Below are 72,089 nucleotides of genomic sequence, written 5' to 3' on the forward strand. Positions count from 1 at the left end.
GTTATCTTTTGATCACTTAATTAATTCTAAATTAATTCTTGATCAAACTAATTAAATAATATTATTTATATATTAGAACTTATAATAATATTAATAATCTCCAAGTGTTATTTCTATCTTTTAGTCTATCCAATTGCATGGTGCCATGCAACCCAAATGGACCATGCCGGGTCGGGTCAAGTAGATACCAGAAATAGTTATGGACTTAGACACCTTATCCAACAGTCTCCCACTTGGATAAGTCTAATAACTATAACTACAAGTATGACTTTAGGAAGCGATCGGCAATCATAGCTCTTTCAAGGTTTCTCGGAATTGAGAAGATGATGATACGCCATTTAAGATAAGTGATCATATAATCCTCTATTCTAGATATCAGTCGGACAAATACATGGAACAATGTCTTACTTATTGTCCAGTAGTTTGATGGAGAATGGGTTTCTTATATAGTGTTGACACATCTAGGGTTACACAATATAAACCCTAATGTGTCATGACTCTTCATTTCCATGAACCATGGGTTTGTAACTCCTATGGGGCATCCTATGGGTGGAACCCAACTTGATAATCCCTGGAGCCTCTTAGCCCACTATACAAGATATGGATGATTTACATAATCAACCCATATATGTAATTAGTTATCTTTTGATCACTTAATTAATTCTAAATTAATTCTTGATCAAACTAATTAAATAATATTATTAATATATTAGAACTTAGAATAATATTAATAATATCCAAGTGTTATTTCTATCTTTTAGTTTATCCAATTGCATGGTGCCATGCAGCCCAAATGGACCATGTCGGGTCGGGTCAAGTAGATACCAGAAATAGTTATGGACTTAGACACCTTATCCAACAGTCTCCCACTTGGATAAGTCTAATAACTATAACTGCAAGTATGACTTTAGGAACCGATCGGCAATCATAGCTCTTTCAAGGTTTCTCGGAACTGAGAAGATGATGATACACCATTTAAGATAAGTGATCATATAATCCTCTGTTCTAGATATCAGCTGGACAAATACATGGAACAATGTCTTACTTATTGTCCAACAGTTTGTTTCCCGATTTCCGATTTGTTTGACAAAGAACTTAATTAAACACATCAACTTAGTTCTGCCGGTCCCGGTACATAGGTCAAAACACAATCATCGAGGGGCCCAGATATCAGCTTCTAATCCAAGAAGGAACAGATAAACTTCGACTCATATGTTTGTTCTACTACTCATTGAATTATACACAAAAGCATGTTTTATAACATCGAGTTACCAATGTGTTTACGTACAATCAATGCATAACCAACTCGTAAGTAACAAATCATATCTCTAGGTTTAAAGACTTATATGATATTGCGTCTCACGATCACTCGAGATAAATTCCATGAAGTGATTCCAGTGAGCGTGGGTTGAGTCCAATGCTCAGAACTTATGAGCACTCATGATTGTTGTAGCCATGTCCAACACCTAAGACTCTGCAACCAATGATGACAGTCTTGATTCATACCTACTTCCGACATATGACCGACTGTGGAGTTTTGAATAATATGATATACCAACCATAATTATTCTGGAAGTCAAAACCTACAAAAGAAATATAGTAAACGATCGACAAGAGATAGCAACACTTTACTCATAAATAAAACACCTTTTATTCATCATCTAATGTCAATTACACTTTACAAATTTCGAGGTTATCTAACTACTAAATCTAATATCATCCTTAAGCCCTATGCTCCGAGCATGCTGGAGATGCTTAACCCGAGTCAGTCCCTTCGTGAGGGGATATGCTAGATTCTCATCTGATGATACCCTCTTTGCCACGAGGAGTCCTTCTTCTATTCGATGTCTGATAAAATGGTATTTTCTGTCGATGTGTCTGGATCTCCCGTGATCCCTTGGTTCCTTGGCTAAGGCAACAGCACTTTCACTATCACAGAAAATTTCCATTGGCTCCTTAATAGCTGGTACAACTCCAAGGTCTCCAATGAAGTTCTTCAGCCATATCGCCTCCTTTGCTGCCTCGCTGGCTGCAATATACTCTGATTCGCAAGTTGAATCAGCCAATGTCTCTTGCTTGGAACCCTTCCAAGAAATTAATCCTTTGTTTAGGGTAAAGACCCAGCCTGACTGAGAGCGGAAAATATCCCTATCAGTCTGAAAGCTAGCATCACTATACCCTACAACTCTCAAGTCATCACTCCCACCGAGGTTAAGGACCCAGTCCTTAGTGTGCCTTGCCAGGGTTACCCTGATACCTGCTAACCATGCTCAAGGCAAAGGCTACATCAGGTCGAGTACACGTCATAGTATACATGATCGATCCTACAGCCGAAGCATAAGGTATTCGACTCATTTCTGCTATCTCAGCCTCAGTGCTAGGGCTTTGTGTCTTACTCAATTTGGCATTACTCTGGATGGGTAACTCTCCTTTCTTGGAGTCCTGCATGCTGAATCTCTTATGTACCTTATCCAAGTAGGTACTCTGACAAAGTCCAATTAGTCTTTTACTACGGTCTCTCAAGATCCTTATCCCTAGAATATAGGCAGCTTCTCATTGGTCCTTCATAAAGAAACACTTCTCAAGCCAGGACTTAACTTCCTGCAGAGTTGAGATGTCATTTCCTATAAGTAGTATGTCATCCACATACAACACCAAAAAGCTAACTATACACCCACTAGCCTTGACATATACACAAGATTCATCTTCACTCCTAGAAAAGCCAAATTCTTTGACTTTCTCATCAAAGCAAAGATTCCATCTGCGAGGTGCTTGCTTTAATCCATAAATGGATTTCTCAAGCTTACACACTCTATTAGGGTACTCTGTATTGACAAAACCCTCTGGCTGACTCATGTAAACATCCTCAGCCAACTTTCCATTAAGGAAAGCGGTTTTGACATCCATTTGCCATATTTCATAGTCATGAAATGCGGCTATGGCTAACAGAACCATAATAGACTTAATCTTGGCCATTGAAGAAAAGGTCTCATCATAATCAACTCCGGGAGTTTGTAAGAAACCCTTTGCAACCAGTCGTGCCTTATAAGTGTGTACATTACCATCCATGTCGGTCTTCTTCCTGAAGATCCATTTTCACCCTACAGTCTTACGACCTTGTACATTCTTAACCAAGTTCCAAACTTGATTGTCATACATGGATTATATCTTGATGTCCATTGCCTCTTTCCATTTAGCAGACTCGGGGCCTGCCATGGCTTCCACGTAACTGTTAGGTTCATCCAGACCTATCAGTGTTTCATCACTGATAAGTGTATCACCTTCCGCATTAATATGGAATCCATAGTAATGCTCAGGTGCATTCCTAACCCTTGTGGAATGCCTCAGAGGTACAGACTTGTCAATTGGCTCAACAGGAGTTTCCTCCTCAAGTTGAGTGCTAGGGTTTGAAGTTCCTTCACCACTTGACTCTTGAATTTCTTCAAGTTCAACTTGCCTCCCAATGTCTCCTTAGCTTATGAACTCTCTCTCTCTCTCTCGAAGGACAACCCTCCTAGCTACAAAGACCACATTTTCACTAGGTCTGTAGAAGAGGTAACCAAAGGATTGTTGTGGGTAGCCGATGAAAATACACCTCTCGCTTCGGGGTTCAAGCTTATCATGAGTCTCACGTCTCACGAAAGCCTCACAACCCCAAATCTTGATGTGGTCTAGTTTGGGTACTTTACCAGTCCACATCTCGTGAGGAGTTTTGGCAACTTTCTTTGTAGGGACTAGATTAAGGATATGGGCGGCAGTCTCTAAGGCATACCCCCAAAATGAGATTGGTAGCGAAGCTCAACTCATCATGGAATGAACCATATCCATCAAGGTTCGATTACACCTCTCAGCTACACCATTCAACTACGGTGTCCTGGGAGGTGTCAATTGTGAGACAATCCCACATTCCCTAAGATAATTGAGGAACTCTAAACTAAGATACTCACCACCTCAATCGGATCGAAGCATCTTAATGTTCCTGCCCAATTGATTCTCGACTTCCTGTTTAAATTCCTTAAACCTTTCGAAAGTCTCTGACTTATGCTTGATTAAGTAGACATATCCATATCTACTGTAATCATCAGTAAAAGTCAACTAATAACGATTAGCATCCCTTGTGGCATGTTTTAAGGGTCCACACACATCCGTGTGTATAAGATCCAACAAACCTTCAGCCCTCTCACCAGAACCTGTGAAGGGTGACTTTGTCATTTTTCCAAGTAAGCATGATTCGCAACTATCATCTGACTTTAGGTCAAATGACTCCATGACTCCATCCTTTAGGAGTTGGCCTATGCGTTTCTTGCCTATATGTCCAAGAGGACAATGTCATAATGATGCTTTATCCAAGTTATTATCATTAACAGAATCAATACACAATGCATTATTTCCTAAGTTATCAACCACAGATACAGTTTCATACACACCATCACAAGGTAATGCTTTAAAATAAAGAACATTATTAAAGAAAGCATTAATCGAACCAACTTCATTATCAAATGAAAAGGTGAAACCTTGTTTATACAATGCATGAAAGGAAATAATGTTTCTTGCCATTTCTGGCGAATAACAACACTTATTAAAATCTAAACTAAACCCACTACTTAGCGATAAAGTATAAACTCCAATCTTGGTGACAGGTAAATCTTTCCTATTCCCCAAGATTAAGTTTACTCTTCCATACTCCACATTCTCACTTCTTCTTAGTCCCTGCAAATCATAACAAATATGAATACCACAACCGGTATCAAGGACCCAAGAGTTAGAATGGGGTGAGTTATTAGATAAGATAGTGTAAATACCTACATGGTTGGGTTTAACTTTCCAATCCTTCACATCTTGCTGGTATTTTGGGCATTTCCGCTTCCAATGTGACTTTTCATGGCAATAGAAGCATTCAGTCTCTTTTGGATCAGAAGAGGGAGTGACGAAACCTTTCTTGGTTCCTCTTGAAGAAGAGCCATCAAGGGTCCTAGACTTGGTACCCTTCGAAGAGCTCTTTCTCTTCTTCCCTCGACTTTTCCCGATTGCCAAAGCTGGGGCGGAGTTTGGAGTAGGAGTGTTAACAACCGACTTCCCCTTCAGACCTGTTTCTGCAGTCTTGAGAAGTCCCTGAAGTTTGCTGAGTGTGACCTCTTCCTTATTCATGTGATATGTCATGCGGAATTGATCATAGCACGATGGTAAGGAGTGCAAAATGATATCTATTGCAAGCTCCTCAGGGAAGTTCACATTAAGCTTCAGCAACCGATCCACATATCTTTGCATTTTCTGCATGTGGCTCGTGACGGATTCCCCGTCTTTCATCATGGTTGTTATCATGGAGCAAATGATTTCATACCTCTCTTGTCTTGCACTTTGATCATATCTTTCAATCAGATCTTGGTGCATTTCAAAAGGGTAGATGTCTTCATAGGAATTTTGGAGTTCCGCTGTCATCGTGGCCATCATGATGCATGCCACTTTGGTAGCATCCATTTCATGTGCCTGAAAGTCAGCGATCTCCTGGGGAGTTGCAGTGGTTTCATTAATCTCCTTAAGCTCCTTGTCGAGGACATATTCTTTGTCCTCGTAGCGGGTAATCATCCTAATGTTTCTGATCCATTCATTAAAGTTGGATCCATCAAAGGTGACTTTCCCACACAAGTTTATAAGGGTAAAGGAGCCATTAGGATTAGAGTCAGAAGCAACATTGTTTGAATACATCTGAAGGAAGAGGACAAGATTAGTTTAGATATTAAGAGAGTCCTTAATAAAATACCCAAATGTAATATTAAGGCTAGGATCCAATCACAATATATTATAACTTAGAAGAGGTATGTCGTAATCCAAGCTATAACATATTTGAAAGGTAGATGAATGACGATTCACTAATTTCCACCATAAAAAACGAAATATTAAATATTAGGTTTTCATTGGTTCTTAGAAATTCCTAGTTTCTTTTAAGATTCAATGAACTTTTCAAAGGCATGTTTCAATCTCGAGTGTGAAGTAACCATGCAAATCACTTGGCACCCTTAAAGTTTATCACTCAATCGATGTGCCGGTAAACCACACACGCTCCACCGATACTATGATAAACCTTAAGTCACCCTTTACCTACCTTTTTAAGTCCAAGTTAGTGTGCCGGTTAACCACACACGCTCTACCAACGAATTAAACAAAATGTAAAGTGTAATTTCATGGATTAGCATCTTACTCACATTTTTCCTAAAGTAACTAAGATTGGGAATTTAATAAAAGCATTTAGTTACTTTATAATATTCATCATACTTTTAATGAGAATTTATAAGTCCTTGTCTTACCCGTTCGGCTAATGACCCTCCACCGATCAAGGAAGCGATGGGTGAGAGTGGACACCCATTAAGTTACTATTTTATAGGCAACAACCTTATACCCCCCCCCCCCCTTATAGACCGGCTTCGTGAATGAGGCGTACTAGCGGTAAAACGACTTGCTCTTATACATACATACATATATATATATATATATATATATATATATATATATATATATATATATTAACTTAAAATATTATAAAGTATAAGGGTTGAATTTTAACTTTTAAAATTCTAAAGGTTGGAACTAAAGTTTTAATCAAGACTTTACTTGTTCCAAAACTTGAGGGCTAGTTTTGTAAACTTTCAAAACTTTACATTTCTTATAACTTATGAGTTAATTGAGTAAGAAAATGAAGACTCTTCATTTTTATAACTCATGTGTTCTTTTAATGGTTTTAGTAAAAGTGTGACTTTTGATTTTCCATAACTTGAGGACAAGTTATGGACTCCATTAAAACACATTATGATCTAGAATTAAACTACCAAGTAGGTTACAAATAATTCTTATGATCATCTAATCTTCATAAGTTCAAGAACATGAATATGAACATTTTCAAGAATCAAAAATTACACTTAAAACTTTGTAATTTTGATAATTTTCATTGTAAATGGATTACAATGAACATTACACCATCTAAACAACTTTTCAAGTACCAAAACAGTTTAGGGTAATGTTTCTAGTCTATTTCCAGCAACAAAAGTCGAAAATCTGCATTCTGAGGCTCCTACTCGTTGAGTGAACGAACCTACTCGGCGAGTAGGATGAATTTACACATGAACTCGGCGAGTCCCCCCATGGACTTGGCGAGTTCATTAGGCAGATTGCACAAAGTCGACTTTTTTCAACAATTTTGCACAAATAAAAAACAAACAAGCCTAGTCTCTGATACCACTGATGGGTTTTGAGCATTCTAACACTTCCTAAGTGTACACGCAACCCTAATAACCTTGGATCTATGTTTGTCTAATTATCATGCAAAGTTGAATTCCAAGGTTATATTCCTATCTAGCATACATGGGGAACAATTTTTAACTTGAATGAAAGATATAATAACTTACCTTGTTGTTGCTTATGATCCTTGAAACCTTGTGAGCCTAGCACCCCAAGTGTGATGCCTCAAATGCTTCACACAACACCAAATGCTCTTGGAAAGACATTAGAGAGAACACACACTTCTTAAAATCGGCCTAGCCCTCTTGGTTCATATGTGTAGCCGATTTTGGTGGAGAATGGGTTTCTTATATAGTGTTGACACATCTAGGGTTACACCATGTAAACCCTAATGTGTCATGACTCTTAATTTCCATGACCCATGGGTTTGTAACTCCCATGGAGCATCCTATGGGTGGAACCCAACTTGATAATCCATGGAGCCTCTTAGCCCACTATACAAGATATGGATGATTTACATAATCAACCCATATATTTAATTAGTTATCTTTTGATCACTTAATTAATTCTTGACCAAACTAATTAAATAATATTATTAATATATAAGAACTTATAATAATATTAATAATCTCCAAGTGTTATTTCTCTCCTTTAGTCTATCAAATTGCATGGTGCCATGCAACCCAAATGGACCATGCCGGGTCGGGTCAAGTACATACCAGAAATAGTTATGGACTTAGACACCTTATCCAACAAGATCTTCAAGTTTCACCAAGAACGCCAAGAACACACACTACTGTTCTTGGCCTTTTGGTACCATTTCAAGCCTCTATCTTGTAAGTACTTCTATTCTAGAGTGTCTTAAGGTTTTTTACACTTCTTTACATCAAGAAAACACCATTGAAACCCAAGATCAAAGGTGTTTACGGTCCAAGAACACCTTGGACCATAAACCCTAATAAAGGGGCCAAAGTGGCCCTAGTCCCTTCACAAGCTTAGGAAACTAGTCTAGACTCATTCCTTAATAGGTTAGGATTTAGAAATGTCAGAAGACCATAAACCATATGGTTTTACGGTCGTAAACCCAAGTAGATATGATGTAGGGACCGTAAACTCCTCAAAGGAGTGAAATGGTGCCCTAACCTCTTCCAAAGGCTTAACCATCAAGTAGAAATGCTTCTAGGGACTTATAAGCCTTCAAAACACCAAATGGTCAAAGAAGTAGGAGTTTATGGTCGTAAACTCATGGGTTTACGACCGTAAACTCAATGAGTGAGGTCACAAAAACCGTAAACTCAAATAGTGGTTTCCCTTGAACCCCAACCTCAATAGCAATGTCCTACAACACTTAGATGCAATCCTTAGCACTTATAACACTTATATAAGGTGTTTATCATGCCCTAGGATGTCTTAAATTTGTTATTTAGTTGTTTAAAGATTAATTGGTTACATATATGTGATATTATATGCTAACTAGGATCATAGAGTGTGTACAAGCCTTCACTTGACACCTAGCGTCCTATACAGTCCGTTCATCCCAACCACTCTCTACAGGAGAGTTCATACCCCTTAATCAATATTTTAAATGTTTATAAATGCTTCTATGGGGGGATACAAGTTGAATCATGCTAGTTATTATATCAATCACATGTGATTAGTAGCTAGCATACAAATGGATTTACTACACTTTTAGCTGTTTTACCAAACAGATTACTTCAAATGGTTTTTCCAAAATGTTTTTACTTGGTTAAAACTCTTTATCAAACTATCTTACATACTGAATGCTTCTTTTCAAACTCTGTTACGTTTATGTTTCAAACAAAGGTTTTCTTATACTTTACTTTAAATTGTTCTTATGAAACAAACTATTTTCAAATCGTTTTACAAACTGACATCAAGTCATCTTATTTTAGTTACTAAACTTTTCAATGGTTTTACAAAATTTCTTTTATACTTTTATATTGTCAAATGCATGCCTATGTATGTATAATTATATAAGTAATGTTTAAAGGACTTAGGAAGGCTAGCTCGCTTTATCTCCTTTTCCTCGTTGGGATGTGGTTTTAGGGCATCGGTTATCCGTCCGAAGGTCATCTAAATATTAGTTATATATCATGTGTACATATATAGTCATAAAAGTTCTATCATTCAATTCAATACCCTTGGGTAGCAAGGGTATACTTTCATGTTCATACGTACAAGTCATATTACTAGTAAACTACGATAGGCGTAGTTTAGGAATTTACTAATACTAATAATAGAACAAAGAATCATATAATGAGTCAGTTCATTCATGAGTCATTACTTTCTTGATAGAAAGAGAACACATAATACAGCTAGTACACACAGAACATTACAATACTTGCTGGATAAAAAGAGAACACATAATACAACTAGTACACACAGAACATTACAATACTTGCTAGATAGAAAGAGAACACACAATACAACTAGTACACACGGAACATACAATACTATACAGAGAGAACATATAGGCTAGGCAGAGGGAGAACATACAATACAGCTAGCAAACTCATTACATATACATTATTACAGTTATGTGAGCCACTAAGCGGGGCATGGCACTACCTGCCATGACCGTTTTTGTATCCAGAATCACCTTAATTGGGGAGCGTATGAGTTTGTGTATAGATCTATACTGGATTGACTATCCTACACCTTGTTGCTCGCTACAGTGGGACTTGCAAGTCTACGGGTGCCAAATGTCATTTCTTACAACGTCTGGCATTGTCGTTTTACTATTGAGTCGGTAGTAGGATACAGGCCGATCACATGGTACTTTAAATTCCAATAGATTTAAGTTAGTTAGTACGGTTGGAGTTATTTAATAGTACACTATAGTACTATTTCATTTTCCCTTTACATTCACTTTGTGAACATTCACACAATGCATGGTAATGTAAAAGCTATATCTTGGATAATGATAGTCGGATTTGGGAAAATACATGCACTTACCAGAGTCGCACACAGATACTAGATGCCTTGGTAGAAGGCTACTTTTAGTAGGAAACATAGGGTTTTCTAGGAGTTCAAAAATTTTACATACTTATACTTCAAATACTTACAAATACTTTCTTACTAATATAGACACTAAAATACTTATGATCTCACCAGCTTTAAAGCTGATATTCTCTTTCAAAATAACTTGTGTCCTCAGGTCCCCAGTAGACAGGTACCGGTGCAAGGTTTAGAGAAGATGGAGCTCATTCAAGACTCATCTTTCATTTTGATTTATATTATGGTGTCTATATAATTTGTCAGAACACACTTGTATTAAAATTATACTATTAATGCAATGGATGATGTTGTTGCTTCTTTACTACTATTCATTGTTGTGATACTATACATAACGTCCTCCGCCCCATAACGTTTCCGCCGTTCTTGGTTTTAGGGTGTGACAGATTGGTATCAGAGCATTGTTTATAGTGAATTGAGTATATCAACCCATAAAAGATATACAAACTATAAATACAATGGGATTATAATACTCTGACAAAGACCGTTTTCATGGCTCCATACATGAATCACCTTAAGTTCTTGCAAACCATCTCCTTTGTATATGTGTTGGTGACAGTGAAGATTATCGTTAGATCATCTGTAAGCCATGATGAAGAATGCTCAGCGTTGTTTCAGTTTAAGCAAACCATAATTCATCAATATGATGTTGCTTATGGCTCTCAAGTGTTCCATTCTTGGAACACTAGTTTTGATTGTTGTTCATGGGAGGGGGTGGCATGCAGCAATGACCATGATCAGTACTATGGTCATGTGATCGGTCTTGACTTGAGCGAGAGGTCCCTTTGTGGGCATATCAACTCCAACAGCACCCTCTTCAGCCTTGTTCATCTTCAGACACTCAACCTTTCTGGGAGCGACTTTGGTGAATCTGAAATTCCATATGAGATTGCTCGTCTAAATCAATTAAGAAGCCTTGATCTCTCTTATTCTGGGTTTAGTGGTCAAATCCCGAATGGAATCTCGTAGTTGATGCAATTGTCTTCTTTAGATCTGTCAGGAAATTCACTAACGCTTCAAAATCCTAGACTTAAGAACATGGTGCAAAACTTAACACGGATTGAAGAACTCCATCTCTACGGGTTTGACATTAGTTCTTCTGTACCTCATTTCTTGGCCAACTTTTCTCTTTTGAAGTCACTCCAGCTAAGTCAATGTTTGCTAGCGAATGAATTCCCCGCATCCATACTTGAGCTACCTAAATTAAAATTACTTGATTTGGTATTCAATCCCAACCTCACTGGTTCCTTTCCCGAATTTCAAATGAACAGCTTACTTGAAGAAGTGATACTATTTTCCACAGGTTTCTTTGGGATTATACCAGAATCCATAAGCTACCTCAAACATTTAACAATCTTATCCCTTACTGAATGCTCATTCTCGGGGCCCATTCCAGATTCACTCTCTAACTTGACGCAACTCACTGTCTTGGCTCTTGGTCACAATAAGTTCACAGGCTCAGTTCCTTCACTGGATAGTCTTTTAAAACTCGATGTTTTGGAACTTAATGGTAACAGATTCGAGAAAGGACGCTTTCCAAATTGGCTTGGAAAGCTTACTAAACTTAGTGAACTCTTTTTGTGTAAGATGAACATAAACGATGAAATCCCACCCTTTCTTGCCAACCTAACCAAACTTAGTATGATAGAAATGTGGAAAAATTCTGTTATTGGTCGTATACCATCATGGTTTTTCAACTCCACCCAACTAACAGATTTAGATCTTACGGCTAATCAATTGCAAGGACCAATTCCAAACACATTTTCTAATTTCAAAAGTCTTCAGTCTCTTAACCTAGCTGTGAACAATTTCAGTGGTAGGGTAGAACTCGACATGTTCCTAGGACTCAACAAACTTCAATCATTGTCCTTAGGTTATAACAAGATATCATTAGTACCCACCAACAACTACACAAATACCACTTTACCAGAATTGGATAAGTTAGGACTGTCATCATGCAACTTGAAGGAATTTCCTGCCTTTTTGCGCTTCCAAAATAAAATGGATACCTTACTCCTTGACCAAAATAACATTCATGGCTTGGTATCGGTGTGGATCTGGAACAACAGCTGAGAAACATTAGAGTTGGTTAATCTTTCAAACAACTTCATCACTGGCTTTGATCAGCACCCGCATTTTCTCCCATGGACAAATTTAGAAGCCATTTTTATAATTGATAATCAGGCACCAGGAAAACTACCAATTCCACCACAAACCATAGTTGTTCATCAAGTCTCATATAATAACCTAACAGGAGAAATACCACCATGGATATGTGAATTGAAATCTCTCCGAAATTCAGATTTGTCTTTTAACAACATGAGTGGAACACTTCCTTCATGTTTGGGTATCTTATGGAATTCGCTGATGGCTTTGAAGCTGAGAAGAAATAACTTCCACGACAATATGATGAATGCTTTTTTGACCAGAGGCCCGTTGAAAAAACTTGAGTCCCGTTGACACAACTTGATTTAAGCGAAAATAGATTTACGGGTCAGCTGCCAAGATGGTGCATGGTCCTTTTGGGTTGCCTTCACCAAAGCAACTTGATAGGATGAATTATGGAGAGAAAGGATTAAATATGATTTATTAATATATTAAGGGAATAATATATTAAATGAGAAATCATATTGTTTAATTAATATTAGTCAAGAATTAATAAGAATTAAGTTTGTGGCTAAAAGACATTAATTAAACTTAAGGGACTGGAACTGTCAATTGTATGATAGTTGAATATTAAGCTAATTGACTCCATATTAACGGAGTGGACGAATTCTATGGGGAAACCCATTAGAAATCGTCCTGGGCCTTTAAGGAAGGAGTCCATGGGTTGCTTAGGGCTTAAGCATCCAAATTAGGGTTTCCTTGTTAGTTAACCCTAATAGCCTCTCTATTTAAAGTGACCTTAAGCCCCAAAAACGTGGTGAAGACTCCTTCTAGGGTTTGTACACGTTTTAGGCAGCCTCCTCTCTTTTCTCTTTTTCATTCTCTTGCTCTTGGTGTTTGTGAACCATTAGAGGAGTGACATTTGTGACTCTAAGCTTTCTAAAGTCATTACAAGGAGGAATTGAGATTGTTATTGCTACATAACAATCAAGGTATGATCTAAACCCTTATTCATATGTTATATTGATTATCATATGCTAGATATAGGGTTTGAAGTCTTGGATGAATTGCATGTACAATAGAGAAACCTAGATCCAAGCATTAGGGTTTGCATGAGCACATAGGATGTTCTTATTGATAAAACCCATCAGTGGTATCAGAGACTTGATTGGTTTCTATTGTATTGATGCCTTTTATGTTTATCTAAGCTGCAAAATTGTTTTTTGGCCTCCCTTCCTGATGAACTCGGTGAGTCCCATTGTGGACTCGGCGAGTAGGCCCCTACTCGGCGAGTCCGTATGGGTACTCGGCGAGTTCGAGCTTCAGAAAGAGGGGATTTCGGGATTTCTTGTTGTTTTACTCATGGATACTTGCCTTATCTATTTTAGGTCATTAAAATCCGATTTTATACATATTTATGAGTATATCCTTGATTAAACAAAAGATAATTACCAATTGATTAGATAATAACTTCCTTATATGATTAAAGTTGATTATTTGTATTAATTGGGTAACTTATTTTGCAAGAAATTGAAATTAGGTCAAATAAAGATAATGATAAAATTAATTGTTTAATTTATATTATTTGTTATTTGATCCTTGTGTTATGAAAAGTTTCAATTTTCCCCTTTAGGTTTTATAGTTTAAATTTGAACTCAAAAGTTTGTTTTGAAATTTAAATAGTTGAAACCCTAATGTTTTAAAAAAAAATTCATAACTTGCCCTCAAGTTTTGGAATTTAAATTTTGATTAAAAGTTTAATTTTGATGTATATTTAAATTCTAAACCCTAATGTTTTGAAATGTTTCAAAACTTGCCCTCAAGTTTTGGAATTTAAAAGTTGATTAAAAGTTTAACTAAGGAATGTTAAATTCTAAAACCCTAATATTATTTTGAAAAGTTCAAATCACACCCTTATGGTTTTATTAATTAATTAAGGTGTATAATTAAAGGAGGTTTAATAAATCCATAAAGTTTGGGTTCACAATTTAATCAAATTAAAAGTATAATTGTTAATTTTGACCATCTAGTATTTTAAAAGTGTAAAATACACCCTATACTATATATAACATTAAAAGTCTAAAATTATATATATGTATGAGTAAAAGTCAGTCTTACCGTTAGTAGGCCTCATTCATGAAGCTGGTCTATAAGGGGTGTTCAAGGAAATTTTCTATAAAATGGCGATTGAATGGGTATCCACTCTTACCCACCGCACTCTTGACTAGTGGAGGGTCGTTAGCCAAACGGGTAGGATAGGACAGAAACCTTCCATTATAAGTATAATGAAGTACAAAAGTAACTAAATGTTTTACAAATTCCCATTCTAAGTTACTTTAGGCAAAAGTGAATTGATGCAATTCCATGAAATTACACTTTTGTGCCCTTGCGAAGACGTTAGTGGAGCGTGTGTGGTTTACCGGCACACTAAATGGTTCTAAGCAAAGGTAGCAAAGGGTGACTCAATGTTTGTCATAGTTCAGTGGAGCGTGTGTGGTTTACTGGGACATCGAATAGTTGACTGTAACATGTGGGGGCACCATGTAAGTTTGCATGGTTATTCACGCCCGCTTTGTGATCCTTGGCATCCCAGTCACAAACGAGAGGGGCATATCGAGATTTAAACATGCCATTGAAATGTTCAATGAATCTCAAAGGATCTAGGAGTTTTCATAGATTTAAAACTTAATTTTCTTTTTCATTTTTCATGGTGGAAATTAGTGAATTGTCATTCACTTACCTTCAAATGTTCTGCAATTTGGGTTACGGCATCCCTCTCCCGAGTTGTAGAATATTGTGTTGGGTCCTAGCCTTAGTATCTCATTTGGGTGATTTATTAAGGACTCAATCAATCAACTAACTTGAATTTGTTTTCTCCCGTTTTGTAGATGTCAAAGTTTGACAACTATGGTATTCTCAAATCCCGTGGAACAAGCTTTCCACATGAAGATGATATTCCATGATTCGATCGAGGAACAAGAGATCATGCTTCACTTCCTCCACCTCCTCCAATCATTCTCCCTAACCCACAAGATCGAAGAATTGAAAGGTTCAATGTCACTAAATCCCTATTGGAAATGAAAAATGAAGATGGTAAACTCGTGTGTGCCCACATTCTAGGAATGAAATCACACATCGATTGGTTGATAATGTTGGGTGCGTCATTCCCTGATAAGTTGGTTGTGAACTGGGTTCTGCAGTCACTTCCTGAATCATATAATGATTTCAAAAGAAAGCATTATATGATGGATCATGACGATAACCTCATTGACCTAACTTACATGCTCATTGCTACTGAATCAGAAATGATTTGGCAAAGCAATGGAACATATTTGTTGGGAAAGTCAACCAACCATGCTTCCAAGGACGTTCTAGGAGAATCGACCAGCGTTTGTTGCCAAGAGAAAGGGCATTGGATACAAGTCTACCCGAAGAGCCTGAAGAGTCCAGAAGATGGGAGAGTCAAAGAGTATGGTTGTACTTCAGGTAAAGTCCACTATCTAACTCCATTAAGTTCCTATTCGTTGATTCTTAATACATAATGTGATGAGATTACATTTGAATGTTTTGCAGGATCAGTGAAAAAAGAGGAAGCTTGATGGAGAAGCAAGATGAGTCTAATCACAAAGAAATAGATATCGATCGCATGGACTTGAAAATTAGATTTTGAGCTTAGAAAGTCATGATAGAATTGTTAGGAATATTTGACTACATAGTTTTTCAGTTGATTTTGCATTGTAAGGACAAATGTTTTCCACTGCTTTTATGAATAAAATAAATTATGGTTTGACTCATTTATTTATTTATTTATTTCCTTGCAATGAAATCGTTATGAAAAATTGATGTTTGCATATTTCTACAATGAATGGATGTGATTCTTAATTATGTTAATAGTAGAAATGTCAAGAATTTACCAAATAGGGAAAGTTTTTCAACGCCCAAGTTTCAAGTGGACAGAAACTTGGAATCATGCAACTTGGTTGCATGATGAATGAGAAATTTCATATTTAAAAATTAGACTAATTCGTTGACAAAGTGTCAAGTGAAGGACTAGGAGATCGAATACACAAAGTTGTGTGTTGATCAAGTCCACCACAAGAGTAACAAAGACATTCGTCATGGTTTACTAAAAGTTTACTAAATATAATTATACTTATAAGATTAAGTGTAATTCTAAATTGATTGAAAAAGGTTTAAATCAATAGCAGAACGAATAAGAAGAATCAAGTAGGCAGAAAGATAAAAGTTTCTCTATTCTAAGAAGAGGGGAGGGTACCATTTATGCTTTATGATATGACTTAATTATTAAGAAGCATATCTCAATTGATCCTCTAAGTGAGTCTTAGTACAATTGTATGTCTGAGAAGAGGAATCCGGAATTGAAGAAATGGTTAAATCAAGAAGTCAATCATACTTCGTTCCAAAACAAGTCTTAGAGTTAAGATTGTGACATTGAGTGACAAGTCTTAAGAAGGTTTATAACATTCATCAAATGTAGAATTTGGAAAACGGTTTTCTTATTCTTGCACATTTGAAATTGGTAATTTGTGATGTCTTGGATTAGACAAAGACCAACGAGGACCAATTTTATGAAATGTTTTGTCTTAATAAAAGCTACACTAACTCTTGAATATTTGTTTGTCAAGAAATGTTTATTGACAAAAGAATCTTATATGTCAAGGAGTCAGTGGGAGTCTTAATGATCTCGAAACGTTTCAAGAACTAATCAAGAATAAATCCTATCAATCATCACTAGCACACAAGTAGAGGTTTACAACCTATCATTTTAACATTATATTGTTTCTGTGCCGTTCCAATTGAGTTAATTATGCATGTGAGCCCTATGAGTTCTCATTTGAATGCATAAAAGGCAAGGACCATGATCAATGAAAAGTACATTGATAGGAAAGGGTGAGCTGTTTAACTACTTGGAAGACATGGTGGGCAGCCGTATTACCATAAGGCAAGAAATCAAGATTAAGAGTTTGATCCATATGAGTTTGGATTTGTCGTAAACTTTGGTTTTGACAAATCCGCATGGATAGGAACATATACACCATTACAATCTAAGTGTCATAAGATTCCCTCCTTCATGAAAATGATTGTGAAGAAATGCTTTCACTAATAGAGATTTTAAGAAGATAGAGATTGTAAAATTGTATTCTCGAATTCGATTACGGTTACGGTATCCCTTTCCATGATTCGAATTGTGAGATTTGGCAATTAATCTGAATTGTTTAGACACACATATGACCTATCTAAGACAAAGGTGTATAAGTTCAAGAAGCCTTGATAAAAGATTATCAAAGCATTGGGTATTAGAAATATGAACTTAAAGAAATTCAATAGGCATTGTGTTTCTGAAAGTTAAGCTGTTTCTGAATGCATGTCAAAGCTAGTGGGAGCATAAGTGTTATGTTTATAATAATCATCGTAATAGTGGGAGCATAAATGTTATGCTTGTGTGATTATTAAGGCAAGTTAGCAATATTAATTATAGAAAACAAGAGTCATGCTTTGCAAAGTTGTAAGGGTTGAATAGTTGTTTTTTGATAATTAAGGGAGAGAATATTATGCTTCCTTTCAGATCTAAAGGCTTAGGTTGTGGAATATTAAGAAATTTAGTCAAGGATACATAGTGTGTTCTTGAATTTCGATTATGATTACGGCATTCCTCTTCATAGTTCGAATTGTGAGAACACAGCACATAAAATATTATGGCAGAAGATTGATAAAGTATCAAATATTTATGTAAGACATTATGCATTGTGTCCGATACGCTTCGGGTATAGGATCGATTGCAAATGCTATAATATTTGACCATTCTAAAATTTTCCAAATGTCTAGCGCATTTAGAGGGAAAAGGACAAGAATAGGTTTTGACTAAGATAATTAAACAACTATCAAAGGACAATCCAAAGTTCGCCGAGGATTGATCGCGTGTGAGTAGTTGGAAGCATGATATTGGATGGACCATATCGATTATATTATGAATAGATAAGATTCTATTGATAATGAGTTATCATATGGTAAGTATGGAAACGTTTCCATATTGGGAGTTGGATATTGAGAGTCTATGTCTAGATTAGAAATTTTATGCAAAAGGATGTTCAAAGGAATGTACTTTGAGTGAGAAACATCACGTCTATGGAATTGTATTGTAACAATCTCCGATAGAGGACTTTGTAATTCCATTGGCAATAGTCACTGTGACTTTTGTGCTATGGCATTACGAAAGGATCATTGCATAAAATGTTAGAATCTAGCATATTCCATAAGTGGCAAGAATTTGATATTCTTTCACTTGTAGAAAGGATTAGGAGTTGTGAAATGAGTATGATTGGAAATGTGTTCATTTGATCTATTTCACAAAGTAAGAACCGTAGGTAAACATTGTGTGCATGCTAAGAGCATGGGACAAGTGTAGTAATAATTCAAGTAAGAAGTTGATTACCCGAAACAACAAATAATGAGTAATCGATATGGTGATAAATAAAAGGTGTTTTATTTATACTCAATGGTTTGGGACCATATAGGATTAGTATTATTCTTGTGTTTCACTTTGCATGTTTTGACTTCCTGAATAATTGATTATTTCAGAATAATCGAATTATTCGAACGGACCATAGTCGTTCATATGTTGGAAGTAGGTATGAATGAAGACTGTCGTGAATTGGTGTGTGGATTGTCTAAAGAGTATTAGACATAAGCAAATGTTTGCTGCAACGTTCATGAGTGCTTATGAATATGATTTGAGCATTGGATTAAACCCACACTCACTTGGATCACTTCATAGATTTGTATCACAAGTGATTAGTGAGACGATAACATCTTATATTCTTGAAACCGAGATGTGTGAGTTGTATCTTGCGAGTCGGTTGCATATTGATAATATGTAAACGCACCAGTAACTTGGTGTTATAAAATATATTGTTGTGTGTGATTTGGTGAGTGAGTGCAAGCGAGCATTGAGTCAAAGTTTATCCGTTCCTTTTATTCAAAGTAGGATAAAAGCGATATCTGTGGGCCCCTCAATGATTTAGTGATGGCACCTAAGTGCTTGGCCAAGCCGAGACTAATTTGATGTGTTCAAATTGTAGTCTGTTGTCAGTCGTCATAAATCTGAATTCGGGAAACAGCACATAGACAGAGAGAATGATTTAGATCCATGTCTTAGTCTATACGATATATAGAATGGAGGAATATATGATCCCTTATCTAAAGGACACGCGTATCTGATAAGATCAGAGTTGACAGCAGCTTTGGAAAGCTACAATTGCAGATCAGGATCTGAAGTCGTACGCAGAATAGTTATTAGACTTATCTGAGTAGGAGACTGTTGGATTAGTGTCTAAGTCCATAACTGTTTTGGTATGTACTTGACCCGATGGTGCATCGTCCTTTTGGTTTTCCTTCACCAAAGCAACTTGATAGGATGAATTATGGAGAGAAAGGATTAAATATGATTTATTAATATATTAAGGGAATAATACATTAAATGAGAAATCATATTGTTTAATTAATATTAGTCAAGAATTAATAAGAATTAAGTTTGTGGCTAAAAGACATTAATTAAACTTAAGGGACTAGAACTGTCAATTGTATGATAGTTGAATATTGAGCTAATGGACTCCATATTAAAGGAGTGGATGAATTCTATGGGGAAGCCCATTAGAAATCGTCCTAGGCCTTTAAGGAAGGAGTCCATGGGTTGCTTAGGGCTTAAGCATCCAAATTAGGGTTTCCTTGTTAGTTAACCCTAATAGCCTCTATATTTAAAGTGCCCTTAAGCCCCAAAAACGTGGTGAAGACTCCTTCTAGGGTTTTTACACGTTTTGGGCAGCCTCCTCTCTCTTCTCTTCTTCATCCTCTTGCTCTTGGTGTTTGTGAACTATTAGAGGAGTGACATTTGTGACTCTAAGCTTTCTAAAGTCATTACAAGGAGGAATTGAGATTGTTATTGCTACATAACAATCAAGGTATGATCTAAACCCCTATTCATATGTTATATTGATTATCATATGCTAGATCTAGGGTTTGAAGTCTTGGATGAATTGCATGTACAATAGAGAAACCTAGATCCAAGCATTAGGGTTTGTATGAGCACGTAGGATGTTCTTATGGCTAAAACCCATCAATTGACAAATTGTACCAATTTAGAGATTCTCTATCTTGAAGATAACTCTTTTCATGAATACTAGCTAGACAGAAACCCTAATGGGCTAAAGAAAAAAAAGGGGCCCATAAACAAGCAGACTAATAATATAGACTAACATCCCCCCTCAAACTCACAATGCCGCAGCAATAAGCATTGACAGTTTTTCATATAAGAACCGAAACCGAGAAGCCGATAAAGCCTTCGTAAAAATATCCACAAGCTACAAATTTAATGAAACAAATGGAAGTGAAATTGTCCCAAGCTGTAGATGATGACGAGTAAAATTACAATCAATCTCAATGTGCTTCGTCTGCTCATCAAAAACATAATTCTTCGCAATTTGTATCGCACTTTTATTATCACAATTCAAGGGAGTAGGTGAAGAAATGTAAACTCCCATATCCACAAGCAGCCACCGTAACCAGATAATCTCGCATGTAGTTACAGCCATAGCACGATATTCAGCCTCTGTGGAAGATCTAGAGACAACATCTTGTTTCTTGCTCTTCCATGAAATAAGAGACTCTCCAAGAAATACACAAAATCCAGTGGTAGACTTACGATCATGACGATCACCATCCCAATCAGCATCACTATAGGCATGTAACTCAAGAGAAGATGTCGAGGGAAACAAGAGAGTCTGAAACTGAGTGCCACGAAGATATCTCAGAATACGAAGAACAGCTCCCCAACAAACAGAGGTAGGTGCAATAACAAACTGACTGACAATATGAACAGCATGAGCAATATCTGGACGAGTGACTGTGAGATAAACCAAACTTCCCACCACAGTACGATAAAGATTCGGATCAGACAAAGGAACACCATCAGTAGGAGAGTATCGAGCATTGGTTTCAAGAGGGGTATCAACAGTCCGATTGTCAGAAAGTCCCGCCCGTGTAAACAAGTCAGATATATATTTAGTCTGGGAAAGAAGGTACCCTTTCTTAGACTGAGCGACCTCAATACCCAAGAAATAACGCAACAAGCCCAAATCCTTCATAGCAAATCGACGAGCTAGATCATGCTTCAAAGACTCAATACCACCATGGTCATCACCTGTAATAATCATGTCATCCACAAGGACAGAAGGATCCATCCTACACACGAGCATCTAACAATCAGAGCAGAATCGTGATTACTCTGGACAAATCCAAGAGAGGCAATCATTGTGGAAAATTTCTCAAACCAAGCACGAGGGGCTTGCCTGAGCCCATACAAAGCTTTGCGAAGCCGACAAACCTCACCCGGTCGGTGTTGAATTCCTAGAGGAGGGGTCATATAAACCTCTTCATGAAGGTCACCATTCAAAAAGGCATTCTTGACATCCATTTGAAAGATCTTCCACTGTCGAACGGATGCAACTGCAATCATAGTACGAACTGTTGTCATCTTTGCAACTGGGGCAAATGTCTCCTAATAGTCAAAACCATATTGTTGGGAATACCCTTTTGCTACAAGTCTAGCCTTATATCGTTCAACAGAGCCATCAACTTTTGTTTTTATCTTGTACACCCAACGACAACCTATCGTATGTTTCCCAAGAGGAAGAGAAACCAAATTAATCACATGTATGAGTCTGATGAAGAGCATTGAGTTCTTCAGCCATAGCATTCTGCCAAAGAGGATCTGAAACAGCTTCTCTATATGATTCAGGTTCAGACAGATGATGGATGCTTGCTATAAATGAAGCAAACAGTCCTGAATATGTAGAGTAAGAAAAATCTGGTAGCTTGGTGGACTTGACAGGACGAGAAGATCTCCTAAGGGGTGGTGGTGGAGGAGGATCCTCAACTTCAATAATCAAAGGATCAAGCTCAAGAACAGGTGGAGTTAAGGCACCCTCTGAAGAAGTGGGTGTGTCATGTGCTGAGGGATCATGCGGAATAGATGAGTCTTGAGCCTCTATATCTTCATTAAAAGGATCAATACGTAGAAGATCAGACTTTGTTACATTGTGGGCTGTAGAAGGAATCGAGTAGAAATGAATATGTTCCAAAAAAAGTAACGTGCCAAGAAACGTATAACTTCTGACTCACAGGATCATAGAAATGGTATCCTTTCTGACCAATCCCATACCCCAAAAATACACAAATAGCAAATTTCGGCCCCAGCTTGTTCCTTTCAACATGAGGACGAAGAACAAAACAAGTACATCCAAAAACTTGTAAAGAAGAGTAGTCTGGTGGATGGCCATATAACTTCTCAAAAGGAGATATTCCTGAATTCAATGAAGTAGGGATACGATTAATCACATACATAGCAGTTAGGACTGCTTCTCCCCAAAAGGCACTAGGGACCTGCACAGACAGGAGCAATGAGCGGGCAGTCTCAACAATATGACGATGTTTTTGTTCTGCCACACCGTTTTGCTGAGGTGTGTCAGTACACGAAGATTGGTGTATGGTACCATCAGAAGCAAGTAACTGATTGAAATCATTAGAGGTATATTCACCCCCTAAGTCACACCTGAAGCACTTAATCACAGCCGAATGTTGAGTTTTAACAAGAGCTCTAAAATTGTTGTAAATACCAAACAAATCAGATCTGCGCTTCATAAGATAAACCCATGTATATCGAGTATAATCATCTATAAAAGATACATAATAGGTTGACCCACCCTTTGTGGATACTAGTGCAGGACCCCATACATCAGAATGAATAATATCAAAAGGAGCAGTAGAATAAGACATACTTTTAATGAAGGGTAAAGCACAAAATTTTGCTATTTTGCAACCGCTACAATCAGAAATATCACAAGAGTTTAAATGACCCAAAACACCACTAGATGCTAAGAAATTCAACTGTGATACAGACACATGTCCCAAACGAGAATGCCAAAGATAAAACTTAGATGACAAAGGACTCAAACGAAAAGAAGATAAATCAATGTTGGAAGCAGCAACAGTAGATACTTTGAGGACCTCCAAGACATATAGTTCCCCCACCCTATGGCCGATCCCAATCACCTTTTGGGTGTGTTGATCCTGTATAACATAGACAGAATCAGAAAAGAACACCCAGTTACCAGACTTGCATAACTGACATAACACCCAGTTACCAGACTTGCATAACTGACTGACTGAGGCAAGGTTCAAAGTAAGTTTGAGAATGTAATAAACATCAGGAAGAGTTATATGAGAAACGGAGACAGGCCCAACACCCTCAACTAGAATAGATGTATCACTAGAAGACTTAACAGAAATAGATGACACTTGCGACAAAGAAGTAAATGATAACAAATGAGGAGTCATATGATGGTTTGCACCAGAATCTAAAATCCACAAAGATGAGGGAATACCTAAAGTGTCAGATGAAGAAGGACCAGAATGAGACATAGATGTAGACATGGCAATGGGATTAGAAGCCAAATACTGTCTAAAGATCTCAAACCCCTTAGGATCCAATGCAGATGGTGGAATATGTTCAACAGATTCTGTGTCAACTGGTGGAACAGCAGCAGCAGCAAACTGTGGAGGACAAGGGGTCCATGGAGGAGTACCAGAGGAACGCGACTGATACTTTTGTTGACCAGACCTATTTTGTTGCCCTGACTGAGGTTGACCAGATTTACCCTTGTTGACTAACAATGGACACTGAGCTTTCCAATGATTCTTCTGTTTGCAGAATGCACACTCATCATAAGCGACTCTTGAAGTTTGTCGAGATTGACTGGAGGAGACAGTAAGCACAGCAGGAGCGGGAGTAGGAGTAGAGGTTGGTTTAAACCCTTTATCTGCATGGGACTTGATACGAGTCTCTTCTACAATTAACTCATGGACAACTGAATCAACTGAAGGAAGAGGAGAGCGATGAAGAATTGTTCCACGAAGACCTTCAAAATCAGAACGCAAGGCCATCAAGAACTGAACCAAGCGTTGTTCTTCCCTCCTAGAAATGTAAGGCTCAAAATCTTTTAACTCTTTAGATTCAGTAAGAGGCAATTGATCCCAGAGATCAGACATAGCAGCATAGAAATCTTGAATGCTCTGGTCATTATGTTGAAGGGCACGAATATCATATTCCAATTGGTATTGTTTAGCAAAATTGGACTGAGTATACAGTCTATCCAAGTGATTCCAAACTTCCTTTGTTGTATCATACTTAGCCAACTCCATACCAATGGACTGAGTAACAGAGTTATTGATCCAAGTAATAACCTTGGAGTTATCAGTCTCTCAAGCATCAAGCAACATATCATAATTCTCAGTTTGAGGCACTGAGGTTTTGGCTTTAGTCCCAGTGACATAGCCCCACATATTCTTCCCACGAAGAAAGTTCTTCATAACGTAACTCCAATACGTATAATTCTTTCCATCCAAACGAGTACTGATTGACTGAAGGGAATCATCCTTTCCAGTCATCTTGATAGTGAATGAATAACCACAATGACAATATAATAATCTGAGAATGAAACGAGTAACAAACCAGCGGAAGCAATCACTTGAATAACGAATCAACAGCAATTATGAACCAACAGCAGCAACGAACCGACGGTAGCAACGAACCGACAGCAGCAACGAACCGACATATCAAAAAAAACAAATACCAGTGATAATGAACGAAAACGGCATGCCACAGATGACTGCTACAAAGACTTCTAACAACGTATCAAACCTCCGCTCTGATACCATGATAACATTGTCATATGATTATATCAAAGAGAAATTACAAGGGTTCTCAGAAAAAAGCATAAAGACTACAAGGAACAAAGCGGATATAAATACTAGCTAGACAGAAACCCTAATGGGCTAAAGACAAAAAAAGGGGCCCATAAACAAGCGGGCTAATAATATAGACTAACACTTATGTACCTCATTTCTTGGCCAACTTTTCTTTTTTGAAGTTACTCCAGCTAAGTCAATGTTTGCTTGCAAATGAATTCCCCGCAGCCATACTTGTGCTGCCAAAGTTGCAAGTTCTTAATTTGCAAGACAATACCAACCTCAATGGTTCCTTTCCAGAATTTCATGGCAAAAGCTTACTAAAAGCGGTGATATTAGATGGCACGGGTTTCTTTAGGATTATACCAAAATCCATAAGCCACCTCAAGCATTTAACAGTCTTGTCCCTTAATGATTGCTATTTTGTGGGGAGGATTCCACGTTCACTCTCTAACTTGACGCAACTCACTTACTTGGCTCTTGGTGTCAACAAGTTCACAGGCTCAGTTCCTTTGTTGGTAAGTCTTTCGAAACTCGAGGTTTTGCAACTTAGTGGTAATAAATTTGAGAAAGGATGCTTTCCCAATTGGCTTGGAAAGCTGACTGAACTTAGTGAACTCTATTTGTCCTATATGAACATAAACAGCCAACTCCCACTCTTGCTTGTCAACCTAACCAAACTCAGCGAGCTACATTTGGGGAAAAATTCTCTTACTGGTCGTATACCATCTTGGTTGTTCAACTTCACCCAACTAACAAAATTGGAGCTTTACATGAATCAATTGCACGGACCAACTCCAAACACATTTTCCATCTTCAAAAGTCTTGAGTTTCTTGACCTAGGTTCAAACAATTTCAATGGTAGGGTAGAACTGGACATGTTTCTAGGACTCAACAAGCTCCAAACACTCTCGATAGGTTATAACAAGATATCATTAGTAGTCCCCAACAACTACACCAATACCAGTTTACCATAATTGGATTGGTTAGGACTATCATTATGCAACTTAAAGGAATTTCCTGCCTTTTTACGCTTCCAAAATAAACTGCATACCTTACTTCTTGACTACAACAAAATTTATGGCCCAGTACCGGTGTAGATTTGGAACAATAGCCGGGAAACACTAAAGTTAATTGACCTTTCAGGCAACTCCATCACTGGCTTTGATCAGCATCCTCATTTTCTCCCATGGACAAATTTACAAGCATTTTTTATGGACAATAATCAGCTACGAGGACAACTACCACTTCTATCACAAACCACAAGTATTTATGCTATCACACAGAATAATCTGACAGGTGAAATACCAGCATCGATATGTGAATTGAAATATCTTCAACTGTTAGATTTATCTTTTAACAACATGAGCGGAACACTTCCTTCATGTTTGGGTATCTTAAGCAATTCCTTGATGTATTTGAATCTGAAACACAATAACTTCCACGGAAAAATTATGAACACTTTTACGCTTGGAAGTATGTTGACAGAACTTGATTTGAGCGAAAATAGATTTACGAGTCAAGTGCCAAGATCATTGACAAATTGTACAAATTAAGAGATTCTATCTCTTGAAGACAACTCTTTTCATGACGCCTTTCCTTCTTGGTTGGGAAGTCTTGTGGAGCTACAAGTTCTAGTTTTGCGGTCCAACAATTTTTATGGTCCAATTCAAGGTTCCTCACAGTTCCCTAAGTTGCGGATCATAGACTTCTCTAACAACAATTTCAGTGGTCAATTGCACCAAAACTTCTTTCTAACATGGCATGTCATGAGCTATGAAAATCTTGGTGTATCATCTGTTATGAAATCAGGAATATCATCCAAAAGTGTCTTTACAAATGTAACATACTCAGTAACATTAATACACAAAGGTGTCAGAACAGAGTACGACCAGATTTTAACCATAGATATGGCTATTGATCTCTCTTGTAACAATTTTGAAGGAGAGATCCCGGAATCACTCCAAGATCTTCGAGGGCTTCAAGCACTCAATATTTCCAACAATCATTTTACTGGACGTGTCATGCCATCTTTGGGTAACCTAAAGAATCTTGAAGCTTTGGATCTCTCTCGAAACGAACTATCCGGGGAAATTCCTCAACAGTTGGTGAAACTTCGCTTCCTTGCCATTTTCAATTTGTCATTCAACCATCTTCAGGGGCGTATCCCACAAGGAAAACAGTTTGATACATTCGATAAGAGTTCTTACATAGGGAATCCCCGACTGTATGGACGACCTTTATCCAAGGAAGGTCAAGATTTAAAGGTGCAGAGCGTTCCACCAACAAGCAATGTGTCTGAGTCTCTCTTCCCGAGTGAAATAACTGATTGGATCTTTGTATTATGTGGAGTTGGAAGTGGGCTGGTTGTTGGGGCTGTTATTGGAAACTTTTTATAGGAAAGGTATAGTGATCGGTTCACAAAGAGGAAGGACAGATGGGTAAGGCCACTTCGTAACACGAGGAGAAACTAAGGTACAATAATTCATTAAATATTATTACACCTTTGTATCTATATTTCAAGATGATAATTAGTTGTGCATATGTTGTCTCAACCAAATCGAAAATGTTTCTGCATGCCATCTAAAAAGGTATAATGCTTTTATATTTTTTCAACAAAAAGCTTTTTTATTTTCACTTGGATATCTTAGTACATGTCGAGTCAAGTAGGTAATGTTTCTCTATGTTTTAAGCATGGTATTCTCTTATAGTAAGTTCGTCATGATATTAAATCTTAGTTTTGAAAGTTATGTTATAGTACATGACTAAAGTAGTACTTTTTCTATAACCAATATTATAACCCAGTTTTTAGATGCTCATTTTACTATTGTGGATGCAGTACTATTTTCAATTGATAGAAAACCATAAACTTACCATCATTGAACCTAACTTAGCATGTATCTCAGGAGGTGTCATAGCTTGAAGTTTGAAGGGTAACGAGAAGGCGTAGAAGACCTTCAAGGAATTTAGCATGGTGTGTATTAAGTTTAAATTAGTGTTCATTTCAATTGGATTTTCCTTAAGTAGACTGTCATCGTAAGATTTTTGATGTATCATATATTTTCACTTTCATCGTTTAAGTTTATCATTTATTGTGGCATGATCGTACACTCTTATCGAAACTATTGGTTAGTAGTCGCAACTTCAAATTTTGGGTTGTGATACTACGAGTTTCATATATATTAAACTTTTAAATAAAATAAGTGAATGCCATTGTTAGTATTAAATACAAAATTTCTTATATTACCAATAAATTACTACAACTTTACAACGCAAAAATACAACTTTACAATGAAAAAAATGTAACTTTCAAGTTTTGGAAAGTTACTCAGTTCCATCCCCAATTTTAACACCAGCTCAAAAAGATACATAAATTAAAATGTTTCAATGCAAAAATAATAATAATTATTAGGGAGAAGGGAGTCATTCCCTCACTACTAGAAACTTGAGTTTCAGCTACGGATTTTGCTACGGATCTAGCAAAAATTTAGACCTATAGCTAGGGAAATACGACAGATCTACCATGTTTTTGATAATTATTTTATTTATTTAATATATGGAATATTAGTGAGGATTTACCGAGGGATCAGCTACGGATCTGGCAATTATTTAGCGATACATCACTATTCCTCGCTATTCACTCGAAAAATGAAGGCACTTAGCTAGGGTTCAGCGAGGGATAAAAAATTGTGGCATATGGTATGCGTTTAGCGAGAGAACGACGACGGAAAATTTATTTGGGGTTTGCACGTTTTCTTTTTTCTCTCGCTGAAATTGGCACCCAGTTCCATCTTCACGAAGACAGTGTAACTTTCCTTCCCTCTAGCATTATCACTCTTTACTAAGTGTAATTAGCTTCTGCTTTATCTCACCATCTCTGTTCGAACAGATGACGACGCTACTCATCCGATTCCGGCAACCTCTGTATCTTTAAATTTGAAAGTATTCTTCGTTAACCTCCGATTCAGGTAAATCTCATCCCTCTTAGGTTAGTTTTAGTTCAATTTCACAATATACTTTGTTAGGGTTTAATTTACCTTGAAACTTTCTGGTTATTGTGTTTCATAGCCATATGAAATGCCTTCTTCATTATCTGCAAGTTAGTTTCAGGTCTACCATCGATTGCATTTATATACGAATAGACACTTAGAATTAGAACTTGAGTTAGGGCTTGATTCATCATAGTTTGTCTTCCAGTTCATGAGAATTTAAGGATTCAGGAACCCTTACGTTTTTAGGTTTTCCCTAATTCTCTTTCATATTTAGGAGGTGGCAACGTGAATTTGAGAAGAAACAGGTGACTTATCCTTCATTATAACAAAGGAGCTGTTCGTTTTCTTACTTAATGGGTACTTAATCTGGACACCTAATGACTGACTTAGTTTTCTTTTTGTGGTCTAGAATTGTATACAAATCAATAAACCCTAGCCCTAAATCAACCATAATAGTTTTCTTTTTCTGGTCTAGAACTGTACACAATTAATTCTACGGGTGACATATTCACCAAGAAGGTAATACTCGTCCTCCAATATTCTTCCTTTCAGTTTCAGGTTTTGGATTTAAAGTATTTGTGTGAATCTCACACACCTTGTCAAACAATTCCAAATCCAAATCCTCATCTGGTATTTCATAAATACAAATATGATTGTAGGCATATTGTACTCTTGAAGTTAAACTTACTGACAGCTGAAGGATGTCTTTGCTAAGGTCAGGTTCTTTTATTTGCTATTATTTAAAAAAATTAAGATGATATAAATACTTGCTTAATTGTAGCAGACTCTATCTGCCTATTACACGCAGTGCAAAACAAGGGTTTATAATCAGAGTGCCATATTGGAATTTCGTAGACCATAAATTTCAAAATTTTCACCCATTTAAAAAAAATTATATATTTTCCACCCTCTTTGTTATTTTTTAAATTCCATGCTAGTGTAAGGTTTTTATTCAAAATATTTATTTTGTAACAATTAACAATCTAAAGCATGGATTGAGCTCGTTTACACTCCTATAGCAATTGGAACAATTAATAGTCTGCCACTTGGAGTCTTCCATTCACAAAATTAGGTCCTAGTTTGTCTTTTGGAATTTAGAGGGCCCACTATCGGTCTTCACTCACAAGAAAAGAAAAGAAAAATTACTAGGCCTGTTTGCTTGGACTTTTAACAGAAAGGATAAATCACACACACCTAAATATAAACACCTATCTTTCCAATAACTTCTGGCATGACTAAGCCAAACTCCCTTTGGTTTGTTACTAATTGTGGAAAAGAAATTTTGTTTCTTGGAGAATTGGAAGAAATTTTGGATGCTACTCAACCTGTTGAAGAATTGGAAGATGCATTAATAGCACTCATTTTCAGGTTTGTCATTTCTGAATTTCTATTTTTTTAATTTCAGTTTCAAAATTCAGTAAATGCCCCTGTTTCTTGATTAAAGCAATAGTTCATGTTAAATTTTAAAAAGTTGGAATGAACATAATGAAAATTTTATGTATCTTTCTTATGGTCTCATCCATGGTTTATTATGTGTTGATGAAAATTATATAAGTGAAGATTATATAATTTGTAGCTGAATTCGTTTTCTAATTACTTGGAAGGCAGTTCTCAGGTAAGGAATGATTACCAAGTTCTTTATTTTGTTATTTTGCCAATATGCACAAGGAGTTAGGATTTTTGAATATATACTTACTGAGTTTGAAAACATAAGATATTGTGCCAAACCTACAATACACATTCACCGTTTAAAAGTCCACACCCTGTTTGATTGGAATATAGACTGAAACTAAACTCTAAAACAGCTCAACAACTTCAGGGACGAAACAGGGACAAAGTAAAGAAAAATATAGTGAAAGACAAGATGAAACTGGATTTATTTTCTAAAAAAAAATGAATCTTGACCATGCTTGACCACATAAAAAAATTATATTTTTGTTTAGTTGCTACAAAAGGATCCAAGCAAGAGTCTAGGCAATGGGGTAACAGGAAGTGATGAAATAAAGAATCATAAACTGGATGAAACTGGATGCATTGCTAACTTTGACAAAATAGTTTATTTATTTAGGCCATGACAAGGCTGTTGATTGATGGAGTGTTGGAATCTTGTTGTTTGAGATGCTCACAGGACAGGTGATTGTGATTTTCTTCTTGGTAAAATTTTCCTAGTGAAATGACCATTTTGCCCTTATCAAGTCTAATTTAATCTTGAACGGCCACCATTTCATGGAGGAAACAGGGACAAAGTATAGAAAAAGATAGTGAAAGACAAGATGAAGCTCCCTGCATTTTTGTCAAGTGAAGCACACACCCTTTTGAAATGGGTGAGTGTATTTATTTTCTTAAAAAAATTGAATCTTGACCATGCTTGACCATGCTTGACCACATAAAAAATACATTCTCAACTAATCCCTTTAGATGTAGTCATGTGATGGTTGAAGTTCCTAAAGTAGACATAAGATTTTTTGATCTTTAAATACATCAAACATGCTCTTATGGTAATACATATGTATAATGATATAAACAAAAGGAAGGAAGGACACTATCACCCAAACTCCTAACTCCTAACACCATAGAAAGTACAAAGTTACAATCTAAAGAAAAAAACGACACCTAACATTACTTATTACTACTGATAGATACAACAGAAGAGAGGACACAAACAACCATGCACTTTTTATCTACAGTTGCAACATTTGGAGAGAATAACTGCAATAACCATTAGAATTTGGCTCATTTGACCTCTTTCAGGGGTTTACTTATGTCAAGCCTGCAGCCTCTTTCAGGGGTTTACTTATTTGTTCTAAAAAACTTGTATTTCTGATTTAAATTTTAGTGTATTTAAATACAATTTTATTTGTGATATGCTTAGTCTCTATGGTTATTCATGGATAAATTAAAATTACCTTTTTGCCCTCCATTTATATATCCATTAAATTTTCTTATTATTTTTACTAATGATGATGTGTATTTTTAGATAAGTCACAAGATAAATAAATTAGCTTTTGGAAGCTATTATCCTAGGATTGTAAATCCTCTTGATGGTTAATTACTAATTAAATTATTATTTTGTTTTTCTTTAAATGCAAGAAATAGCAACGTACTTTCATTTTTATTTTTTTTATTTTCAATAATTGGATAATATTTGAAGTACAATGCCCTAATAAGAAAAATTAAATGTACAATAGTGTAATTAGTTAGATTCTTTAAAATACAATGTCTTGATAACAAAAAAAAAATCAAAGTAAATAAATAAAAGTACATTGCTATTTCTATTTGTTGCTTATAATTATTTTTCTTTCAAAAATCCAGGGTGCATTGGTTTCAAGTATCTCCAAATGGAATGTATCAGTACTTTATAAAGGTTAGTTTTTATTTTTTTAAGCTCTCACTTATTCAATTTTATATAATATAATAATAAAAAAAGCTCATATATATTTATTTATTTATTTATTTTTATATATTTTTCTCTTGATTCCAGGTGGTACCAACGATTTACACGAACATTAGAGGTTACACTATTCAATCAAATCAGGTATTTATTATTATTCAATAACAAATAAAAATAAATGTTTTATTCATATAATAAATTTATCTATTTTATATTAAAAGTTTAAAACATTTTATGAATTTGGTGTTTTATAGTTTTCTGTTACCGAACACTATAAGACCCCTGAAGTTGGCAGAAGGTCTCTCCCTGGTGTTTTCTTCTTCTATGACCTTTCTCCAATTAAGGTATTTATTTATTTATCTAAAAAATACAAATATTTAATTAAACTCAAAATATATAATATATATTTTTATGGGTTTTGTAGGTGACATTTATAGAAACACATATCTCCTTTTTACATTTCATGACAAATGTGTGTGCCATTGTTGGAGGTAATAAGTAATACATTTGTTGATCACCTAACTTTTTTATTTTTTACTTTTATTAATGATGATTAAAAATATTTGAGGAAATGGAAAGTGTTGTTTTAATCAAGTAAAAACTTAAATACTTTTTTTTCTTCAATTAAGTCATGTATACATGAATGTAAAAGTGTTGTATACATAAGTTGTGTCTGAAGGAGACCAAATGACTATTTTACCCTTATATTTTTCAAAAAAAAGATAGTGCCAAAGATATGATTATTTTAAGTTATAAGAGAAATGTTTATAACAACACAGGGAAAAAGTAAGCAAGTATGGGGATCGAGTTTTGAAAATCATTAAAGATATTGTAAATGCTCATTACAACAACACTACAGATAAAACCAAAAGCAGCAGCAACAGTACAGATTCCATTAAAAGAAGGAGAAACATATTAAACAAAATCCCAAATGAGGATTTAGGTTATGAAGATGAAGAAGATTTTGATCCTCTACCTAGTTGTAATTAAGTGTTTTGTAAGTAGTAATCAACTTTATGCAAGGTTTGAGTATTAATTAATAGGAGGCTTATGAAGTGGTTCATTCTATTCCTTGATTATGAATTTATTGGGATGGAATGAACCATTTCATTCCTTATTTCATGTTTCTATTTTTTCATATTTTTTTTGCTATAATAGGAGGCTTATGAAAGTGATATGGTGGCTAAGTTTGGTGATGATACTAGTTGCCACCCTTTCTTGGATAATGAAACATGGTGTGATGTTTCCGGAGGAGTCAAGAAAGGAAGAATATATGGATTCAGATCTGTGTCTGATCCAACGAGCTTTTTGGAAGGAACATCTAGTACAATAACATCCCAAGAGGTTCGTTTAATTTTGTACTTTATAAAAATTTCCTATCATAGCATTGTACTTACAAAGTTTCCTATCATGGCATTGTACTTACAAAGTTTCCTATCATGGCATTGTACTTACAAAGTTTCCTATCATGGTGTTGTACTTATAAAGTTTCCTATCATGGCGCTATACTTACAAAGTTTCCTATCATGGTATTGTACTTTAGGTTGTCTATGAACGTGTACGAAACGAGATGCGTGGCGAAATGGATGCTAAAGCTGCAGAAATGGAAGCTAAACATCAACAAATGCTTGAGGAAATGGATGCCAAAGTTGCATCAATAGATGCCAAAAAACAACAAATTGATTCAAAATATGAAGCAATGGAGAAGATGTATGCATCCTTGCAAAATATGATGAGAAATTGAAAATTAGAGGTAATATGATGTTAACCATTAGTATTTGATGTTTTTGAATGACTTGTTAACCTTTTGTATTTGATGTTTTTGATTGTTTTGAATAATGTTTTATAGGATGGACATGAAATGAAGAGAGCAGCTAAAATGTTATTTTGAAGGTTAAACTTTATTATGTTTGTACCTCTTTTGCATACTTTGGATTTTTTGGTGCTAAAATGTTATTTTGAAGTTAAACCGTTGGGAGTTTGATGTTATAAGGATAGTTTCGTTTTTGGATGTTTTTTTAATGACACTTTGGTAAACTTTGATAGTTTTGGTATTGTAATGCTTGGTTGTATCATTATTTGATGTTCTTTAGTATAATAATTTGATGATTGTAGTATTTTTTTTTCTTTTAGAATCATAATAAAAAAAATGATATTACAAGTTCGTGGTGAGAAAATAAAAAGTATTTTAATGCATAAATTTTGCGAGGGATTAGCTACGGAAAAAAAAAATCATGTCTAAAGTGTGCGATGGATCAGCGACAGAAAGGAAAAAAAAATTTAATGTATGAATTTTGCAAGGGATTAGTGATGGAAAAAAATCATGTTTAAAGTTTGCGATAGATCAGCGACGGAAAAAAAAAATTAGTATATGAATTTTGCAAGGTATTAGCTACGGAAGAAAAAAAAAAAAAAAAAAAAAATCTGTTCATGGAAATTTGCGACAGAACAGCGACGGAATGCATTGAGTGACATTTAGCGACGGATATTCTGTCGCTACCTTTGTCACAAGGAAAAATCGATCCGTCGCTAAAACCCTCGCAGAGAAATTAGCCACCTTTTTATTACATATGGAGTGAATCCGTTGCCGATCCATCGCAAACAACATTTAGCGACGGAATAGCGACGGATTTTTCCGTTGCTAAAACCCATGTTTCTAGTAGTGCCTCCCAACCCACCGAACCCATTGTCACATCAGTTTTTCTTTTTTATTTTTCTTCATCTTTCTCAACCCACAACACATAGAAATCTTATCTTTCTCAACCCACGATGTTATAATATGTTTTCTAGAAAATAAGTTATCTAGAACTCAAGGTTCTCAAAAGCTCATCATAACTTTGTCATGATGCGTCATGGTTCCAAGGTTTATACTTGTCACCAAGCTTTAACAAATTGTCGCCTTAAGTCATATATGCATATAAAAATAAATAATAGTAGAAAATACATATAAAATTTTTAGCTACATATAAAATTGTCGCCTTAAGTCACGCTTTACAAACGACGTGGCTCGCCAAGACTCGTAAATACTTAAGATTTAACACTGTTGTCAAGTCACGTCTTACGCTATTTAGAACATTGCTAAAACTTTATAATCTAGCTGATTAAAACTAATATTTAATAAAAAGTGTGTACAAATATAAAATGGCATAACATGGTATTTAGAATAATTATTCGATATTATAAAACAAATACATAATACATTAAATAAGATTAAAGTAAATACATTAATAATAGTTCTTTTATTATTTATATTTAACTGAATTTCTTGCATCCCATATCACATTTGAAATATTATCACAAATTTCTCACATATAATGGCTTGACTCTCGAATGATTAAATCTTGAAGGGTAAAATGACAACAATGCCCTACAAACTTTTTAGGGTTTTACCCGTTGAGTCCCTAATGTTTTTATCGAGCTTTATGGGTCCCTAAACTATTATATGACCTGCTCTTTTAGTCTCTGTCAACCTATAATAGTCGATTCAATGACCTTTTAGACCAAGAAAACTCACATTGTACCCTTATAAAGCCAACAAAAATAAGTTCGATGATCAATTCGTACCAAAAAAAAAACTCTCATTTTCGTCCAAAGTCGATTCACACTCAATTCGAAGAAAAAAGAGATTAACTCTCGTTTTTTCTATGAACCTCATCAAACCCGCACATCCTTCTCAACATTGTATCCATTAAACTTGCAACTCGGAGGAAGAAGGAGATGTAGCTTGTGCAATTTTGAACTGAGAAGAAGAAATGAGAGGGTCAATTCCATGAAGAGTTGAAATCGAATCAAAGAAAATAGTGGAATGGGGTTGTAATCGAGAATCGATTAGAAGGGGAAGAGGGTTCTGATCTTTGGTGAGTGTGTGTGACGATCAAGGGTGAAGACAGAAAAAAAAGCAGCAATCATTTTCTTGGGAGGGTTCGAATTGAGTTTTTTTGGTCTAAAAGGTCACTGAATATGTTTTTTCTTTTTTTTGCTTTATAAGGGCACAATGTAAGTTTTTTTGGTGTAAAAGGTCACTGAACCGGCTATTACAGATTGACAGGGATTAAAAGAAAAGATCATATCCTAGTTTAAGGACTCATAAAGTTCTACAAAAACTTTAGGGACTCAACGGATAAACCCTAGAAAGTTCATAAGGCATTTTTGTCATTTTCCCAATCCTGAATGATCATATAGTTTTTCTGTAGCTATGTAATCATTATATTTTAACAATGTTAACATCATATTTATTGAGTTAATCCCTCAAATATTGTTATATGGATAAATGTCTCCCTTAGCTCATCTATTTGAGTTTCTTTACTAAATTTTGGAATTTTTGTTCAATATTTACCACCTCTTTTTCAACACCCAAAACAAGCATTTTATGTAAATTTGAAGAGATGGGTGTAAAAGATTGAAAACCTTATGAGTATTAGTTGGAAGCACATTGATTGGTGATATTTGATACATGGGTATGGTGCATGATATCCTTTCTGGTCAGGGTATCTTTTGTCTACTATTTAATATTTTCCAATATTAAAAAAATATAAAGAAATTGATGGGTTTTACATGCAATAACGCGGATAAATCCTTAACACTTAAGGGTATATGCAACCTATTAGATCTATGTCATAACACTATTGAAGTAACATTCTATTAAACAACAAGAACACTATGAACCCTACGTATTTTCGAAATTGACAAATAAGTTAGAAATTACATACCTTTTTTATTGTTGTAGTAAACAATCAAACTTATCATTCCTGAAATACTCTTGGAAGCAAGCACCACAAGTGTCATGTCTCTAATGGTTCACACCCAAACCCTGGCAACAAAGGAAACTTGAAGAGAGATGATAGAAGAGACTAAATTTCGGTTATACTCTTGAGGAGTCAAGTTGCCGGAATTTAGAGGCTATGAGACCCTATTTATAGCTGACCGGGAAACCCTAGATAACCCTTACTTGATTAAAATAATAATATCTTAAATCAGGTATTATCTGGTTTCTTAATTATTTCCAAGGGATATTCTAGAAACCCTAGAATCACTCCAAAAATCGTCCACCTCTTATGAGGAAGGTTCTGGAACCCTTTTGTTCAACTATTGAATAAATACAACTTAGGTCATTGTACTTTTAATGAATCGAATTAACTCTAATTAATTTCTGATTAATTCTTAATTGAATAACAATATTTCTAATTAATTAATATATTATTCTCATAATATATTAAACAGTAATCTATTTTGTTTTCTAATTAATTTATGAATCTTATAATAAATTAATAAATCAGTTTTTTTCTCTCTTTCTAAAAGTTATAGTAATAATACAAATGATGAGCAAATACCAAATCATTATACTTTCAAGAGCATTAGGAAAATTCACAGAAGGTGTCTCAATTGTATGAACGAAACACTTAGGTATCATATGTTGATCCTTCCTACCCGATGGATATAAACGTAATGCAATCTTGTTATAAAAAAAAGGTTTAAATTACAATATAAAACCGCATGTAAATAAAATATCACAATCATTTACCTTAAAATGAGGCATATATCGACTAAGGTGGTATGCATTGAAAATTGAAATGTTGCATCTTTCAATCTAATATACCCATGTTGCAAGACCTATTAACCCTTTTCTATGTTCACATATGGATTCCCACATGTCATTTCTAGCTCGATTGACTGTCTTTCTCTAGAACGTTGTAACCTCTCGGCAACAACCCTTCACTGTCAACCAATATTTTCTTTTTGCAAGTATTCACAATCAATATACTAGCACTCATTCGAAAAGTTAACACATCAAATTGGATGACCATTCAAGATCTCTTTCATCTCTGTTTCTCCAATTTCATTTGGCATCATACACGACTCCACGTAAATAATGTGTATTACTTGCTGCTATATTTTCTTCTAGAATACACAATGTTAAAAGTAAAAGAAGTTCAATCCTTTAAGTGTCATCAACATCAAGCCGCAATCATTGGAAGAATTAAAAATCAAATATATAAATGAGTACCAACTACAAAGACATGACGCTACTAAAATTTTAAGTTTTGCAAATAAACAATATTGAATAACATAAAACTAGACAAGTACTGGCATCAATAAGTTTGAAAAGTTCACATTTCAGTAGAAAATATTTCGTTAAATAAATTCTCCAACTTATGTTTATCGTCTGAGCAAACTTCAACCATGCCAATTTATAATCATCACTAAGACATTTGAAGATCATATCACTATTAGTGGGATCCCAAGACATAAGCATTGAATGACACCAAATATACATCCCCACCAACCTCAACATCATAATTTGCATCTATTCAATTCATAATAAACATTGTCCGATCGATACAAACGCTCTTAAACCTTAATAAATACATTCCCTAAAATAATAATTAACCGCAAATATGTTCCTTTTTTTTTCCTATCTGCCTACATACCAAGGGAAAACTTGACAATTTCAGAGCAAAAATACCTCTACTACATGACATACTTATAACAGCATCTATAATATTCCCAATACACACCATCTACCCAATAAAAAAAGAAACCAAAGTAGATTATATTATACTAGAGCACATTTTATACACACGAAATATGTCCCAAAACCTCATCCAATGACAAATAATCACATCACAAGTTGAGTTGATAAAACAAAGAAGGAACAAGATCAACAACAGACCAAGCAAGACCAGCATACTGCACCAATCGTATACCCGTATCAACATCAAATGAATCCTCCCTCCTAAAAAACATCTTCTGTAGATACCCTCCTGAAGCTTTGACTTCATTTGACTTTTTGACCACTGAAGAACCGGTCAAACCTGCAACATACCCAGATGACCTTACAGGTATTCCCAAGGCACTTGCTGTAATCGGTAGAATCCATTTCGCAAGAGCTTTGCTGCAGAACTTAACAAGCAAGATCGTCGGAATGCCGATTCCGATTCTACCACCGAAGGTCGGAATCGTCAATTCCGGTGTGAATAAACGTGATACGTTTTCGTGATGGAATTGATTGTAAGTTTGTTGGACTCCGGTTACCTGGACAATAACATAAATTATGGATTTGAGTGTAAAGTATAATTATCAAATTTATTATTATTAAAACAATGTAAATAAGAAAAAAAAAAAAAAAAAAAAAAAAAGTTAAATTCTTACAATTCCTAATGCCACTCCAGTGAAGGCCGTGTGATACTCAAAACTTGGAGTTGGATGCTCGGGTGTCGGGTAGGCAAAGAGTAACAAGAAGCTAAGTGCAATCCAAAAGGACGTAACTGGAAAAAGGTAAATTGTGGATTTTAATGATTTTGATAAACATAATCGAATCAAATCATATCCATATGGAGAATGATTTTTAAAAATGGAAATAACCATTAAGTAAAGTACAAGAAAACATACCGTTTTGTCCTATAGTTACAAAATTGTCGATGTATTCATGAACACAAAGCCAAAAAGCAAGAATTATTAATCCAAGAACAAGGCCACCAATAATGTCAACCACACTATGCATTCCAAGATATATTCTTCCTACAAAAAAAGAAACAAGTGATGAAAATAGAGAAGAAAAGGGTATTTTAAGACAAAAATTTGAAACTTACCAAAGCCAATTAGGCCTACAAACAAGCAAACAAACATAAAGGTTGCTACTTGATAGTATGCATCTATATTCTCATTGTATGAGAAGATATAGTGTAAGAGGTACCTAAATATCATGAAGAATGTTACTTAGTTGCTATTAGGGGTAGAAATGTAAATATGTTGTTATTTGATGCATACCCAGATAGGCAAATTGTGTTAAGAGTGTGAGAAGATGGAAACCCGTATTCCAATGCATTCTCTTTTTCGTCTTTAGTGGCTGTTAGAATTCTTATGGGTGGTGATTTGGGTCTTGGAGCAGATACCATATCCTACAAAATGCATGCGATTTTGTGAATATGAATAAACCTTTAAAAAGATAAACATTCAAGAACAAAAATGGAAATTATAAAAATTATACCTTTATACAATTCCCTGAATAATCACAGAACGCCATCAAAAGTGTCATCTGTCTTGCCAATTTTCCATGACCACTCTACAACATAAAAACTAACACCAATCAATTGTGTATATGGATTTAAATGCTTATTCCTCTTTCACAAATGAGTTCTTTATATAAATATAAAAAGAATTTACCCAAAATAGCAAGGGAAGAAAGCCAGTATAAAAAGGCACAGAAACAACACAAGATATCCCAGAGAACAAAGCATCCCAAAAACCATGCTGGTATTTCTGAAATAGTTCACAAAAAAGTTAAGTGAAAATCAATAATTCGGTACAAATAACAAGCAATTTGATGAGACAGGTGATATGGGTGTTAATGAAATGTTTGTGTTGCCCTACATACCCACCAAACTTTATGCGCAAAATTAGTAACCTAACAGAATACTAAGAAAATTCATGATATTAATGACATGGTTTTGTATAATATGTTCTGAATTTCTTCAGGCATCATCCGATAGTTTAAACAAAAGTTGGAAAATGGCAACAAGAAGAACAAGAGAATTGTTGAGATTAGTGACATCGGTATTTCCGTCTCCGTACAATGCTGGTATTCTCCACATACCAAACAGAAATCAGAACAAAAATCGATGGAATCCAACGTGAATAGAAACAAATATATGAAATTGATGAGATTAGTGAATAGTGATATGGGTTTACGCAAAATCAAACGTTCAATTGTGAAAAGTGAACAAAGAATTGTAGACCTGGATCTGAAGAATAGTAGGAGCACCGGTGATTACACGATGAGACACCCATGGCTGTACCGAAGACCTAACCTTCTGGGTCACATTAAACATCGAAGATAAAACGACCCAAGTCAAAACCCCACACAAAAACGACACTTGCCATGTGGGTATGATGCTCTCCATTTGTGCCTCTGGTTCGTTGCTCCCTCCAATTTTACGGAATTGAGGGATCAGAGAGAGCGAATCATGATGATTTTGTAAAATTTGAATTGGGAATTGACCTAATAACTTGGGAATGACCGTAAATGGACTATGACTTCGTTTTGGATTTTGTCGGGGAGAAGATTTCTAGCCAGTCGGCAGCCAATTCAGGAACAGTCCAAAACTCTGGTTTTTTATGCAATGTTTTGCAACTTGGAGCAATTTTTGAATAAAAAAATTGTTTAGATTCGTATCCAATTTAAAGTCATTTTTGTTTATCGGGAGTTTTACATTTACCTGGTTGGTAAAAACTAAAAAATAAATAATAATAATAATAATTTCATTTTCTTTTTCAAAAAACATTTTTATAGTTTATTTTATAAATCTTTAGAATGAAAAACTTTTGATGTTATATATAAAAGAATTGTGCGGTCAAATTTTGTTCTCAAATGTTCTCGTAATAAGAAATATTTTTGATTAAACGTTCTTATATATATATATATATATATATATATATATATATATATATATATATATATATATATAGAGGAACGTTCAATCGAGAACATTTCTTATTGCGAGAAAAAACAAAATTTGACCACACAATTTTTTTAAATTAAAATCATCATATAATATTAATATAAATCAAGAAATAAGTTTAAAAAAATTTGAAAAATCTACTAACTAACACCACTCATCACCCAAACAATACCACCCCCACCCGTCACCGCCACCACCCCCACCCATCGCCCAACATCATCACCACCATTTGCCATTGCCAACCACGACCACCATCCACCACCACCAAACTCACCCACCACCCGCTACCACCACCCACCCACCACAACTATCCACCTCCACCACCCATCGCTACCACTTACCCACCATTATGACTGCCACCTGGCACTACCACCACCCACCACCACCGACCACCAACACCCTCACCCACCACCATTTACCCACCTTTACCACTTAGCCACTACCCATAATTATGACCACCACCCACCACCCATCACCACAACTAACCACCACCACCCACCATGCACCACCACCATCCATCACCACCACCCGCCCCCATTCACCCCCACTGACCACCCACCCACTACCCACTATTATGACCACCACTTGTCATTACCACCACCCACCATCCATCAACACTACCCGCTTCCACCACCCATCATCACCACCTACATCCACCATCACCACCACTCATCACCACCATCACCCGTCATTACCACCACCCATCACCACTACCTATCACCACTACCCGCCACCATCACCTCCACCCACCACCTACCAAAACCACTAACCACGACCCCTCACCACCACCCACCTTCACCACCCATCACAACCACCTGCCACCACCACCTCGCCCATCACCCACTAACACCACCATACACCATCGTCATCCTCACCACCGCCCACCCACCCACCACCACTACCTATCACTTTCACCTGTCTCCACCACCCATCACCACTTCTCGTCACTGCCATCTGCCACCCACTATAATCATAAACCCACATGTCACCCCCACCACCCTTCACCATTACTACCACCAAACATCACTACACACTACCACCACTCGTGATTCTGTGTATATAATCACATGTGATTGTTGTACTTAATCACATATGATTTATATGGACAATATTCTTTTTTGTCCATATAAATCATGTGATTATATATATATATATATATATATATATATATATATATAATAACATGTGATTAGATATATTTAATCAAATGTGATTAAATATATTTAATCATATATGTCATTATTGCATTCTTGATTCAATAATTATTTTTTGTCAACTTCAATCATATGTGATTATAAGTATTTAATCACATATGATTAATGTGGACATAAATTTGTTTTAATGTTCTTGATTCAATAGTTTTTCTCGTGTATGTAATTACAATTGATTATATGTGTTTTATTACATATGATTTATTGAATCAAGAACGTGAAAACAAATCTTTTTCACATAAATCAAATGTGATTAAATATACGAGACCAACTACTGAATTAAAAACGCAAAAATGAATATTGTCCTCATAAATCATATGTGATTAAATACATATAATCATATGTGACTATATGTACTTAATCACATATGATTTATGTGGACAATATTCAATATTTCTTTCTCAATTCAATAGTTGTACTGATGTACTTAATTACAGGTGATTATATGTATCAAATCACATATAATTTATATTGATAATATTCATTTACATATTTTTGATTCAATATTTTTTCTTATACATTTAATCATATGTGATTGTATATATTAATCAAATATGATTAATGTGGAAAAAGAAAATCTATTTAACCAAAAACGTGAAAATGAATCTTGTGTACAAAAATCATATGTGACTAAATGTACGATAACAAATATTAAATGAGAATGTGAAAATGAATATTGTCCATATAAATCATATCTGATTAGATACATATAATCTCTTGTAATTAAACACATAAGAATAACAATTGAATTGAGAACGCAAAAATGAATATTTTCCACATAAATTCTATATGATTAGATACATATAATCACATGTCATTATATGCATTTAATCACATATGATATATGTGGACAATATTTATCTTTTTGTTATCGATTCAATAGTTGGTCTTGTGTATATAATCATATGTGATTATATGTATCTAATCACATATGATTTTATAGACATCATTATTTTTTGTCCATATAAACCATATGTGATTAGATACATATAATCACATATGATTATATGTATTTAATCACATATGATTATAGTGGACAAAGAACAATTATTGAATTGAGAATGTGACAATGAATCTCATCCATATAAATCATATGTGATTATATGTATTCAATCTGAAATGATTTATGTAGACAATATTTATTTTTGTTGTTTCGACTGAACAATTTCTTTTGTGTAATTAATCAAATATGAGTATATGTATATAATCACATATGATTTGAGATGGACAATATTCATTTTTGTCTTCTCGATTCAATAGTTGTGCTCATGTACTTAATCACATACGATTATACATATCACATGTTATAAAATACATGAGAACAACTATTGAATCAACAAAGAAAAAATGAATTACGTCCACATAAATCATATGTGATTAGATTCATATAGTCACATGTGATTATATGTATTTAATCGCATATGATTAATTTGGATAAAGATTTTTTTTTGTGTTCTTGGTTCAATATTTGTTATCGTGTATTTAATTACATGTGATTGTATGTATCTAATCACATATGATTTAACTAGACAAGATTTGTTTTTTCCAAATAATATCATATGTGATTAGAAACATATAATCACATCTGATTAAATGTATTTAATCACATATGATTAAAGAGGAATAAAAACAATTATTGAATCGAGAATGTGAAAAATGAATCTTAGCCACATAAAGCATATGTGATTAGATACACATAAGCACATATCATTAGGGTGTCCGTGAACAATAACATAAAACAATTAATGCCTACATAATAGGAGAGTTAGTATAACTCACCTCCTTAAGCTTGAAAATTAGCTAGCATGTGCAAGATAGATTATTTCCTTTCCGAGAACCTACACAAAATTATAAAATTATTTAGCTTGTGTTTGTTGTATTAATCTTATAAAACTTATGTACATATTTCCTTATCTTCTCTTTGATTGTAATCCTCTGTTTGGGATATGTTTTCTTACCTTTCAACCCATTATTAAATTTTGATAAAATTATATTGGTAAATTTCCCCCTTTTATCTTTTCAAAAATATAAATATATCGTTCTATTATTTTTGGTTTATTTTGTATTAAGTTTACAAGTTGGTAACTTTCAGCTGTCACTTTCTGGACCACTCAACACTCTTGGAATAAACTGTATCAGTCTCCTACGAATTACATCAGTCCCTTTATATGTTGGAAACTATACATCCATATCTAACTATAGGCTTTTGAATTTTGTCATTTGGAGTTCTTATGAATTTATTATGATTTTTGAAGACAATGCATGAAATCTGTGACAACATGAACCAGCCTAGGAAGATTTCCAATTTTACCCCTCAATGAGTTGGAATTTGGAAATGTGATTCAAAGTTCTAAGAAAGTAGACATACTAAGATTTCCAGAAAACTAAGTCTCATGATTTTTAGATGTTCGTATTGACTTTCACGGATTTTAGAAGTTGGAGGACAGGTTTGGGAAAATTGATCATAATAGCTTCTAAATCACTTTTGGTGTTCTATTAAGGAATTAATGGTTAAGCCTTAAGTTTATAACTTTTAACATGATTGTTGGTTACTTATTAGGCTATAGAGATGTGAAATTCAATTTAACCTAAGGGCCTTAATGCTTGGCTTAACAAGGGTTCAAAGTTAAGGATTTTCAAATAAAATGTCACTTTCATACTTATTAGGTTCTTTCAGACAATACGGCAAACACCTTGTATGCATTAAATCCTACAGTGGTCATCAATTCTCTAATAGACTCCAATCTAGCTCCTAGAGGTTAATATTTTCAATAAAAACAATCTAATCCAACTGTATGCATAATTCCTCACAAAGCAAGCAAATGAACAAGCAAGTTCGGAATAAAATTCTACAATGACGTTAATAAATGTTCAACTTCTAATTCAAACTCCAACTTAAAGACAAAAGCATATGTAGATACTTCCATTCCATCCATTTATTAACATTCTGAACAAAAAAACATTTGTGAATATAAAGGATAGTTTGGTCGTTCATGAAAATGGCTACAAAGATGAAATACAAAAACAGACCTTTGGGATTAAATTATACATAGACATAATAACACCTAATTACCTTGAAAGATGTATATACTCTTAGAGGACTTTCATCGAACACATGATAGGCAATGCAAATCAACTTTCAAAAATGAGTATTCAGGGTCGGTCCAGACGGTGGGCAACCCAGGCGACCGCCCAGGGCCCACAACTCCTGAGGGCCCAAAATTTATGGGCTATATAGTGTATATATATTATTAGCAATATGATTTTTAGGACCTAAAGTTGGTTAAACTCAAACTAGCTCAAAAGATAAACAATTTGGTCTGCTTCTTATTGTTAATTGAATGTGTTTATAGTCAATAATAAATGATATTTTTTTTGAATCTTTTTTATATTTATCTATAAGGGGCCCTTTTTTTTCTTTTCGCCCCGGGCCCTATATACATTTGGACCGGTCCTGTGAGTACTTACATTACTATATCATTTAATTCTGCCATTGCACCAACTTCATCACCACTAATTCTCATTTTGTTCCACTGATAATTAAAGACTAAAGAAAATTTTGTGAAAATTTTAAAACGTTATAGATGCCTTAACAATTGATTTTCTATCATCATTTTATACAATGAGATGAAATGGAAATATATATGAAATTATGGCATCTTAATAAATATTCAGGTGGATTTCAAACTAGATTGAGCAAGCATTGAATTCAGGTTGTTACCTATCTAATTACGTCTCATGATGAACATAAACACATACGACACTTGTGAGGCTGAAATGAAGCAACATGGTTCTAGTACTCCATGATACAACCACCTGTAGAAAATGCCTTCCTAATGGTGGTTATCTCCGGTAGTGATTGATGGTGCCGATACGATTTGCGGGAGGAGGCGGTGTCGGGCGGAAGGCAAGATCGGAGTTGGGTGTCATTGGTTCTTTGCGTGAATAAGTAAAGCAGATGGACTAGGCCCCTCTTTTAACTAAAACCAACATGTGTGTTAATTTTGTTCTCAAGTGTTCTCAAATCCAAAATTGTTCTCAATTGAACATAAATCATTCCTAATAAATAAAAAGTTTTTTGCCACATGTCACACTCTCATTGATTTGGCCACATGTCATTTTGTGGTTATTTTCAACTAATTTTTTTCCACATGATATTTTGTGCTTTTTTTCATTTTATTAATTTCCATATAATATTTAAATGTAATAATTGCAATAAATATAATAATAAATGCATATCAATTTTATTAATTGACTTCCTTCTAATTTCAGATTTTCTAAATTAAAGTTTTATTAGTTTCCTATATTTATTTATCTAACTTATTTGTTTAATTTAAAAGAAAAAAACAATTTAATTTTAATAATTTAATATATTTTTTATTTTTTTCTTATAAATTCAAACTTCTCAAATGTTTAGAATTTCATATCTTTTTTCTTTAAAATGAAATCATGTAATACATGTGTCTTACACTTAGTAAATAACAAGTTAAAAAACATGTTATGTGGATAACTAGACGGAATAGTTGTAACGACGTAAATTTTCAAAACAATTTTTCATTTTTCAAACAACATAATTATCATTTAAACATTCTTAAATCTCATGTTCAACAATTGTCATCAAATAAAACATATCCTAAGATCACAAATAAAATCATAGGTCTGTGTGTACGGATCATGTCGGCGCCTTCTCGCGATCGTCACTAGTACCTGAAACACATAACACATAACATTGTAAGCATAAATGCTTAGTGAGTTCCCCAAAATACCACATACAACACATATTAGCCACTCGAGGCTATAACTATATATGACCCTCTGGTCAAAGTGTCTCAGTGGGACCCTCCAGTCCCATAACTCTGTGGACCCTCTGGTCCTAACTCTGTAAACTCTGAATCACTCATAGCACATAATCACATAAATATCACATCATATAATAGCATACAACATACTCTGTCACATAACTCTAATTACCACTCTAGGTAAAGTATAGTGAGAAAACTCACCTCGGGTAACTCGGTAATACGGGTCTAGCCTCCGCCTAATCACATGGAACAATTACTCTAATCAATACAACTCTCAAAGGCTAGACTAATCCCTCTCTAAGTTCTCTCAAAAGGGTAAAAGACCATTTTACCCCTATTATGGCTAAAAGATACAACCATTGACTAAACCCTAAAAGTCAACCAAAAGTCAACCCTCCGGGTTATGCTGCACGTACCAAAACTGTACGTTGGGCGTACCCGACAACTCACAGAATCGTGGAATGCGACCCCCTACGTTGCGCGTACTAGTATTACGCCCCGCATAACTCCCAATTTCATACTCCTTTGATTTTGGGTCTTAAACGGTTAAGACACTCGTCCAACTTTCAGATCTGACTGTCCCTAAGCCTCTTATTCCATAAAGTCGGAACCTTTAAGCCTTTGCATGGCTGTAAAGGTCACTAATCACTCTAACACCTTTCCTCTTTCCTCATAAAGCCTAGATCTTATGCATGGCTTAATATCCACGACCAAGTTTGGATTTTTATGAACCCACAACTCATAATACTCTGAAATATAGTAGATCTAAGCTTATGGAGACCTTTTGCTCATAAAGTCTCCACCTTGGAAACCCTAAAAATTGGTCTATGAAGCACAAAACAATAATAACAAGGAAAGTTCTGAGCTTTTTACCTCCAAGTGAAGCTCCTCCCTCTGTAGAACTCAGATCCAAGCTTGCACTCCCACTTCTAGCCTCCACCAGAACCTCCTCTTCTTCTTCACTAACACACAAAGGCACTTTTTAGCTCAAGAACACTCACACACTAGCTTGGGACGATAATATTGCTCTTTTAGGGTTTTTCTCTGAGGAATGGTGGCTAGGAACAAGACCAACACATTCCTTTTATAGTCCACAAGTCATAATTAGGGTTTACATCTGGGCCCTCTACGCCCAGCGTAACCCTAGGTACGCCTAGCATACCTAGGCGAGTCCGCGTCCAACTTAAGCGCATGAGTACGCGCATCGTACTCTTCAATACGCCCATCGTACTCATTTGCCACAATTTTCTTTTAAGGGCTAAACTTGACAACTTGGAAAAGAAGAAGGGTTTAAGAGATGCACCCGAATTTTGGAATGTTACATTAGTTGTGGTGAATCAGGAATTCTCTTTGTCTGAAACATTAGTGATTGGCTGGCTACATGATTCATTGATTGTGTCGGGCAAAAATAACCGCATTCGAAGAAAATGTGTATTAGTATCTCTATCTCTATATATATTAAAAGAGAAACTTGATGACATTACCTTCAACAATCAGGGCATTCATTGTGTCTCCTTGATTAAATTCAACCATTGGATCATTCTGGATCATTATGATGATGTCATCCTAAAAAAACAATTCACCTACATCTTAAACCCATTGCTACTATAAATTGATGGCCATTAAGTTCGGTAAGTTCATTCCTTATAATTGACTTCCATTCTTTTTGAAAAGGCTCATCCCATAAAAATCCTTTCTAATAAATGAAGGATTTTTTGGCACTTGTCACATTCTCATTCAATTTGCCACATGTAATTTGATGATTATTTTGAATTTAATTTTTTCCACATGTCATTTTATGGTTTTTCTATTTTGTTAAATTCTATATAATATTTAAATCTAATAATAAATGCATATCAATTTCATTAATGAACTTTCTTTCTAATTTCAAAATTACTAAATTAAAGTTTAATTAATTTCCTTTATTTATTTATCTAAATTATTTGTTTAAATTGAAAAGAGAAAAAAAAACACTCTAATTTTTATAATTCAATATTTTTCTTACTTTTCCTATAAATTCAAACTTCTCAAATATTTTGAATTTTATATTTAAATTTCTTTTAAATGAATCTATGTAATACATGGGTCTCACCACTAGTATATATATATATATATATATATATATATATATATATATATATATATATATATATATATAAGTTTAAATCGATCAACGACAAAAAAAAATGGGTTGTAGACTTTTACAATACACGTACATGTACCAGATTATAACAAAATTGATTTCTTTTTTTTTTCATTTAATTTTTTTTATGACATGTCTTTTATCGAAAAAAAACAAATATACCATTGTTCATGATTTTTATCGTCCTCTTTCCAAAAAGATCCGTATTTATATAAAAAAATGATTGTTTTTAAAAACCCACTTCATTTCTTTGTTTTTTAAAAAAGTTAATGTCAACTTTTTATCAAAAAAATTTAATAAATATATTAAAATTCATATTTTTTGTTACTCTTTAAACATAGATTTATATCCATATAAAAAAAGAATTTTCTGTTCAAATTCACAATGTGAATTTAATCAGATTCACATTACGAATCTACTCAAATTCACCTTGCGAATATGCTCATATTCACAATGTGAATAATAGTTAGTCAGATTTACATTGTGAGTTCTGAAAACTAAATTATATACAGTTCAGATTCACAATATGAATAAATTTATTTGTTGATTTTACAAAACTAATTTATTAGTAATCAAAACATTAAAATATTATAAAATTACATGAAAATATATTTTGATTCATATGTAAATTTCGTTAAATTAATTTGTGAATGATCAAAGAGTTGAAATAGTAAGTCAGATTTACATTATGTATGTTAAAATTAAAATATTTACAGTTCAGATTCACAATGTGAATATGAACTGATCGAAGTTTTTTTAATCGATGTTGATGTTATCTAATAGAGGACAAAAAATTGAGATTTTTGGTATATAGTTAGTTTTTTTAATAACAATAAACTTAAATATTGAAAAAAAAAACAACAACAACAAAACGAGGTGGGTTTCTCATCGAAAAAAATTGTTTTTTAAATGTCAACGATATGTTCGTTTTTTCGATATAAAACAAGGCCTAAAAGAAATTTAAACAAAAAAAGGAGGTGAGTTTTTTGGTAAAGAGGTATATATTTTGGTATAATCTAGTGTACGTGCGTCCAATGTACAAGAGCTCATCCATTCCTATGGTTGTTGATCATTATGATTTCCGACGCTCATCATTGTTTCTTTGATTCATTGTTAACAATAGATCTCTATTGAACCTCACCCATATATATATATATATATATTGGGTTCAGCAAGAAACCAATTTAAACCTTAGAATCAAGAAACCAATCTTTTCTTAACTTTTAGAGCTTATTTTATTTTAAAAAAAAAAACTAAAAATGTAACATCCTAATTTTCAGGTATGAATTTCAAGAATTTTTATACATCATTTAAGGCCTACTCGACGAGTTGGAGGCCCCAACTCGTCGTGTAGAAACTGATCAGGGCGCGTGGTTTATGGAACCTACTCGACGAGTTTGAGGACTCCAACTGGACGAGTTGAGGCTATGCATGAAAACCCTAATTTTTAGGGTTTTCATCCTATTTAAAGGACCTTATGTCCCCTTACCAACCTCCCTTATCACTTTACAGTCCAGAGAAGCCCTAGTTCGAGCCTTATACCTTCTTGAGTGTGTGTGAGGGCCTCGAAGTGTGATTTTGGTGTGGTTGTGAAGGAACTTGGAGCATGAAGAGGTTGGAGCAAAGTGAAAAGTAGTAGGTCCGACATCTACTATGTGTTAGCAACCATTTGAGGGTAAAATGTCTTTACCTTGGCTTTTTATTTCTTAGATCTCCTCTTATGAAAGTATATGGTCATTTTTGGTGCAAAATGGAGTCATTCTTGGGTTTGAGCTTGTCATGAGGACATGCTCTCAGATCTGAAGTCCTCTAGACCCCATGGACATAAAGTTGTCGACTTTATCTAGTATTGGACCTTCTCCATGCCCTAAACCTCTTCCTAAGCTTAGTTATGGGTCTTTTAGCCTCTTGAGGCCTTGAATGCACATAAAGTTGGTAAATTTACGTGGTAACTACACCCTAAGGGGCTAGATCTGCAGTTTGGAGCCTTAGGTTCACTTAAAAGCATATGAATGAGAAAATGGCTGAAGGAACTCGACGAGTTGCTTAGCCAACGCGGCGAGTTAGATAAGGGTTTTCCCGCTATCTAGATTCTGAGTAAACTCGGTGAGTTGGTTAAGGTTTTCCCGATCTTCTGGACACAACATGGGCTCGACGAGGCGAATTGACTCGAGTTTTCACGGTTTCTGAGTTCTGAAGGAACTCGACGAGTCAGTAAGTTGCACTCGACGAGTTGGGACAACATGGACTGTCGACCTTGTTGACTTTGCTTTGACCAAGGTTGACCAAGTTTGAATTCTGGGGGTATTTTGGTATTTTGGGATTTTGATGGAATTAGTCACATGGTGATTACAGGCGGTTGAGTTCAAAGCTGTGATTGGGAGTTGGATATTATCACTACAACACTACTTTCTGAGGTGAGTTTTCCTCACTATACTCAAGGGTCTAAGGCACCAAGACCGGCCCTTTGGATTGTTATCCTGTTTTATTATTAGTGAGATCTGTTAGATCGGTATCCTGGTAGATAGGATGTTTATATGTAGTTATGATCGGTTAGATCAGTATCCTAGTAGATAGGATGTTGCTATGCTTAGTGATCTGTAGATCAGATTGACTGTCTGTAGACTGTTATATGATTATCTGATATATGTGCACATGATTGATTGATGGTTGAGGCTTTTTTGCTTTGTGCAAAAGCCAATAGATCGGGGCATTCTAACCCGATGGTTGTGGGCCGAGAGTATTCCATCCCGAGGATGATTGTGCATAGTATGTGGGCATTCCAACCCGATGGTTATGGGCCGAGGGTATACCATCCTGAGGATGATTGGACCCATACTATGTTAACATTGCAACCTGATGGTTGTGGGCCTGGGGCATTCCAACCTGATGGTTGATTGGGCCCATAGTAAGCTGTTATTAAATGTGTGTTATTTGTTGTGCGGGTATTTTAGTGGAACTCGCTAAGCTTCGGGCTTATAGTTGTTGATTTTGTTTCAGGTACTTTGGATGATCGCGGGAAGACGAAGGCTTGATCGTGCACCTCCTCACATTTTATGATTTTGATTTCTGAGATACTCTGATATGAAACTATTTTGAAAACATTTTGTAATAAGTAATGGTTTTTGGATGCTTGAAAAAGTTTTAAATTTTTATGAATTTTATGGATGTTACAAAAAATATAGACATTCATAACTTTTTATGTAATTTCCATTAATATCAAATTCGATAATTTTCTATTTACTTTTTTGATATGTTTCAGATTATCTGTGAAGATTCACCGTATGAATCTAAATAGAACGAAAAAAATAAAAATAAAAATTATCAAATTTGATATCAGTGTAAAGAGAATAAAAAGTTATGAATTTAGATATTTTTAGATTTTTTTTCGATAAAGAATAAACTTTAAAACTTAAAATAAATGATTTTTTTATTCTAAGGTTTAAAATTGTTCGTTATTGAATTATATATATATATATCTATATATATATATATATATATATATATATATATATATATATATATATATATATATATATATATATATATATATATATATAACAACATATTTAGAAAAAATGTGTCTTTGTTGGTAGTTGACCAAGTCAACTATCTTCTAGTCGCATATATTTGACAATAACACAAAGATATTGTGTTTACATGTATTTTTCAATAAATTTAAGTATTTGGGGATTTAAAATATATATATATATATATATATATATATATATATATATATATATATATATATATATATATATATATATATATATATATATATATATATATATATATATATAGCCACCACAATTCTTTGTTGTTTGTACGAGGCTAAATGTTAAATGCAACATGATGCTGGGTGCACGGAGAATGACCACCCGAGCGACTAAACGAACGAAACTAAGCAATATATATGTGTACCGATAATAACAGGGAGCGGTTCAGCCACGTGGGACCAACGAATCGATCAAGTGGTCAATTAGACCGATCAATGAAGAAAAGTCTTGCATAATATGTACTTATGACGGTTGGCGAAATGCTACAATTAAAGGATTTCACCGGTCTCATTTGCCTTCATCATAAAGCCATAACATCATCCTAGCATGACAACTATGCACAACATTTTATTAATTCTCATTATAATTTGTAACATAAAATAGTACATATAGGTCATAACGACAATGACCCCTCTAAATATCTTGTAGGATCACTACTCAAAAATAAGTATCAACATTTTTTTAATTGCAAACTATAACGTACTAATCCTATGATTAAACATTTAATTTAAACACGTAAGTTATGTTTAGTCCAAAACATAAAAACACAAAAAGATCCAACGACTGCACCTACTAAAAGACCAAAAATAATAATTCACAGCACAAAACCTGAGAAACAGCAGAAATCGACTTATCGAGTCCGAAAATTCAGCTTCTCAAGCTTTAGATTTTTCAATAAGCATGCTATTATTTTCTTCTATGAATCACCATATTATTGATATCATTTCCCTATAGGAATGAAAGTATCAATATGTTGCATTCACAAAAATGATTTGAAAATAAAGTTTGATACGGGGAAAACTTAACTAGTTTTTCAAATGAGTTTAAAATCATGATTATGGGAATAAGTGATGTGCACAAAAGTATCTACTAGTCTTAAATTTATAACCTAACAAACTCTTACTAACTATGCACCTATAGGCGGTGTATCTAGTCAGATCAAAGTATAGCTCGGGTAAGTCGGTGTCGATTGCAGCGAACGAAATTCAATTAAATAATTAACTACTTCTAATTAAACTAATAAACAAACTACTATTCGAGGGGTTTTTACTGATTTTCAAGATCAAAATAACTTAATATCACTTAAAAAGTAAGCAAGCAACGAAAACAAAGTAACTTCAAGAATTAAAAGAATATTTCTTCCTAGATCCGATTTCACTTTCTCTTATGGTTGATTTCTAATGGATATATTATATTGATTACCAATTTACTAGCTATTATGATCAAGTATCTAGGCCTACCATTTTATGAATGACAAAGCAATGATCTTGCACAAGTTGAATACCAAATTGATAATAGCACAATTGGACTATGAATGATATTAGTTACTCTCCTATGATCAAGTTAAGCAACCAAACACTAATTAAGACTAATTATACTCTCTAACAAAGTTAAAGTACTAGCTTTAATTACTTAAACTAAGATGTGATTAATCATGGCTCTAATTATCTAATGATCATAAACAATAAGGAGATAGATTCATGCAATTAATATGATCAGTTAACACATAAAATTTGATTTATAAGCAATGTAAACTAGAACTAAAACATGCTAGGGTTTATAAATGTCAAACGCAAGTAAAATCAAATATAATCATCTAAACATTGAAATCAACTCATATAGATCAAGTTCGTCTTCACCAAATAGAAGTAAAAGGTATTTAGCCTCTCATTGTAGCGCCAAAACACAATAGATCCATGTAAAATAGCCTATACATAAGTATGAATAGCAAACCAACTAGATCAATGTTGAATTCTTCTAAATCATCTTCAATCCTTGAGCTCCACTTGAATTTTGATCTTCTTCTCAGTTTCTAAGGGTTCTTAGTCGCAATAAACCTAAAAAAACCGAATGCATCCTTCTAATTTCGAGTTAATGTCTGGAATTTTATAATTGTCTAAATCTGACCACCATGACGTGGTCTTCGAGTTTATCTCGTGTCTGCCAATTCAGTCTGATAGGTTGTGAATATTCCATTCGCCACTTCGTGTTGAAGAACACTATGACGTGGTCTTCCGTCTTCTTTTTTCTTCTTTTGTTTTAGCTCCTGTTTCTTACTTCCAGCTCCTCGTATGCTTCCTTTTTGTCCTAAGCAAGTCTTCGCCACTACAAAACATATTGTAAACATAATAAGTATCTTTTGTTCCATATTAAGCATAATTGTAGCTAAAAGTATTATAAATATGCATTAAATATATAGTTAATTATGCACATAACAAAATACCCCACACTTGGCTTTTGCTTTCTCCTAAGCAAAACTGATTTTATTATTATCATATCATGACTTTAACTACCAACATCTCACAAGACAATCCATTTTGAGCCTCTTCATTACTCCAAGATCACAATGCATGTATTTGTGTCTATATTTTTCCTAAGATCTTACCCAATCATAAATACTCACAATCTTCATAAACAATTCCCCACTTGTTTTGAACAACACTCATTTTATGCATCCCTCAGAATCCATCCCAAGAAAACTTTCTTAAACTCAATGTATTTTTGGTTAAGCACCCAAGCATACAGATGAAAAATAACCTAGAAAATAAAAAATACAATAAATAACTTGGCAAATTTCGCCTTATCCTTGAGTCTTCGATAATTTGGAGCTTTTCTTGATGACATTTCTTGATCTTCATAGCTTTGTATACTCATTTTCCCAACTTTTGCAACTTTTTTTCTTTTTCTATTTCTTTTTTTTTCTTATTCTCACTTTTTTTTCACTCAAAACTAAAAATCCTATAAAAACATATGCTTAAGCAACGGAACTTAACTTCAAACCTTATTGGTTAAAGGTATTAGTCTAGTGGTGCAATGACAACATAAGCTCTCCTGAATACATTTTTGGTACACGATGCTAAACATATTATGGCCCTCAAACTAAGCAAGGTCGTGTTTTTGTTTCATGATTTCACTAGGATAAGGAAGCCAAAAATACACTATAACATATATTTGCTCAAATAAACATTGGAAATCGCATCGGATCGTCCCACACAACACTAGCAACCTAGATCTCAACATAACAATTTTTTAACTAGATTCAGTTTTAGATTATTGTTTCAAATCTTTCTTATAATTTTGTTAAACCCTAGTCAATTTTAAATTTCTTAATCAGAATGCCTGTTTTCCAAGATTCAACCCCTACCCTACACTTAAATGGTGTAATGTACCCATTGCATATTAAAACAATTAATAGAACATATAATAAATAGGAGGAATTGGAACAGACTCCCCTTAGGTAGTAATGCCGATATTGAATTCTGAAACTTGTGTGGTAAAGCTTGGACTTCTTGTATAATGGCTGGAAACAGTACTTCTGGACTCTTCTCAGGTGAATGCAAATGTGCCGGATCGACATAAATTAAAGAACCATTCTTTAAAAATGTGTTGAACCTCAAACATGTCGTGGGAAAGAAACGTCATGACGTAGTGTAGAGTTCAAAGTCGTAAATGGTTGTGAAATATAAAATTGCCACAATATGGTCTAAGGACACCACATCGTGGTTCAGTTAGATGCAGTCACAATAAAATCATTTACCATGACGTGGTGATGATGGCCATGTCGTGGTGCTTGATGGGTTTTAGGCATAAGAAAACAAACTTAAAATTCTTAACTGTGCATGAAACCTAAAACAAGATCTATGTTTTCTCTATTGAACCTATAACTAAGAACATCAAAATAATTACCCCAGAAACCCTAGGTAATTTTCGAAAAACACAAGAAGGGGCTTAGGATTACATACCTTATTGTTATTATAGTAAATAACAATTCTCCTTGTCTTGTAGAACCTTTGGAAGCAAGCACCACAAATGTTGTGCCTCTAGTGGTTCACTCCCAAACTAACAAGAAGGAGGATTATGAAGATAGGAGAGAGGATGAGAAAAATTTCGGCTATCTTCCTTAAAGAATGATTTTCCGAAATATGAAGGGCTAAGGTCTTTTATATAGTGGTACAGGGAAGCCCCAGATAACCCTAATATGAATATAATAGTAATATTTCAAATTGGTAATTATCTAGCTTCATATTTATCCACATGGGATAATCTAGAAACCCTAAATTATCCCCCTTGAAACTGTCCACCCTCCTGGTGGAAGGTTCTGGAGCCTTTTGTTCAACTATTGAACAATTGCACTTTAGACCATGCACTGTTAATTATTTCCATTAATTCGAATTAATTTTTGATTAATTATTAATTTAATATTACTATTTCTAATTAATATATTATTCTCATATTATATTAACAAATTATATATTTCAATTTATTAATCAAATCATAAATCAACCTCTTTCTCTAAAAACCATCATGTCCAATTTGTAGGTTTGAGGGCAACCCAAAAGGATTGTGCTACTATCAATGCAAGTTTATACCAATTATAGTTATGAGCTTAGACACCTAATCCAAAGGTCTCCCACTTGGATAAGTCTGTAACTATGATTGCCAGTATGACTTCCGAATCGATTAGTAGATTGTAGCTTCCAAAATTCGTTGTCGAACTTTGACCCAGTCAGTTACGTGTCCTAAGATAAGTGATCATATAATCCTCCGTTATGCAAGATACCATTCGGACGAGACATGGAACAAAATCAATCTCATTGTCCAATACTATGTTTCCCGATTTCTGATTTGTAATGACATAAAACTTCTAATTGAACACATCAATCAAGTCTTGGTCGGGCCCGACAGTATAAGTCAACACCAAATCACTGAGGGGCCCAAAGATATCACTTTTTCCCATTAAGGCAAAAGGTACATATAAACTTTGACTTATATTCTTGTACCATCTACTCATCAAATCATGCACAACAATACGTTTTATAACATCAAGTTACTGATGTGTTTACGTATCATCAGTGCACAACTGATTAGTAAACCACAACTCATATATCTCCGTTTAAAGGTTATAAGATGTTATCATCACAGAATTACTCGTGAAAAATTCCATGAAGTAATTCTCTAAGCGTGGGTAAGTCCAATACTTAATCTCCATTTCAAAATACTCATGAACATTGCAGCAAAACTATTACAATGTTTATAAATCTTTAGTCGATCTACAATCCAATTCATGATAGTCTTGATTCACTACTTACTTCCAAAAGTATGAATGACTGTGGAGTTTGAATAATCGAATTATTCGGGAAGTAAAACATGCAAAAATGAAACACAGGAATAAATAATTGACAAAAGGTAGTAAACAAACTCATAAATAATTACTATTATTTAATCACCCAAAGTTAGTTACATTTACTTTGTTACAAGTTTCAAACTAGCTATCAAACTACTAAAACTAATATCATCTCTCAAACCAATGCTCCTGGCTTGCTGAATGTGTTTAGCCTACTCGAACCATTTGTGAGTGGATCAATAGGATTCTCTTTAGATGATACCCTCTTCACTACGAGGCAACCTTCTTCTTCTTGATCTGCCATGACTCTTAGTTCCTTTGCCAAGGCAACCGCTCCTTCATTATCACAGAAAATTTCCATTGGCTCCTCGATGGTTGGCATAACTCCAAGATCTCCGATGAAGTTCTTCAAACAAATTGCCTCCTTTGATGCTTCTCTTGCCTTTATGTACTCTGATTCCCAAGTAGAATCAGCCATTGTCTCTTGCTTGAAACTTTTCCAAGTAATTGCTCCTCCATTTAAGGTAAACACCCAGCCAGATTGAGAACAGAAGTTCTTTATGTCTGTTTGAAAGTTAACGTCACTATGCCAAGTTACCCTCAATGTATCACTGCCACCAAGTACTAGGACCCAATCCTTAGTCCTTCACAGATACTTGAGAATATTCTTAACTTCTATCCAATGAGCTTTACCTAGATTTCTGTAACGCCCGTAGATCCGAGCTAGTCAATTTAGAGACAATAAGTGTCGAAAACGACTTTTCGGCAAGAGATTATTTATAATAAATAGTCTTAACCAAGTTGTAGAATATGTCTCAAGGTTTCCGTACATATAAAGAACGCCGAATCCGAGTTATAACGAAGGAGTTATGGCCCGTCGAAGTTTTACGGCAAAACCGACACGTCACCGGGAAGCGTAAATAGTGAATTTATGATAGAGATGATTTATCCTTAGTGATCTAAACGAAAGTCGTAGAATATGTTAAACCGAGAAAATCCATAAAAAGAACGCCCAAATATGACTCCGTATGAAGAAGTTATGATTTTTCTAAGATTCGGCTTAGCAGTGCACGACCCGAAACTCGAATTTTAGTTCGAGCGGTTTTTGGCTTACGCGACCTAAATGAGAGTTTAATATCTCATTAGTAGGAACTCAATGATAAAAATACATACGAAAATGGAGTCCGTATGAAGGAGTTACGAATTCTTCGCGGTCATTTAGCAGTCTAATCTCCTCCTACTGTTAAATTTAAGATCGGTCGAGAATTAGCTGACGGAGTCTAAACGAAAGTTGTAGATCTTGATTTTACCTACGCGTGGATATAAAGAGCGTCGAAAACGGAGCTTGTATGCGAAAGTTACGGGGTTTAGAAGTCGGTAGGGTGCTGCTGGAAAAGGGGTGACGTGGCTGAATATGGGCCAAGGCTTTCTCCCCAAGGAAAGCCATCAGATGATGACACGTGGCACCAACTTGGCGAGTAGGTCCTCCTACTCGGTGATTCCTTTAGGAATTCACACTATAAATAGAGGTGCTGGGTTCCATTCATTCTCACACATTCAAACCCTTCTTTCTCTCTCTAGAACTTCTCTCTAAGCCTCCCTAACTCCCCTAAAAGCCTAGGGAACCTCCCTAGCACCCGAAGGAAGCCCCGAGGCTCCCAGAGTCTCGAGAAAAGAGCCTTTCGGCTCGAAAACGCTGCTCCAGCGAAGCCCGGTTTTCGAGAAAACCCGCTGTAAGTGAGCCACGCCTAACCTATCTTTAGTATAGCTTATGTTTTAATATAGTAATGTTATTAGGACCTTATAATAAGTATTTGGGCTATTATTATGAGTTATATTGAGTGTTATTTAACTCTTATATAATAATAATAATAGTTGGACTATTAATTAGTCGTGGTTATCGTTAGACTAAACCCTAGTGGTATTGATACTAGGTTTTATCGAAGGAAATCATTTTGAGAGTATCGACGCGCTGTCCGAGTGCTGAGTCACCACCTTTCAAGTGAGTGCATGGTCCCTTTCAGCTTACACATAGATATGATGTATTTTACATAAATTACGTGCTATGTGTGCATATTATCTGAATACTTGCTATCTGTGCTGGATGAACGTTTTATACATGTTTTCAATGAATTAAACTGTATAAGTATTTTATATCTACAAAATATGTTGGGTAAAACATGGGTAGATGAATGATGAGGAATAAAAGCTGAAATAGAGGAACACTAGTAGTGCAGACCTAGTGCCCTATAGGTATACATTGGCAGCAGTGGACCTAGTACCCTATAGATGAGCACTGGCAGCTGCACCACAACCCGTAGATGTTTTAGATCTACGGTAAACGTCCTAGCAGCTGCGCTCTAAGGACAGTATCGGCAGCTGCGCCTAATAGGGAGTCTTATGACCATGACAGTAGCGTTTAAAGGTCAATACTGGCAGAAGCGCCTCATAGAAAATGTCCAAATTCTGGCAGCTGCGCCTAAGTGATAATATTAGCAGCTGCGCTTGACCAATGTGTCATTGACAGCAATGGAATTCATGTTGTTTCCTTAGGATGATCCTTAGGAATGAATGATTGAGAAATAGTGGATTCTTAGGGTAGATCCTTAAGAATAAGGAAGATAATGGGGATGGGTAATTGGGTTGATTGTTTAAACATAATAATTATATTATTGTGGGTTGAAAACCCTATGTATTCACCAGGTTTCCCAACCTGATCCACTCAGTTTATTTATATCACATGTGTTGATATGAAGTCACATTACACTGAGAGATTAAAGAGATGTAGATCACTAGTGTAGATATATGTAAGTTCTATTTATGCTTATGTTTATGTATTGACGATGACATCCCAAACGTTTTGAAATGAATAAAATACGTTCCTTCGAAAATGTTTTAATAACGTATTTATCATGTTTTTCTGGGAACAAATTCCGCAACATTTTATGAAAAGAAGTACTCTGATTTTTACAAAGCATAAACAAGATCTGTCTTTTCTGACCGTGAAAATGGGGATGTCACAGTTGGTATCAGAGCATTAGTTTAAGCGAACTAGGAATGTGGATTTATTTCTAGACTTAAACTTAGAATGCTAGGCGATGATTGTGAGGTGTGAGCACTAGCTTATTTTAGGAATTATGCCTAAAATGCTTTTATGTGCTAAATGCTTTGTGCATGATATGTTGTTAATTGTTCGGGTCTATGGTCTGTTGCCGACCGGATCTGGAAACCTTATGTGTTTAGGATTCTAAACGCACGACTACGATATTAGAACTAGCATGTAAACGTTTCGGAGTGATAAGGATGATTTAAACGTCAATCCTAAGTAAAGGTCTAGATTCACCTTATTCGGTGTATAGATCAAGATGGAAAGAACCCGTAGCGGAAACGTGAATGTAAATGGGAACCGAAACCAACCTCTAGTGATTGAGCAAATACCGGTTGTGGTAGCTGCTCCTGAGCCAATATCAATGGCCGGAGTGCAAGCAATGATCCAGGCGATGTTGGATCGTCAAAAGGAGGAAACCAGACGCTTGATCCAACAAAATCAAGAGGAAGCGACCATTCAGGTCGAACAACCCGAGTTGAACGAAGGGAAGACTGAGGCAGGAAACTACAGTGGGACAGTTGGTCAAGTCAACCCACCAATAGTTCGACAAAAAAACCAAGATGACGAAGTCGAGAGGAATGGATTCAAGTACAAGGATTTTCTGACTTGCAAGCTATCGACTTTCACTGGAAAGGAGGATCCAATCGGGGTCATGGATTGGATCTCGGAGATGGAATTAGCTTTCATGACGTGTGATTGCAAGGGAAAACAACAGACCACATTTGCAGTGCGTGAGTTTCGAGGAGGCGCTGTACGTTGGTGGAATAGCTTGGGGAAGACTCTGAGCCCCAATGAGCCCCTGCAACTGACATAGGCAGAATTTCTGGTGCAATTCAAACGTAGGTACTGCTCAGCCCAAAATCTGCTCGAGCTAGAAAACCAATTCCTTACCTTGAAGAAAGGAAGCATGTATGTTGATGAATACACCAACAACTTCACAGAGAAGATGGAGTTCGCCTTACGTCTTGTTTCGGATGAGCTGATGAAAGTTGACAAGTATGCAAAAGGACTTCAATGGGAGTACGCGGTGCCAGTGTGTCTGGCACCTACTTTGGAGGCAGCTATCTGGGCTGCCAAGTCGGTTGAGGAGATGATCAAGGGAAGAGCCGCCAACAAGACCGAGGTTGCGAAAAGAGGAAGTTTGAGGGGTCTGTGAAGCCCGATGAGAGAAGCAAGACCAGTACCAAGAAGTTTAGAGGAAGGAGCGAAGAACGATGGTGCGAGAAATGCAAAAAGAAACACTCTGGAAAATACGGTGAGGAGGTGACTTGTTTCAAGTGTGGGAAGCATGGGCATTATGCCAACAAGTGTAAATTCAACAATAGGGTGTGTTACGAATGTAACGAGGAAGGGCACTTCAAGCAAGATTGCCCAAAGAGAAAAGGGGCTACAAAGCCAAATGTGCCGCCAAAACCAAAGGCAAGAGCATTTCAAATGATCCTTGACGAAGCAGCTGACGATGCAAGGAATCAGGAGTAAGGATGGATATATAGAGATCGAGTTATGAAGAAGCCATATAGATAGTGTCATATGATGTAGCCTATTAGAGGCATAATCTGTTGGGTTTTGAGCATTCTAACACTCCTAAGTGTACATGCAACCCTAAATACCTTGGATCTATGTTTTCTTTATTATACATGCAAATAAGAACTTCCAAGGTATTATCCTAATCTAGCATACAAAAAACGATGAATGTAACAGGATAGAATACATACCTCTTTGATGTAGAAAGTCTTCATGAAGCTTGAGTGCCTAGTGCCGTAAGTGTGACACCTCAAATGGTTCACACAACACCAAATACACTTAGAATAACTTGAGAGAATTCTACACTTCATGAAAATCGGCTAGCCCTTTCTCACTCTCTCTAGTGGCCGATTTTGGTTAAGAATAAGATGCTTATATATTTAGGGTTACACCATGTAAACCCTAATTAACATCGCCTTTCATTTCCATGATCCATGGGTAAAAAAACACCATGGAGCATCCATGGAGCATCATATGGGTTTTAGCCCAACTAGATAATCCATGGAGCATTAGCCCACTATATAAGTATGGATGATTTTCACAATCAACCCATATATTTAAGTAGTCTTCTTTTGATCACTTAATTAATCCTAGATTAATTCTTGATCAATACTAATTAAATAATCTTATTATTCTTATTATTAGTATACTAGAACTTATATTATATTAATAACCATAAGTGTCTTATTTCTCTCATTATAGTCTATCCAAGTGCATGATGTCATGCAACCCAAATGGACCATGCCGGGTCGGGTCAAGTCTTACCAATTATAGTTATGGACTTAGACATTAATCCAACAGTCTCCCACTTTGATAAGTCTAAAACTATTATTGTGTAGGACTTCAAGAACCGACCGACAATCATAGCTCTCAAAAGCTTCTGTCAAACTCTGACCTTGTAGATAAACTCTGACCTTTGTCAATGACTTGTCTACTAGATAAGAGATCATATATCCCTCCATTCTAGATATCGTATGGACAGAGACATGGATTATAATCATTCTCCCTGTCCATTTGTTGTTTCCCGATTTCCGATTTATGACGACTGACTAATTGAACAAATCAAATCAGTCCTGGCCCGGCCGAGCACTTCCATTTGTCATCATCAAATCATCGAGGGGCCCACAGATATAACTTTTATCCCGAAGGTAAAAGGAATGAATAAACTTCGACTCATATGGCTTGTTCTACTACTTGTTGAATCATACACAAAGGCACGTTTTATAACATCGAGTTACCAATGTGTTTTCGTGCAATCAATGTACTATCAACTCATAGTAACAACTCATATCTCTAGGTTTGAAGAATACAAGATATTATCGTCTCATGATCACTCGTGATAAAATCCATGAAGTGATTCCAATGAGTGCGGTTTGAATCCAATACTCAGAACTTATGAGCACTTATGAGTGTTGTAGCCCTTTGTCCAACACCTTAGACCTCTACAAGCCAACCCATGACAGTCTTAATTCATATCTACTTCCAACATATGACCGACTGTGGATAGTTTGAATAACTTAGTCATTCCGAAAGAATAACCTAGTTTATTCTGGAAGTCAAAACATGCAAAATGAAACACAATAATAATCGAATCCAATATGGTCTCAGAACTTATAAATATAAATAAAACACATTTTATTTATCACCATATGATTACACATTATTCATTGTATACTGTTTCAGCTATCAACTTTATTCTTGAATTTAAAACAATAGTTGTCCCATGCTCCAAGCATGTATACTATGTTTTTCTAAACACTAGTCATGCCATACACCAAGTATGCATACTATGTTTGTATATGATCTTCACTTTGTGAATTAGATCAATTGAACATAACTCCAATGATCCTCTTTCACAGTCCCAAATCCTTACTGCAAATGCAAGAATTCCAAATTCATGCCATTTACTGAAATCTGTTAGATTCTAAACTTATATGCATTGATCCTCTTATGATGATTATGCACAAATTCACAAAGACTTGGCAACAATCACTACAGAGTATTCCAAAGGAGATCAACTCCTTGGAAACATCCTTCTTGCATTAAGTTTCCTTAATCTTACACAGATTGGAATTTCTAACTTTGAAACATTTCCAGATTCATTTTGACTATCACTTCTGAAAAAGAGTTGCCTCCTTACAGATTATGTCAATATGGTCCTTCCAGAATTATCACTATACTTCCAACTGTCCTTGAGCAACCAATCTTTGGTAAACCTTAGATTGTCCTCGACAATTCTTTAATCCTTTTAGTCATATCCAGTTCTAAACCTTTTCCCTTCTTAATGCCCCAGGCATTTGGAAAATTTTAGACCGGATGAATATAGCACATGTAATCGATCCTATATCCAAAGCATATGGGACACGATTCATGATGTCTCACATAAAGACTGAACCAGTCTTTTGCTATACTATTTCCATTTCTATTTGCCAAGTTCTCATAATTCAGATTATGAAAAGGGATGCTGTAATTATAATCGAATTTTAGAACGCAAATAATGGATCCATATACAGAATTTCCTTATGTTGAGCCATTCGAACATGAAATTCATATATATATCCTTGACTAAATGATTAAAGCCTCACGATCTAAGCTTATAGATTTGAGATGAAGTATAATTTCCTCTCCCTTAATTATAGCAAAACAACTTTTTCAACCCCTGCAACCTCACGAATTGAAACTTTTGTTTTCTATAATTAACATTGCTAACTTGCAATACTTATCATAATTATCATGCTCCCACTAACATGATAATTATTAGCATAACACTTATGCTCCTACTAGCTTTGACATATACTCAGAAAGCTCGACTTCTAGAAATCAATACTTTATTGACTTTCTTACCAAAGTTCAGATTTCTGATACTAGATTGCTTTGATAAAACTTTATCAAAATCATACACCTTGCATTAGATAGCACACTTTTGTGTCTAAACAATTATGAAGAGGGATGTCGTAATCATAATGGTTAGACCTTTTTGCCACTTCTCACAAGTCCAGGGTAGTGTGCCGGTAAACCACACACGCTCCACTAACGACTTTGAGAATGCAAATATCACAATTGCTATCTAGCTAAAATCTACTTAGTGAAAGTGTTTCCTCACCATCATTTTCATGAATCGGAGAGAAACCTTATGACACTTAGATTTTTATGGTGTATTCCTACCCATATGAATTTGTCAAACCATAATCACAAGACAAGGGTAATGACAAATCCAATCTCATATGGACTGAACTCAATCTTAATTCCTTGCCACCTGGCAGCTCAAGGGCCTGCCATTGCTTCCAAGTTGTTATGCAACCAATTGAGAACTCTAAGAACTCATATGCAAAGCCAACTTTAACTGGAATGGGCATAGAATATGTCAACATGATAGGTTATAAACCTCAAGTCGTGTGCTAGTGAAGAACTTCAGGTTCTATTCATGATTAGTTCTTGAGACTTTCAAGACCTTTAAGACTCCCACTGTCCTCTTGACCTATAAGCCTCCATTGTCAAACATCCAAGAGATAGTGTAGATTCTAATCAATACAAACACTTCACACAATTGGCCTTAGTTGGTCTTTGTTTTATCCAAAACATCACAACTTACCAATTTCAAATGTACAAGAGTAGGAAACTTTTACTCTTACATTTGACAAGTGTTTTAAACCTTCTTTAAGACATGTCACTCAAGTTACAATCTTGGAGTATGACTCTAAGAATAGTTTTTGGAACGAAGTATGACTCATCTTCTTGATTTAACCATTTCAACAATTCAAGATTCCTCTTCTTAGTCATAAGAATGCACTAAGATTTCCTTAGATAACTCATTGTGATATGGTTTCTTAATCATTAAGATGATCACAAAACTGATACTAAAGTACTCTCCCATCTTTTCAGATTTGAGAAACTTTTATCTTTCTGCCTAAGTTGATTCTTCTTATTCGCTCTGCCATACATTGGAACCTTTTCCAATGTCTCAGAGTTACACTTAAGCTTGTAAGTACAATCATATTTACTGAGCTTTAGTAAACTATGACGAATAGTCATATCGATCTTTTGTGGTCGACTAGACCAGTGCACAAGAATGTGTACTCGATCCCTTAGTCCTTTACTTGACTCACACATCCATGTGAACAAGTAATTAGTCTTAATTTTCCAATACTTGAAAGTTCTCATTCATCATGCTATACACCTTCCATGATTCCAAGTCCCGGTCCAATTGAAACTTGGGTGATGAGATTCTTTCGTTATTTGGTAAATTTAGACATTACCACAAATGAAAGAATCAATTTCATATTTCCACTCTTGCTATTAATGGAATCATATAAGCAACAATTTTTTCCTCAAATGCCATTGTAAGGATATTTTAAAATAAATAAAATCAAAAATTTTCTTTTATTTTAAAACTTTGCGGAAAATGTTATCCATACAATCCATATGAAAACTTGTTGTTATCTATTCCTAAGCAATATCTCATAACTCCTAAGAAGTAGCTCAAGAATCCGATCTTCAAACTACGCGATAGAAATCCATCTATGCGATCAGATTCAACATATTCTTTCTTTAATTTTCTTCACTTTTCTTTGATTCTTAAAACATCACCATGTGACCCAGTCACATCATGCATCAAGAGTCTCAGAATAGAAACTTAGCAGAGTTAGATAGTGGACTTTACCTGAAGTAGAGTCAAACTTATTGATTTTAACATCCTTAGGTAAATTTGGCAGCTTCGCAACAATACCCCTTTCTTTGGCAATATAAACATATGGACCCTTTGATAATGGTACACGGGACTATCACAGACTTGGCTTTTCTCTTTACCATTTGGTCAACCGAGTTGACTATGGCCGATCCCTTTCCATTGGGAAGAGAATACTTTTCTGGATTTCCTGTGTTACTATTGTCAATGTCCATCAAGTTTTAAGGAAGTTGATCTTAACAAATAGATAAGATCATTAAGGGTCTTGTCATAGTCTGTTTCATAGGTGTCCCAAAGGAACTCACTATGTGACTTAGAAAGTGATTGAACCACCAAATTTCTCAAGACTTTGACACCCAACTCTCCCGGCTTGTCAATATGTGACTACATCTCCAAGATGTGACCACACCTAGACCTTGCCTTGCCAATAGGGCTTGAGTGACCTTAAACTTTTCAAGAACTTGTGGGTTGGGGAGAACAATTTGAAGAGGTGAAAGAAGTATGATTTCCATGGGACATCATCTTTATTTAGGAAAGCTTGTTTCAAGAGATTTGGGAAGATCATAAATGTCTAAACCAGACATGTTTTGGGAGATATTCAAGATAGTTGATCTGAAGTCCTTAATATAACACCCAATATGAAATATTAAGGCTAGGACCCAACAAACTTTTTATAACTTAGAAGAGGGATGCCGTAATCCAAGCTATAAAATATTTGAAGGTAGGTGAATGACGATTCACCAATTTCCACCAAGATAAACGAAATGTATTATTAGGTTTTAATTGGTTTTGAAACTCCTAGATCTTTGAGATTCATTGAACTGTTCAATGGCATGTTTCAATCTCGAGTGTGCCCTTCAGGTTTTGTGACTAGGATGTCGAGGATCACAAAACAAGGTGTGAAGTAACCATGCAAATTACTTGGTACCCTTAAGTGTTTACCCCTCAATCGATGTGCCGGTTAACCACACACGCTCCATCAATACTATGATAAACATTAAGTTACCCTTTGCCTACCTTGTTAAATACGAGTTAGTGTGCCGGTTAACCACACACGCTCCACTAACCGAATTAAACAAAGTGCAAAGTGTAATTTCATGGATTAGCACCTTATTCACATTTTCCTAAGTAACTAAGATTGGGTATTTATTAAGAGTTTAGTTACTTAGTATTTATCATTAATACTTTTAATGAAAGGAGAATTATAGTCCTGTCAAACCCGTTCGGCTAACGACCCTCCACCGGTCAAGCAAGCGGTGGGTGAGAGTGGACACCCATTAAGTTGCCTTTTTATAGGCAACAACCTTATACCCACCTTATAGACCGGCTTCGTGAATGAGGCGTACTAACGGTAAGACTGACTTTACTCTTATACATACATACATATATATATATATATATATATATATATATATATATATATATATATTATTAACTTATAATATTATAAAGTATAAGGGTTGAATTTTAACTTTTAAAATTCTAAGGGCTAACTTGGAATTAAAGTATTCATAAGTGAAAACTTTTCAAATTCCAAAACTTGAGGGCAAGTTTTGAAACTATTCAAAACTAATTACTTCCATAACTTATGTGTTTAAAGTAGTTTTAATCCAAAAACTCTTCAAGTTCCATAACTTGAGGACAAGTTATGGAAGACTTTAAACTAATAAAAGAATTAACTTTTCTTTATTTTATAACTTATGGAATTAATTAAGGTTACATATTTTATTACTTAATGAAGTGACTCTTTGAACTTCCATAACTTGAGGACAAGTTATGGAGTCATAAAACCATTCAATGAGACAAGACTCTTCATTTTTGTAACCTTTGCCAACTTTTATGAGTTTTATGAAACTTAAATGTGACTTTTCATATAACTTGAGGACAAGTTACAAAAACACATTTTAGAATCAACTCTTAGATTAATTTGGATTGAAAACAATAATTTCACAGAACTTTCTATTAATCTAAGCAACTCATAAGAACAAGATAATTCAAATCAAACTTTTTTCATGTAATTAGTCTAAACCTTAAACTAATACAGAACATGAATCTATTGACAATTATCTTTGAACTTGGATTAGCATGAACATTACCACATCAAAAACAAGTTTATAAGTTCAAAAACAACTTAGGGTAATGTTCCTAGTCCATTTCTAGCCAAAAAAAGTCGAATTTATGCGGTCTGGGGGTCCAACTCGTCGAGTGCACGAACCAACTCAGCGAGTTGGATGCATTTTGCCTTGGACTCGGCGAGTCTGCTGGGCACACAGCAACAAAACTCGATTTTTCAGCTTCTATTGCAAGTATAACAAGAAAAAAACCAGGCTCTGATACCACTGTTGGGTTTTGAGCATTCTAACACTCCTAAGTGTACATGCAACCCTAAATACTTTGGATCTATGTTTTCTCTATTATACATGCAAATAAGAACTTCCAATGTATTATCCTAATCTAGCATACAAAAAACAATGAATGTAACAAGATAGAATACATACCTCTGTGATGTAGAAAGTCTTCATGAAGCTTGAGTGCCTAATGCCCCAAGTGTGACACATCAAATGGTTCACACAACACCAAATACACTTGGAATAACTTGAGAGAATTCTACACCTCATGAAAATCGGCTAGCCCTTTCTCACTCTCTCTAGTGGCCGATTTTGGTCAAGAATAAGATTCTTATATAGTTAGGGTTACACCATGTAAACCCTAATTGACATGGCCTTTCATTTCCATGATCCATGGGTATAAAAATGTAACGCCCGTAGATCCGGGCTAATCAAATTAGAGGCAATAGGGGTCGAAAACGACTTTTCAACAAAATAATATTTAGAATAAATAATCTCAACCAAGTTGCAGAGTATGTTACAAGGTTTCCGTACATATAAAGAACGCCGAAATCCGAGTTATAACGAAGAAGTTATGACCCGTCGAAGTTTCGCGTCAGAACCGACATGGTACCGGGAAGCGTAAATAGTGAATTTACGATAGAGTGAGATTTAGACTTAGCAATCCAAACGAAAGTCATAGAATATGTTAAACTAAGAACATCGATAAAAAGAACGCCCAAATCTGACTTCGTATGAAGAAGTTATGATTTTTCGAAGTTTCGGACTAGCAGTGTACATCCCGAAATTCGAATATTAGATCGAGCGGTTTTTGGCCGACACAACCTAAACGAGAATCGAAGATCTCGTTAAAAGTAGCGTAACGAGAAAAAGATGGGCGAAAACGGATGTCGGATGAAGAAGTTATGAGGATTTAACGGACCAATCCTGTCCCGGCCCGTTAGTAATATAAAATTTAAAATCGAGCCAAAATTAGCCAACGGAGTCTAAACGAAAGTTGTAGAGTACGTTCCCGCCTTCGCGTGGATATAAAGAACGTCGAAAACGGAGCTCGTACGCGAAAGTTACAAATTTTTAAAGTTTATGATCGAATTCGCGAAGGCTGATAAGGATTGATGACGTGGCGCGTTGTGGGCCGTCCGATGATGGTCTCAGATCTCGCTTCGGATCATGCCACGAAGCCTCGCTATTACGCCCCGTGTAACTCGGTCTGATCCATCCGATGAGTGCAAGACAACTGGGTCCGAGCTGGAGATCTTATCCGAGGAGTACGCCCAACGTACCCTTGGTACGCCCAGCGGAATGACCGAAGCCCGACCCTATAAATTG

At 35.1% G+C, this 72,089-nt stretch overlaps 3 protein-coding genes and 2 pseudogenes across 6 annotated transcripts; 3 read left to right on the top strand and 2 right to left on the bottom strand.

The window, feature by feature from the left end:
- The first annotated feature begins 11,307 nt into the window (after window positions 1-11,307).
- On the top strand, window positions 11,308-12,729 carry LOC145057235 (receptor-like protein 6; annotated as a pseudogene).
- A 9,365-nt stretch (window positions 12,730-22,094) lies between these two features.
- LOC145057254 (uncharacterized) lies at window positions 22,095-24,651 on the bottom strand. The gene is made up of 2 exons (XM_079005037.1): window positions 22,602-24,651; window positions 22,095-22,495 (listed from the first exon to the last, which is right to left on the bottom strand). Exons 1-2 carry the CDS (start codon window positions 24,649-24,651, stop codon window positions 22,095-22,097), a joined length of 2,451 nt encoding a protein of 816 aa, XP_078861163.1.
- Window positions 24,652-25,090: 439 nt separating this feature from the next.
- LOC145057264 (receptor-like protein 7) lies at window positions 25,091-28,193 on the top strand (annotated as a pseudogene). The gene is made up of 3 exons (XR_013686029.1): window positions 25,091-25,141; window positions 25,380-27,672; window positions 28,104-28,193. The product of XR_013686029.1 is annotated as a receptor-like protein 7 (transcript).
- A 660-nt stretch (window positions 28,194-28,853) lies between these two features.
- LOC145092345 (uncharacterized) lies at window positions 28,854-34,702 on the top strand. Of its 3 annotated transcripts, none has more exons than XM_079030276.1 (11): window positions 28,854-29,003; window positions 29,087-29,165; window positions 29,742-30,557; window positions 32,502-32,553; window positions 32,671-32,724; window positions 32,835-32,924; window positions 33,005-33,071; window positions 33,440-33,577; window positions 33,739-33,924; window positions 34,124-34,333; window positions 34,430-34,702. In XM_079030276.1, the coding sequence occupies exons 3-8, from the start codon at window positions 30,421-30,423 to the stop codon at window positions 33,568-33,570; spliced, it is 531 nt and encodes a 176-aa protein (XP_078886402.1). In that variant the 5' UTR covers window positions 28,854-29,003; window positions 29,087-29,165; window positions 29,742-30,420; the 3' UTR covers window positions 33,571-33,577; window positions 33,739-33,924; window positions 34,124-34,333; window positions 34,430-34,702. The 3 variants fall into 3 exon arrangements, with proteins under 3 accessions (XP_078886402.1, XP_078886406.1, XP_078886413.1); XM_079030280.1 differs by having other exon boundaries at window positions 29,849-30,557; XM_079030287.1 differs by lacking the exons at window positions 33,739-33,924; window positions 34,124-34,333; window positions 34,430-34,702 and having other exon boundaries at window positions 33,360-33,553.
- A 4,404-nt stretch (window positions 34,703-39,106) lies between these two features.
- LOC145092364 (lipid phosphate phosphatase delta-like) lies at window positions 39,107-41,655 on the bottom strand. Its single transcript, XM_079030297.1, has 8 exons — window positions 41,316-41,655; window positions 40,744-40,839; window positions 40,568-40,642; window positions 40,348-40,478; window positions 40,170-40,273; window positions 39,970-40,098; window positions 39,730-39,845; window positions 39,107-39,612 (listed from the first exon to the last, which is right to left on the bottom strand). The coding sequence occupies exons 1-8, from the start codon at window positions 41,478-41,480 to the stop codon at window positions 39,202-39,204; spliced, it is 1,227 nt and encodes a 408-aa protein (XP_078886423.1). The 5' UTR covers window positions 41,481-41,655; the 3' UTR covers window positions 39,107-39,201.
- Between the last annotated feature and the right edge of the window lie 30,434 nt (window positions 41,656-72,089).

Source organism: Lactuca serriola, chromosome 1, assembly GCF_051521515.1.
Source record: "Lactuca serriola cultivar US96UC23 chromosome 1, Lser_US96UC23_V15, whole genome shotgun sequence".
Classification (NCBI taxonomy): Eukaryota; Viridiplantae; Streptophyta; class Magnoliopsida; order Asterales; family Asteraceae; genus Lactuca; species Lactuca serriola.

Bases quoted from the DNA above. Each gene is read 5' to 3' on its own strand.
- LOC145057254 (XM_079005037.1), bottom strand. From the start codon at position 24,651: ATGGAGTTGGCTAAGTATGATACAACAAAGGAAGTTTGGAATCACTTG. The intron at 22,496-22,601 runs GTCAGAAAGGAT...TTCCTTCTACAG, and splicing joins ATTTTTGGGGTATGGGATTG to CCCACAATGTAACAAAGTCT.
- LOC145092345 (XM_079030276.1), top strand. From the start codon at position 30,421: ATGACTAAGCCAAACTCCCTTTGGTTTGTTACTAATTGTGGAAAAGAA. The intron at 32,725-32,834 runs GTATTTATTATT...GGTGTTTTATAG, and splicing joins ACACTATTCAATCAAATCAG to TTTTCTGTTACCGAACACTA. The intron at 32,925-33,004 runs GTATTTATTTAT...TGGGTTTTGTAG, and splicing joins ATGACCTTTCTCCAATTAAG to GTGACATTTATAGAAACACA.
- LOC145092364 (XM_079030297.1), bottom strand. From the start codon at position 41,480: ATGGAGAGCATCATACCCACATGGCAAGTGTCGTTTTTGTGTGGGGTT. The intron at 40,840-41,315 runs GTCTACAATTCT...GAACTATTTCAG, and splicing joins CTACTATTCTTCAGATCCAG to AAATACCAGCATGGTTTTTG. The intron at 40,643-40,743 runs GTAAATTCTTTT...TTTATGTTGTAG, and splicing joins TTCTTCCCTTGCTATTTTGG to AGTGGTCATGGAAAATTGGC.